The following is a 60,070-nucleotide window of genomic DNA, read 5'->3' as shown; positions in this document are numbered from 1 at the left end:
TCGAGCTCAGCAGGCATCTCTCTCCACCATCAAGTGTCGGATCATGTGCTTTTGTTAATTAGTGTTAATGTCAACAATCTGCTCTGTTTCTTTATGCATTCGTGTCTTCATATGAACATAAAAGAATATATAAAAGTAGAGCAAGTTAATCAATTTATTAGAATACAAGCCAATTAAAATTCTTGAGGAATGGCCGACTACCCCTTTAGGGACAAGAAAACAAAGTTCGAAAAAGTGGGCAAAAAACCCAGGAATCCAGTAGAAGCAGTGGATGGTCCTAAGCAAAGCCAAAAGTGATTCATAATCTCAAGTGATTTTTATATTTTTCAAAGCTTTAACGTTATTAACTGTATTTGTCCTTTTCTACAGCCGCACGAGCTCAATCTCCGCACCAAAGCCTAGCACTAATTATTTCGCCCGGGTAGAAAATTGCAAAACCAGTGAAGGTTGAGAGATGAGAAATTTTTTTCACTGCCTAACGAAAATGCACCATATAGTGTGGGATTGTAGAATCTACTAATTTCGTGTTAAATACTACAAATCAAATAAGATTGTAGGGTATTTAATTGCCCAATTGGTGATGTTTTTTCGATCAAAGATCAACTGCTAAGCTTGTCAAGTAATTAGTCCGAACCATTACAAAACATTTGGTTGCGAGAGGAGTCTTTTTTTTTATATATATATAATTAGTTCACAAATGAAGCAGTTAGTTACGGAAAATAATAATGAAATTGTAATGATTTAAAACATCTCTGCTGGAAGCCACTATTATTCGGATTGTAACATATTAATATATATAATTCATGAGTTTAATCCCTATGCTTAATGTTTAAGTCACGATTATTTAGTATATGTTTTCTGTGATTAATGTCAAAAAAGAAAAAGGGAAAAAGTCAACCGCATAAGGTTCAAGATTATTTTATGATGTCAACATCAACCGAGTGATTAACTTGTAAAAGGAAAAAAAAAAAAAGAAGAGCCAAATTATGATTACTCATAAATCATTTGATAAGCCATTAAACTAGTTCATCATCAACTCCGCTTTCTTCTCATTTTTTGCTTTTGAAAAAGAAGAAGAAAGGTAGAAATCCGACAAGACAATATTAAAACAAGGAGGTTAGTGGAAAATAACCTTGTAAAATGCTGGTTAAAAAAAATAAAAATAAAGATACAATTAGGCACACACAGGTTAAGGCATGAAATAACAAGACTAGCTACCCCATTATGCTTTCAATCATAGATTCTTGTAAAGAATTTACAAGAAAAGAGTAGTAAGTTGTCATGTCTTTTCATGGCCCTTGGCTTTAAAAGAGTAGTAAGTTGTCATGTCTTCCATTCCCTTCTCAAAGCTCAACTTCAAAATAAACTAGACATATAACACACTGTTGAAATGGATGCAAAACGCCATTCCTGTGATCATGCAGAAGAAGACTTCATTTACATGGAAGTAGGCTCACAATCAGCCATCTTCAGCCACCACTACTCCAAAAGTACCTCTTCTTCTTCTTCTTCACATGCCAGAGAATTTGAGTTCCAAATGTCTAGCTCCTCCGAGAGAGACGCCGCGCCTTCACCGGCTGATGAACTCTTCTACAAAGGCAAACTCCTCCCTCTTCACCTTCCACCACGTTTACAAATGGTCGAGAAACTGTTGCAAAATGCTAACATCAATAGTTATGATAGCATTTTAGAAGATGCTTGTTTTGAAGAGTCTTTTAGTACACCATTATTCACCAACGCCTACAACACCCCAACAGCCAACAATACTCCCTTTGAATCTTGTAACATCTCACCATCAGAGTCCTGCCAAGTAAGTAGAGAACTTAATCCAGAGGAGTACTTGATCGAGTATTCAACAGAAGCAAGCAGTTTTGTAGGTGATCAAAACCCTAAAAGGTCTTGGACCAAGAAGCTTAAGTTGATCAAACAGTACTCACTTGGTTCCAAGCTGAAGGCTTCAAGGACTTATCTCAAGTCCTTGTTCAGTAAATCTGCTTGCTCAAACGAGACCTGCGCAGCAGCCCCAAGAAATCATGTCGTTGATGGATCAGGATCAGTGCTCAAGGCCAATGAATGCATAAACAAGTACGTAAAGGTCGCAAAGAAAGCCCCTTTCGGACAAATTCAGAATGGCGGAAAGAAAGTGAGTGCATCTTCTTCTGTGATCAAGAATTTTGACAAAGCAAACTTTGATGAGAATGGGGTTGGGGGCAGAGGTAGACATCGGAGGTCATTTTCAGGGGCGATCAAAAGGATATCGATGACTAGATCTTCATCTTCATTATCTTCATCCGGTTCTTCTTCAGCTTCAAGTTCAACAAACTCCAATGGATTCCAAGAGCTGCAATTTTTCAAGAGAAGTAACAGCGTGAACTCAGACCTTGAGAATCCAATACAAGCAGCAATTGCTCACTGTAAAAGTTCTCAGCAGCTTTTCAACTCAAGAAAGACTGTAAGTGACCTTGGTTTCTGTTCCTTATCCTCTGCAAGAGTTATTTATGAAGATCAAAGGCCAGGGCTTTGCAGGGGTTAAAGACGTGGAGGAGTAGTAGGGGAGACAAATTTTGATTGGGTTATGATTTGATTTCTCTTTTTTATTTCCAACTTTTCATATCATAATTCTGTGCAATGCTCATTATGTAGTTCTGTACAGGATTCAGAATTATGCAATGTGAGTCCTTTGTTGCAGAAGTGAGAGTTTGAAAACTAATAATGACGTATTGAAGCCTCTCTTTGTCGAACACAATTATTACAATTATTAGCAAGAAGTACGAGCAGAAACTTCTAGCTATGACTAAGTGGAGGAGATTCATTTTTACACTAACTGCAATTGGTATTAGAGAAACAATAGTTAATTTTACAGGTAAATGCTTTACACCTTGGATCCACGTGCGGCCAGCACTCATCAATCTTTTGGCGATTGAAAGTACAACTTCAACTACAAGCCAGTGTTGGACTCAATTCAGAGCATGAGCTTAATTTTTTTGCCAAGGAGCTACTTTTGGCAGTATGGCAAAGAAAGCAAAGCTTTTGACCGCCTCACTGAATATGCATTCCCTAGTTACTCATTTAAAGGTTTAGTGAGAGCACTTTAGCTTAAACCATGCAATTTTAGCAAATGGTGGTGAGTCAGTCGTTCATTGAATTCAAAGAGATTCCGTGCCAAAGCATAAGAATCTAGACGGCCAAGAAGTCGTCTTCCATTGGCAGATAAAAAGGGGGGGGGGGGTGGAAGCCTTTTGGTTTCCCTTTTCATTCATCAATGACTAGGGTGACCAAAGAAGGTCTAGCATAATTAGTGTTATGTTAAGATATAAACCATGAAATAATCCTTGACCGGAGCAAGGAGCAAGCAAACGATCTGATTTAGAACGATTCACTACAAAAAAGACCCTGTTGTTGCAACTTGCAAAGGGGAAAAATGTTTTGTAAACCGACTCCTCCTCCTCAAAATTCATACTTACATGCCAATGTGGCGGCTTAAATGCAAAATAAAGGAGTCCCAACAATTCAAGTTATTTCCTACTTACGATCTTTCATCGCTGGCCCTAAAATTTCAGGCCAAGGATTGGGAAGTGTCACCATCCAGTCTTAGATATTTGATACAAACTTATGATTTTGCTTTCCTTAAAGAATGTGTTAATGTAACGTTAATGAAACATAACCATAAAGGTAAACAGGACAGAAGCACCTGTCCAAATTAAGCGTCGTTCAAGGAGTATGGACCATCCCGGGACAAATATTTGCAATTTGCAAATGGACAAACTCCACTCAGCTCAAAACTTTATTATTAAATCACAGACTATACCTAGGACTGTCCTTTCAAGAAAAAAAAAATAAAAAAAGTAAACCATTTCCATATTCAAAAGGATAATTTCTATATCATCTGACATGAAGTACTACAAAGGTGCTAAACAGCATAGTAGAACCCTTGCTCGGAAGACACTATGGCATGTTAAATATGGCTGTTTAGGCAAAACCAAATACCGTACTTTGCCTCTGATAAAAGTGAACTACAAATAATCATGACTATGATTGCAAACACTAACATCTGTTGCTCGGGCATATCTAAAGTATTGGCAACTAAAACATGTCAATATAGACTAAATTTTAAAGCAAATGATTTCAAACTAGATAACATAAAGTAAGGAGTAAATCCACCAATGCAGACAAACAGCCTTTCAGTGGTTCTTTTACCATCTTTTCTTTTAACAGGTGGGTGCACCAAACCTTAATCTAAGTAAACATGTCAGCCAGATTTTTGGCATGATTATGAACAAGCAAGGACTCCTGAAAAGACCATTTGATGATGTTGAGCACCCATATAACAAGAAATTCTTCCCCCCACCAGACTTCAGGGAATGTCTAAAAACTAAAAGAAGAAAAGGCACAATATTAAAGTTGTTTTAGTCCCATTCCTACATCATCTTTTCTTTTTTGTACTGTAAATGGGTTTGGAAGAAAGTCTCTACAAACAGTGGATGGGGTTGGAAGAAAGTCCCTTGGTAACAGCAAATGGACGTATGAACTAAACATGAAAACTACCCTTCTGCTTTGCAAGAGGCCATGCGCTTTGCCAAGTCTAATTATTGAGAAAATCAACAGATCGTGCAGTTTCTTAAAGCTGGTAGTGGCTAATCCCACTTTTTGGATAGCAAGAAGAAATCTAGAGTAGAAATAATCAATATTACTGACCAAACCATTATGATTATGTAGATGAAGCTTGGGGACACTGTGACAGATAATTTAGAAAGAAGCTCTCCAATAACATCATGCATTTTGTTCCACGTTGAATTGAGGATTTAATTTGGTCGATTTATAACTTACAAGAACTTAGCCAAGGAAATAGCTGTAGTTCAGGATTCAAGCTCTAAGAAACTTGATCTGGTCGTTTAGGTTCAACAAAATTCCAGGCTAGCATTCTCAGCTTGTTCTGTAAAAGATCTTATTTTCCATCTGCACTGCCAGGAACTTCTTCTGTTATTTTAGGGAAAACATATAGTAAACGTTTTGGTGCAGGGTTCAGTAACTTTATTAGGTATGATGTAAAGACCAACTTTCAAACTTAGTCTTGGCCTAGGTACTTCTATTGTTTCAAAGGCAAAACCATAGAAATGCATATCTCCACTTTGGTAGAAATAATAAAAGAATTCTTCTGGTTCTGTTTATGCAGTGATGTCAGAAGATCAAGACAGTAGGCATGAAGGATAAAAGGAGAGATTAGAACCAAGCAGTGAGCAAGGACGAAGCTGCAAGGATACTTCTCATAAGAGACTCATTTAAATTGAAATGCATTCTTGAATACATCTAAAATTTCTGAACAACTGGACTAGAAAAAATTAAGCTTTACAGAAGCTTAAAAGAAAAGTAGTTACATAGTTCTTATTTAAAAATTGAACAAGAGAATCTTCATCACCAAGGAAAGATCAGTAGCTCTTTTCCTCCAAAATACCAGGGACAGTTTCTTCAGCTCTATGCATCACTATCCAATATCACATAGAGGCAAACATCAGTATTCCCAAAGTTATCAACCATTTTAGAAAAGAATAAAATGTAACAGAAGGCAAGTGTACTGCATAGATTATTTGTAGACGTGCCTGAGTCTGCAAAATCAATAAATTGGCCTTCACTGAGGTAGACTAAGATGCTCATTAAGAGAGGGCAACGCCACATGTTTCAAAATTCCAGTCTCAGAATTCAAGGAGCCCAACTCACTTGGCAGATCCAACTCTTGATTTACCAGACAAAAGGATGAAAAGGAGTGACAAATTTGTGCAATTAGGAGGGGTTGACAACTGTATAATACTCATGTAAAAAAAAAAAAGAAAAAAGCACACACACAAAATGGGCAAAATGAAAGAGAAGTTAAAGTGAAATTACTGCCACTGCTGGACTAACAGGCAGGATTTGAGACTTGTGACTGCAACCTGAGCATGATCTGCCACCAACACAGTAAAGTTCACAAAGAGTTCAAAAGTATTAGGGCAATGGGCCAGATAACAATGAAATTATATACCTTTGTTTTCTCATTTTTCCCAATATAATCACGTAAAGTTTTCCCTTTCATCAACTCTTTCCCAGCCCACAAAAGCTGAACTGTGGCTTCTTGAAGAAGCTCCAAGTCTAAAACATCCACATTTTTCCCCCCTTAGTATTAGATATGTTTAACATAATAATATTTCAAACAAGTAATCAGTACAAAAAAGAAGCAACTGATGTACATGACTAATAAACAGGGTGATGCATCTTTTGACCGCACAATAAATCGATACGAATGCATAGTTGCACACTAGACAAAATGAAATTTTCATTACATTTTGATTTTAGATGAATAAACATCAAAAGAAGAATAAGTTAACACTCACACACATACACCTTCCAGCGTTGTATTAAACACCACGGAACAACCAAATCAGCAGAATACTATATGTGTGTAATTTGCAAAGCACAAGGAACAATGCATTTCTCTCGAAAGTAAGATACAAAGATGACAAAAGGGTTATGTGATCAGATGAATGTGTTGGCATCAAAAAACAGGAGGCCCAAGCACACTATTCCCACAGTTTTGAACTTAAAAAAAAAACACACACACACACACAGACCATTACCCTTGTGGAAAATACAAAAATCAAACAAGCATTAGAACCAAGATTTCTCTCATACTATATGTCAAATAGAAGAATCCGAGATTAAACAAACTAGCAGCTCCCTGCAGTAACTCCAAATTTCAGTACCTGAAAGCAGTTGTTCGAAATTGCTGTCTTGAAAATTCAATAGCTTATAATTTACCACGAACTCAGTTTCTATGATTCTTATGTGATCTCTTAACACAAGAATTGACAATGGCTTGCCATGTACAACTTGCTCCTGCAATCAAAGTCAAACAGACACATTATCACCATGATCAATCCAGAACGTCATATCATGTCAATATTATACTTATATAACAAAAAAAAAAAAACTCACAAAAAATAGGAGAATTCAAAATTGAATCTTTAGACCCTTCCCTCCCCATCCCCCTCCCAAAAAAAAAAAAAAAAAAAACTTATAGTATACAGGAAGAGGAGGAGGGGAAAAAAAAGATAAAAAGAAAAGAAGAGAGACCTTGGAAGCGTAGGAAGTAGCTTCAGAGAGAGCTCTGTGAAGTGCTATCACTGCAGCATTAAAGTTGAATTATTATCATTACAGCAACACCGGTAATTCAAAGAATAAAGACATCTAAAAATAAGGAGAAAGATGAGAGCCCAGAAAGCAACCCAAAAAGGTAAGAAGAAAAGGAGCAAGAGTGTTGTTGTTTTCGTGGTTTAAGAAACCTTGTGGGCGGTGGGTGTGGAGGAGAGCAGCGACGGGAGGGAGGAGCTGATAGCCCAGTTGTCGAATTTGGAGTTGGAAGTTTGCTATCTCCGTAATGTCTTGGGTGATGTGCTGGATTGTTGAAGAGGTTTCGCAGTCGTATAGGAACTCCAGTTCACCGTCCGCGCCATTCACAGCCCGCCGGCAGCCATGCTTCACGTGAATTCTTACCATCCTATCGCAAAATTTGGGGGAACAAAACCCAGCAAACCACTTTTCTGTGCCTGTAAAGGGATCAAGTTTACGACATCGTTTGGGAGATGGGAAATGTTTTTTTATTATTGAGGAAATGAGGAATTGGATTTGCCTTTTTCTTTCTTTTGGGAAAATAGGAAATGGGAAATTTGGTGGAATTAAACTTTCTCACATAGTACTTGGAAATAATCCAGAAGTGAATCCAACGGATCAAGTGCCTCTACAATTGCCAATAGCTATTCAGCTGATAAAATAAATGTACACGCCAGCCAAAATAATAAAATATAGACATCAACAAAATCATAGATAAAAGTACAACAAAATTTCTCTCACTTGTTAAAATTTATTCAAAAAATTGTGTTAAAATTTCTCTCATTTGTTATATCATTTGTATGATATAATTACCACCAACAATCGTAGAGGCCCTTGATTCAAAATCAACACATGCAGAGTTGGGAATTCCAATTTCTTGATTAACGCATGGCTCAAGCACCCATTGCAATAAACTTTTATGTCAAAGAAGAAGATGATGATGATGATGACGATCTGGCGGAGAGAGAGAGAGACACAAGACATGGTATAATTTGTCTGCTCTCCTCCGCATTAAATTTCTTACATGATAAGACTTCCCGTTACATAATTCTCGGGAACAAAGATATAAGCATCGGAGGATGATACATCATTAGCAACCAGAAACTGGAGCAGCAGAATTCCAGCCCTTCTACCATTTCCTCTGGTGGCTAATGGACAGGCCTGGAGACCTGAAGAGACCGAGAACCTCCTCCTTGCTCAAAACTCTTCATAGTCTCCCTTTTATTCTTTTAGCACCATTTTCCCGACCAGCCCAGTGATTATTTTCTCTAGATTACATCTTCTCATATCACAGGGCAAAAATCCGATCGATATCTGAGTTGGAAAACTCGGAGGGGTACCATGAATTAGAGCCACTCCTGGCACTCTTCTCTTTCTTTCTCATTGATCTGCTCCGCTTTGACTTGACCACATAATATGTCATGGTTCCAAGAACTCCAGCCATTATAAGTCCCCCCACAACCGTAACTAAAATTGCAGCCCATTCGTATTTCCGACCAACCACTATGTAAGACGATGCAATAAATGCCACTGAAGTACAAACAGAGGCCAACCACATCAGCTTGTTGATCACCTCCACGACCTTTCTTTCTGCCTTTGTCTCACCTCTCACCAAGGTAATTTGAACTACGACGACAGCAAGAGAAGTAAAGAGCGCGATGGCGTTAAAGATGAAAAAGATTTTGAATGAAGCTCGGCTCACTACAACAGCCATCCCACTGTCTGAATCTCCACCAGGCACAGTAAAGATAGCTGCAAAGGCAACGGTTGCAAAAAGCACAGCCACCACCGTAACTGAGTTCGTGGCATTGTTTATTCCTTCTCGATGGAGTTTTCTAAGCTCCTTAGCAATTCCATGGACATTTTTATTTGTCCTCTTAGTCTGTTCCAGTTGGGTGTGGACATCTTTCTTGATTTGGGTCACGGTTTTCCTCAACTCATCTCTGGGTTGGTTCAATTCATTAGCTTTAACAGCACCTGCACGATAAAGGCACTCTTTTATAAACGTGGATTCTTCAGACAGTGGAAGACCTTCAGCAATATCTAGAGCAGTCTTGTGATCTCTAGTAAGGGCATTCACATTTGTATCAGGCAGCTGAATCAACTCATTCACTATCTGCAGACAAAAATAAATCGAGATTTAATAAAGACATTTCTTGCCCGCAAAACCATCATGTGTTGGAGGACATGTTCCAAGCGGAAAAGGCACCAAATGCCACAAAGCTACTAGAAAACACTGTAGCACCAAATCTGAGTAACTACTGAAGAAAAACCTTATATGTGGTGTTTCAGAAATGCTTAAAGATAGTTTAGATTAATGATTATCGGGAAAACACCAAGTTATAGATATTTAAGTAAATCACTAAACTTCCTTGTGAGCAGCTGAGGACATACGGAGGTTCAAAAGATCCACCACAAGCACCCAGGAAGGACAGTACACTACATGTCTATTAGCACAAATATGAAATAGATAGATAAAAAAATGCTCCTACTGGTTGAGTGCTAACATAAGCATAACCAATTCTGGAATGGGGCACACAATTGTACTGTACCTCAGCTCTTTTTTTCCGAGTAGCAACATGTAAAGCAGTGTTTCCAAATTTATCAGGCAGCATGACAATTGCAGCATCAGCATCAAGCAACAGTCTGACGACCTCACAGTTAACCCCTTTCACAGCCATGTGCAATGCGGTCTGCCCCTTCTTGTCTGTCCTTCTTGCCAGTTGATGATCTTTGTCAAGCAATGCCTTAACAATCTCCACATGCCCCTGCCTGGCAGCGAGGTGTAATGCATTTTTCCCATTAGATTTAGAAATATCTAGTAAACTACAATCCTTTGACAGTAACTCATTGACCACAGCTATATGTCCTCTTGTAGCTGCAGTTATAAGAGGGGTGGCATTTGAAGTGCCAACTGTTTCGCTAAGCCCAGGGTCATGGTCTAGCAGCCCTTGAACAATGGCTGCAAATAGTTAAGTATAACAGTCAGCAACAACCATTAGGATTCAAAAAACTTAAGAATATGAAACCTATTTAAACTTTTTGTATAAATCTAGCAAGTCCACATCATAAAGTATTCCACCAGAAATCTACCAACACAACTTTAAGATTGAGGAACATAGACAAGACTATGCTATTCTAAATTCAATGACAATGAATGGTTGAAAAGAAGATCCTCAGTCCTACACTTCAAACATGATAAACTACTGGAGAGGACAAGAATATGCTCAGGCCTACTCATCAACCCTAATAGATACCGTTCATTTGTAAGTTTTTTGCAGATAGCATACTAGGACATACATGTGAATATATACTAATTTCCTTGTCTAAAAGATTATAAGGTCATCTAAGGTAATACTGTACCAGTTACCCTATAATTATGTAAGGAAAACAGACTAGTTAAGCTAAAGAACAACTACTCTCCACAAGAATTATGCCTCCGAGGAGTTGCATTCATGATAAAGCCCTCAATGTCTAAAATAGACAGCTCAAGTCATCTAATCAAATTCTGTAGATGTAAAATGTCACATAACATAAATAAGCAATTCTCAAATAATGTAATTAGAAAAAGAGACGCAACTCCAGATAACCTATTTTCTGATCTCCTCAATAAGACTAAGTTTTATCCTTATTGCCAACAATAGAAGCCGCAATTAAAATTTACCCTCTAAACTCAGCAATGATTTAAACATATGAGCAAATTGAGTGGTCAACAAAAGCCAAAACATTACCATGGTGTCCCTGACTTGCAGCAATATGCAAAGGATCAAAACCCGATCTATTCTTCTTCGTGAGTGTTTCTTTATTGGAATACTTCAATAACTCTTTCACCACATCAAGGTGCCCTCTATCAGCAGCAGTGTACAGTGCAGTTTCCCCCAACTCATTCACATCATTCACCACCGATGCCCTGATCTCCGCAACCTCTTGATCAAAGTCTACTCCACTCAAAGTCCCCACCATCTGAGTATCAATATCATCAAGTATCTGCTTTACCGCTACAAGATCCCCTCTTTGAGCTGCCAAATGCAGTTCAGTATCATTATGCCGGCCAGTCACCTGCTTCACATACTTCTTCTTCCCAGCTTGGTCTATTCTCTTCCCAGAATTAGATAGCACCAGAGCCGGTGCTGTGGCAGAGGAAGGCGACAGCGATGGAGTCGGAGACGGTGATAATGACAGCTCAGCTAAAGGGTTTTGGCTATATGTTGGAGTAATCAACCCCTTTTCTATGTCTCTATCTCCTCCTACATAATTCAGTATTTAAATCAATATATTAAGATAAAACTCAAAAAAAAACCCAGAAAGAATCTCGAAAAGAAAAGATAAAGTTTCCAACTTTCCCCTATTTTCTTCATAATTTCTGATCATAGTATATGCTTAATTTTCTTTCCTTTTTTTTCTTTCTTTGGTTCTGGGCCTTGATTTTTATTGTTAAGCTATACCTCTAAACTCCACAGAAAACAAAATTATAATAACTTGTACAACACAGTCCAGAAAATATAAAGGAGAAGAGCGTAAATAAGGGTCATGATTTGCTGCTCAAGTAGATGACGCAGAATAAGAGCTAGACAGTATAGAAGTAGAGAAAGAAATCGGTACCTTTTTCCACCGGGGAAGCCATGATTGACCAGGAGGAAGAGCAGTGGATTGGAATGATTGGAGTCTGAGATTTGTTGAAGTTCTGCAGAAAATAAAGTGTGAAGGTAGCGTCGACGAAAATGGGAAAACGAACTAAAAGACAGATTAGAGGAAGGTGGGAAGAAAAGTCCTCACTAGTTAGGCTCAGACACAGTAGTGTCTTTTCATTTGGTGCCCCTGCAATCTTAAATATTTGCAATTCATGCCATGAATTTTTTTTTTTTTTTTTGGCTGGGCGTAAATGAATGATTCCCTGTTTCAATTGTCAATCCCGAATTTGACTAGGCATTATGGCAGTTTAAAAAGAGAAAAAAAAAACAACAAACAAAGTAGCTGAGATTTTGGAGTTTTAATGATCTTTTCTCCTTTTGTTAATTCTTTTCTTCCACATTTCATTAATTTTGTTGCCCTTACCATCTAAATTTTATGAAACACAAAAAAAAAAAAAAAAGAGGAAGAAGAAGAAAGAAAGAAAGAAAGAAAAATCTTTGTTGCCCTTAAAATCGAGTTTGAAGTAAAATCTTTCTCTAAAGTTGTGGCTCAATCAAAAGAGTCACTCTAGTCTTTTTATGCAAAATTTTTTGTTTTTGAATTTAGAATTGAAGTTTGAGTATTTGGATAAGAAAAAACATAACCAACCACCAATAGTTTTTAAGACTTAATAGGATGGGAGGTTAAAGATTCAAATCTTATCTCCAATCACTTGTCATTATATGTGGTTTATAACTTTAAATGGTTTAAATTCATACAGATGCGTATTGCACCTTTCGCCACCACATATGACTTGTCACTCTAAATAGTTTAAATTTATACAGGTGCATAGTACATTCGTCTCATCCGATTGTAATTCAGTCCCGTCATCAAAATTGTTGAAACACACTCATTTGCTCGAATCATTGAATTCTATGAGCAACATATCAAGAAGTACATTTTAGTTGTTTTTTTAGATTTTTCTTTAGGGAATGATAGATGAATATTTGCATAAGCGTGTCCTGTAGCGTGGGATATAAAGGTGAAGTCATGATACCAAGTGGAGCATAGAAATTGGTGATAAGTCGTGGTGCCCGTCTCTTGTTGGGTCATGGCGCGCTGCATTTGAGGATTGAAGGCATTGCTTAAACCATTTCCATCAAGCATTCGAGAATTGGAAGATTGCTTCAACCTCTCTCTCTCTCTCTCTCTCTCTCTCTCCGGGTTTATTTTCGCCTTGCACATGCAGTGCACAAAGGAGTCTATGCTTTTGTATGACGCAGCGGTTTTGCGGAAGCACCTGATAAGATAAGGCAATTAATTTCTCTCTCTTTTTAATTTTCCAAGTGGGGTATTAATGAAACTTAACATGTGAAACGAGCTATACATTTTTCTTATTTTCTACTTGTTCTCATATACCGTATTGTTACGCATCAATTCACACTTCTGGGATGATTTTAAAACTTGAAATTATTGAATGATAGGATAAGAGTTTATTAGATTATAATCATGAATATGATATCCAAAAAGGATGGTAGAATTTTCCGTTCTCATAAGCATGTCATTTCTTTTTTCTTCTTTTGGTGTATGCTATTTTTTTATAGTTAAAAAAGAAAAACCTATAAAGTCACTTTCTATTCTTTGTTTCATGTTTCGCCTTATTAAAGATTTAGTTTGACTAATGCATGTATCTATTGTACACTCATTAAGAAGTACTAATTTTTTTTTTGTTGAAAAAAAGAGTTAATTTTAGAAAGTGTCACAATTCCAGAAAGTGTGATTTAGATATTTTTAGTAATACCTATTAGAAAAATCTTTAAAGATTAATAGGTTCATGAAAGCACTAAACTTATATACCAATGTTACTTTCGAAGATATGAGACTCAATATAATTCCCTTATAAAACATAGCTCTCATTTTTCTTTTACAAAAATACTCCTTGTTGCCCCTCCAAATATTATCACCCTTCAAAGCAAAAGCAAGCATGCAGACGCGGAGAAGGTCTTTGTGACATCAATAACTTCTGGTTCACAATCTACAAAGCCAAATATTTCCTAGAAATTGTATTTTTTTTCGAATGGCTGATACAAAGATTTATAGTTATCTCACTCCCAATTACCATAGATGAAAAATATTTTGGTCAAAATAGTAAACGGTTATTATATAAGAGTGAATTTTTCATTCAGAGCCCGCAGAACATATTCACAATTTTTCATTAAGGAGAATTTGGCAACAGCAATATTTGTTCCTTATCAGCTAGTTTATATTGCCTACAATTCCTTTCTTAAATTGAACGAATTTTGTACTTGTGAACCTTCAATAAAACAGAAACAAATTTTTACAAATCAACACTAGCTAACTAATTTCAATTCCAACGACCCATTCTTTGCAATTGGAAATTAACAAATCACAGTATAATATAATTTCCGAAACAATAATTTTTTGACACTAAAACTTGTAGGGGCTTTTTGGTAGAAGCACCCTCCAAAAATAGGCGTATGCCGCTTGTTGTGACGAGCACACGGTATTCTTTAGTAAAAGGCGAAAGAATAGTTCGCTCTGTGCTCATCACGCGGCTCCATGAAGCGTTTGGGTTCGCCCGGGTGCCCCTTTTATCATCCTCCCACCTCGTTTCACTTTCAACAGTCTGGCGATGTGGGACTTCACATAAGTGCAAAGAAAAGATAGCCAGTTAACCTGCCAATTGACTCTACTACACTTCTTCCTCCCAGAAACGTCAAAATCTTCTCACATTGTTCCGCAGAGATGTATCAAATCTGCTCAAACGATACATCATTAATTACTCGAATGGACCCTTGTGAGCTCACAAAGTCATGGCTTCTCATCGGGTAGAGAACTTTCTCCTGTGAAGACCTCCCCCGGGACATGGCTAAGGATTGTACTACTGCATCTTGCACGGTCTAGCTAACTTTTCTTTTAGCATTTGCTGAACTTGTCTTTTTTTCAGCAAGTAAAGGGGTTGTTTCATATTATTGTATCACTTAATGTATTAGACATTGGTTGTTTAAATTGACTTGTAAGTTGCAATGCCAGATAAACTAACACCGATCAATACCATTTCAGACTATTGTAGCCCTTCATGATTTATTTTTCACAGCATATGGCCCAGAACCTGATGGTAGGTTAATTTGGTAGGGTAAAGCTGAAAGAGAGAGTATGGTGAAGACTCTGGAAACCACATAAATGTAATGTCAGACGTGCCATTCTTCGGCATGTTGAGGCCACCGCTGTCCCAGTGTGCCTGCCAAGCTGCATCCTCTTTATATATACAGCGGAGGAATTTATGGTGATTGCTATTCTGTGAAATTTATTAGCTAATCAGAAAGTTAGTTGCAGGGCAAGTTCTTGCTGGGTCTCAACCATACCATCACTAAAGCCGAAGAAATAAAACAATTGCGATAAATCTCCCGAAACAAACGTTCTGCAAGCCAGCAATTCAAGTCCCTGGTTGCTGAATGCGTCTTTCTTTGGAAATTGCTTGAATTTTCCACTTAAGGGTAAACTTTTATTGATTCATGCGAGAGATTGACACAATTGAACAACAGGAATGACAATATAGTATATGGTATCAAGAAACGAAGATTCTGGGAAACAAATCCCACACAAACACTAAGCTGGACTTTCTTTGGTGCTCAACAACAATTCTGCCAGGCCCTTCAAGGAGAATTTTAGGACATCTCATCCTCGTTGAGATTTGAGAATTGCGGAGGTAAGATAAATTTAAGGAGGGACTAGGAAAATGGGAGCAGTGGGGTAAAGAAGCTCTCTTGAAAATCAAGAAATTGATCTATAATCTTCCATTCTGATGAAGCTCAGTGCCGCATCATTGATCCATCCATACTTCTCCATGAAAGGATTGCCTAGAGAATCTGGAGGGTACTCGTCAATGCAATCTTCCCAAACATTGCCATCCTTCATATCTTTCATTACCTCCCACACACAATTGTTACATTTAAATCCAGCACCAAAACTTATCATTATTATCCGGTCACCTTTCTTGAGTCTTTTCTTAGCTTCCATGTAACCTAGAACATACCATAAGCCGCCAGCAGAAGTGTTACCAAAGCGGTGAAGCGTCATCCGGGCCGGTTCAAGATCATAGTCAGTTAGCCCCAAACTCTTGCCAACCCCATCTATAACTGCCTTTCCACCAGGATGTATGCAGAAGTGTTCTGCACCTGTTTTCAAATTCGGAATTGCGGCCATGAGTCCTTGATCAAGGGACGCACTCTTGGATTTCCTCCTCTGCTGGAAGGATACAACGATGTACCTTATTATTTCCCATAATGGGAGCATTTTAGGACCCAGCACTCGCAGATTGATGATGAAACTCTGAGCTGCTGCTTTGACAAGTTTCTTCGTGAGACGAAAACCTCTGTACCCTAGACCATCTTCCACCTGGATGCAGCAATCATAGGCTTCATCATTTGATCCATAATGAGTGCGTACCATATATTTTAACTTCAAGATGGCTCGATGCTTTAAGGCCTTATTATTGGTGAAAAGCATTGAACAACCACCCGAGCGGAATAAGCAATTGGACAGCATCATGGATTTTTCCCTGCCACAGTACCAGTTTGCACCCAAAGCTTCTGTACTCACAACAATAGCAAATGCATTCTTGTAAGACTTGAACAGTTGCTGGACTAGATCAATTGCAACAAGGCTGGCACTGCACCCCATGCCAGAGAGATTAAAGGCCTTGACATCGCACCTCATCTTGTAACGGTTTATGACTCGAGCTGCTAGAGATGGCACGCAAGAAAGTAGAGATACGTTCACCACAAGAATGTCGATTTCTTGAGGAGAAATCCCTGACTTCGCAAAAAGACTGTCAAGTGTGTTGAAGAAAATTTGATCCATCTCGGTTAATGAATCGATTAATTCAGGACGCTCTTCTTTGCCCTGGATGACATTGTCGGGAGCATAAGTGTTCTCACCAATGCCTGAATTGACAATGGTTTGTAAGAGGAATCTGTATTCTTCTAAGCCAAGACTTTTGTTGCGCAAGATGATGGAGGCACATGATTCTGTGTCTAACCTTCTGTCCTCCGTGGCCTTGTAACATTCATAGCCTAGCATGTAACAGCATTGGTTTGTCCTCTGCAAGGCTATCTTGTAGAGGTAGTATGTAAGGTAAAGGAAACAAAGCAAATATAGTGCTGTTAAGAGCTCCATATTTCGAAAAAGAAAGTGGAGGATGGGCTATGGAGGGGGTATGCTGGATTTCTGCAACCTATTGGTGTAGACTATATATAAGGCAAAATTTCAACATACAAAAGCAATTAATGTACATACAAAAGCAGTTATGCGTCCCCAATTTGAGTTGTGACGCATTTCTTCTCAGCACACCATGCAAAAGCAGAATCAACTCCTTTGGTTAAATTGAAAAATATATTGCATTCCTTTATAATTTATAGTAAGAAAATAGGGATAATTTTAGAAACCTCCCCGGTAGTTTCTGACTATTTCACTGGCCTCCCTTCAGGTTTCAAAAAATTAAACTAGCCTCCCTTAAGGTTAATCATCTTGTAACATTTAGTCCCAATCAATAATTAAAAAAGTGATATTAGGAGAAAGAAAATAATATGATTGCATCATTACCCCTTATCTATTACATTATTTAATTAATTTAATACCAACCCACGCATTAAAGAAAACACTAAAATAACAAACTTTAAAACCATAAATATTATTGTCAACATATTAAGATTAGTTGTTGAGATTTTTATGGTATTAAAGTTCACTTTTTGTAATGTTTTTGGTTACGGATTTTTTTGATTATTTGTTGTTAATCATGTTTGACAATGAGTTTGTAACTGAAAAGCGCAATTTGGATCTTGCATTAAGTGAAATATACAAAATGATATACTATTTTCGATGCCATATATGATTTAATCCCTGATAATAAACAGTAAATTCTAGTGTTTTGTTTAATATTTGGGTGGGTATTAGTTTAATTAAACAATTTAGTAGATAAGGGCAATGGTGGAATCATATTATATTATCTTTCCTAATATCACTTTTTAATTGTTATTTGGATCTACATGCACTCTTGCATGTGAATTCCACTTTGCAAAAGCAATTAATCGTAACAAGCATACGAAACACTTGATTATATACCTAGTAACATGAATGAAAAGCAAACATTTTACGCTACAAGAAGCTATTAATACAAAGTTGCTTTGGGGCAACCGCACAAAAATAACATCAATCATGCATGCAAGACAATGGAAATAGCAAACATATATAGGTGCCATGATCAATTCTGTTTAAGGTTTATATTTAAAGTTAAAAATGTCGCTGTTGGCTTTATGAAGTTGATGCATAATCATTTTAGAAACTTCACTATCCTGGCTCCTTGTGAAATTTAAGGATCAATTAATGTTGTGTTGTGTGGTGATGAATTGATAACAACGTAATAACCATAAGAAAATGTTGCCGGAGAAAAAATGCAACTTTAGTCCAGATTTTCGTATGAATTAAATGTGTGATGAATTAGTGCCTAACTCCCTTGATTTGACTTGTTGATGATTTCTAACAAATGAATGGCTAATTGCTCAGCCTTGGGCGATTTTGTTCAAATCTTCATGGAATATCTTGTGCGGTTTTAGTTAATAGGGTTGGTAAGAGCAATTTATGCATTATACCTATATTTTCGACATTAATAATAGTGGTACGAGAACGGAGGGAAGCCGGCAAATTTCAACCTTGTCAGGCTGTCACCCACCTCCTGTCTCTTTAGCAAGGTAGGGTACATGCCCTTAATTAAAGCAGCTGCATTGATTTCTATCAGATTAGGAGTTTATTTGCAACTCAAGCATGTAAAAGGGGCTCTGTGCTTAATAGTAAAAAAGCAAGGATGGTATACAAATTAATCTAAACTCTTCTGATTTGAGTTCTTTGGTTTTTTGTGATTGTCGGGAGGATTCTCCTGTGCAGTGTGCTCTAGATGTGGATCTCTTCACTCATTAATAAGATCACTCATCTCTTATTTTAAAAGGAAAAAGTATTCTTTCATTTTAGGATTGGTTGTTGTTGGTGTGACATGTCATTTCCTTTCATTTCTTCGGGGTAGAGAAACCATTGGTCCACAAACACTGCAATTCGATAAGTGACTCCGTTAAGTTTAACGAATTCTGTTAATTTATAATTTAGTTCAAAATATGAGGTGTCGTTTTGTATGTTTTGAAATCACGGAAGTCTTTTCTGTATATTCGGTATACTACAAGGAGCTTTTTTGTTTTTAAACCTTATTATTATATTGCCACCCATGATTGAAGTGGATTACATCTGTTTATTAAATGGAGAACCCTAGACTTCTTTCAGACCACTAATACCACCAACAACACTATTGACGTTCATCAATATGAATATTTGATAGCCCAATGTGGGGCTTTCTGGTTAGGCGTTTTAAGTTTCTATAGTACATACCTAATTTGGTGAAGTTTCTTCTTTGATTTCATGACTCAGATTTGCTACATTTGTATAAACACGAAAATTCAGATATTGCATGTTGGATTTCAACTTGGTTTTAGTAACATGCACGCATATGTATAAATGCTCCATTTTGTTTCTGTCAACTATCATTTTTGAGTAACGGCCATGTTAGTTTTATCCGTAGTTTCCTGGACATTTCTGCATACAGCTTTTTTCCCCCTTATATAAGATACGAATGTGAAATATGGAGCAGACGAATGTGACATAAGAATGCGATAAAGATACGAATGTGACTTAAGGGCACAGTCACGTATGTCTATGCGCTTTCATCTTCTTCCAAAATCGGCCTCGGTTGGTAACAAGTTGAATCCGTCCCACATCGCTGGGATGTGGGTTCTTTAACCTGAACTTAAGGTCCACATGTTTGTCTTCCAGTTACCAATTGGTTGGATAGGTAAGCTTTGTGGGTCCCCCTTAGGTTACCTCTTAGGTCCTCTTAGCTTTAACCCTCAGTTATATTAAATTAGTTGGGTGTATGTGTCTTATATCGTTTTCGATAAAAAAAAAAAAAAAAGGTTGTAGTACTTATGATTAAAAATCACTCATAGGTGCTAAAAGTATTTTTAAAAATTACTTAGGAATGGAGCTTTTGATGTTAAAAATACTTTTAATAGAAGATCAAATTTGGCGTTTTTAAAGTAATTTTTGTAATTTAAAAACTTAAATATTAAATTTAATCATCTCATCCTATATTATGATCTAAATAAAGAGATAAATACATTTAAAACATTTCAAATAAAATATATCCAATGCAGTAAGTACTTATTAAATTATGTCTTTAAACAATATATTTAAAAGCACTTAAATACTTAATAAGTATTTTATTAAAAATTCTAATGGAGAAGTATTTTTCAATAAGTTATTGCAGCTCCAAAAGGGCCTTACCTACAAAAAAAAAAGAACTATATTTAACTACATAAAATGGTTGCGCAATAAGTGCGTCGCCTTTAGTTAATGGTACTACTAAACTGTGGTTTTTTTTTTTTATGGAAAATGTTAAATTGCGTTTGCTTAATAAGAAACTTTTTAGCAAGGCCAAAAAAGGCATAATCTTGGATATTTTTCTCCGGCCTAAATTTATGGAAAAATGCATAGTTAGTTCCTGTATATGGCATCATCTGGCAATCTTTTTGCCCCGTGGAGAAAATGCATAGTTAGTTCCTGTATATGGTATCATCTGGATAACCTTTTGCATAAATGCATTCAAAGACTTCACAGTTTGTGCCAGTCAAATAAATCGTTCGTAGCTACTTTAAGAACTGTTTCAATAATAATTGTCTATCCACTGGAATACGTAATCAATTTATTTCACTGCGCACCACTGATTCAACCAGGCCATCCAAGGGGAATCGCATAACTTTTTCAGGAATCCGATGGAAACTATTATAGATTTTGGAACGGGCTAGTGGCCTGGACAAGCAGTAAAATCGTGGTCTAAACTCTAAAAGAACGGTAGGAATAAATGTTTACATACTACTACTAGTACTGTAAATAACTTCAGCTGTACTTTCCTGTCCAGAAAAAGTAATCAGTTCTGCGTGCATATTGAACATTTAAAAATACCACCAAACACATGCAAACTCCTGTTTTCATATAGTAATGCAATTAGTGTAAATTCAAATAACAATTCAAGTGAAAAAATCTCAACATCTAGAGGCCTTGATTTCGAAAGAAATTTTCTCACGAATGTCATCCAGGCTAAGGAAGCTCATACTTTCATCATTGAGCCAAGCAAATTTCTCCATGAAATGGTTCGCTAGGGACTTCGGAGGGTAGTTGTCAATGCAATCTTCCCACACATTTGAGCCATCCATGTCCCTCATCACCTCCCATACGCAAGTGTTGCATTTTAGACCAGCACCAAAAGTAATCATGAGTATCCTGTCACCTTTCTTGAGCCTCTTCTTAGCTTCCATATAACCTAAGACGTACCAAATAGAACCAGCAGCCATGTTGCCAAATCTGTGTAGTGTCATCCGAGATGGTTCAATATCATATTCGTCAAGCCCTAAACTCTTGCCAAATCCCTCAACTACAGCTTTTGCACCCGGATGTATGCAGAAATGTTCGACACCAGTCTTCATATTTGGAGCTGCAGCTAAGGATGAACTTTTCGTTTTAGTAATCTTTCTATAGGATGCCATGATGACGAACAGAATTATTTCCCTTAATGGAAGTAATTTCGGCACGAGAACTCTCAGATTAGATTGAGCAGCAGCTTTGACTAGCTCCTTTGTCAAAGCAAGACGAAATCCTCGGTATCCTTGATTATCTTCCATGTCAATTCCACAATTGTATGCTTCATCGTTTGCTCCAAAATGAGTTCGGATAGTGTATTTCAATTTCAAGATGGCTCGATCCTGGAAAACCCTTTTGTTCGTGAAGAGCATGGAACAACCACCCGAGCGCATCATGCAGTTGGGGAGCATCATGCATTTTTCTTTTCCACAATACCATTTTGCACCTAAGGCATCCGTGCTGACAACTATAGCAAAAGAATTTCTATGAGTCTTGAACAAGTGCTTGACTAGATCAATTGCAATAAGACTTGCACTGCACCCCATCCCTGAGAGATTGAAGGCCTTAATATCAGGCCTCATTTTGTAATGGTTTATGATTCGAGATGTTAGAGATGGCACGGATGAAAGAAGGGATACGTTCACCACAACTATGTCGATTTCTTGTGGAGAAATCCCTGAATTAGCAAAGAGTTTGTCGAGTGTGTCGAAGAAGATTTCATCTATTTCGGATAACGAATCGATTAATTCAGGATGGACTGCTTTGCCCAGGATGATATTTTTCGGGGCATAAGTATTTTCACCAATACCTGAATTGACCATGGTTTGTAAGAGGAACCTGTAGTCGTCTAGGCCAAGGTTTTTGTTCCGCAAAATGATGGAAGCACATAAATCTGTTGTTAACTTCCTGTCCTCCGCGGGCTTGTAACACTGATAAGCTATCATGTAAAATCGTTGATTTGTGATCCGAAGGAATAACTTGTAGAGGTGGTGCATGAGGTAGAGGAAGCAAAGGATGCAGATTGCAGTAAAGAGCTCCATTCGTGAAACAAGAAAAGAACTGTGAAGGGTTCCAGGGAAATATTCAAGTATGTATTGGTGTAGGAAGATATACAGATGGATCATGTTTATAGGCAAATGTTTTTAGTTTAAATAATGGTTGGGACAGACTTCAATCAATTTCGGGTTGCGTGGTATGCATTATCATGCCTCACAAATCAATTTATTGCCAGAAAATTGGGAATTGAGATGCTTATAACCCACGTAAACCAGTGTCAAACTACGCCTCTGTTTATGGCTGAAAAGGTACTGTCAGTAACTGTTTCCCAATTTCTTCTACGGAGAACATTAATTATTTGTAATCGTGCATCATACACACAGCAGAAATTCCAGTGAAACTCCCGTGGAGGATGCCTAAACCTTGGTGAACCCCCTTCCCTCTAGTCTATTTGTGTTGCAAAAAGGGAATGCTGGACTTGGAGGGAGTCTAATCAAGAACAACATGAATCAAATTCTTGTTCTGACTTCTGATCCAGAGATAGACTCTCAACTACTAAATCTGTGTATCCAACTTTCCATTGCAAAGCTGTAGCTAAAGCCTAACCTAGAGCACCAAGGCAAACTCTAAACGACTCTCAAGTGCTTGATCCAAAATTTGCACAATATCCTCCCAATCATGATGGTATGGAGCAGCCTTACTTGGACAGCGTCATGTCTGCGTAGTCTAATCGGTGAACACATTCTGGCAAGAGAACCATATCTTAAGTTATTGTGTAACATTTCTTTCTTGTCGGCATTCCCATACTGCCCAGCTATATATTTTCCGCATTGAATTCCATACTTCTGTCACCTATCCTTTCTCTCGACAGTCGACATACTGCACTGCATGTGCAATAAGTTTTGGACTAGCTCGCAGCCCAATATTGTTGGCAGCTGATCAATAATAGCTACTGCACAACCATAACGTTTTGAAAAAGGAATTCTCAAACCCATTCCGTGGGTGAAAGCTCAAGTGCCTCATGTTTTCAGTGTTTTAGTTTACTTCTGCAGCTCCTCTCCTATCTAAGACTTTATTCAGGCTTAGGTCATCTCTGACGTCTGAATTCATAAAACCAAGAATTGCAATCCATGATGCTAACACTCGTTCAAAACACGAACCATGCATGATGAAAAGAGATTTAGGCAAGGAAGTATGCCGAAAAACTGCTTGAATCCATGTTTTTCATGCATAAGCATTACCAGGAATCCCGTACGAGGATAATACCCAAGCAACAAATGAAACAATGAAAGCTGGAGACTCGATTGCAACTGAGTCACCACCTTAATTGGTTACTTTGGATTGTTAACACGAGACAAAGGCAACAGATGGTCTCAAAACCCCAGGAGGAAAAAAGAAGAAGAAGAAGATAGTAATAGAGTCATCCAACCTGTTATACCCTTATGAGAGAAGGACGGTAGCACAGTTTGGTCCCATGCATGATTAAAATGACATCACAATCCCACAAATGTCCGCACTTCATATGTCACGAATTAGTACAACATTTCCAAATTCAATGATCTTTCCGTACACATATAAGACAATACGGGCAATGTATGGTTGATTCCTATTTCAGGGCTAAACTGATGAAGTACATTTTGTCAATTAGCTATTCTGCAAGAAAATGTCTTGTTAAGGTAACCTCGTATTTTTTTGGGGGTACATGGGAAGAGCCACAGCTCCTAAGTACACAAAACAAGCCGGGGTGTGGTCACCCCAGAACATCCTCGTTGAGCAGCTTTCTGATCGCTTCCGGAGGTTCTTCCAAATTCTTCCATCCCATTTCTGCATCAACGCTGCATTTGGCAAGGAAGTCTGCACATTTGTTCCCTTCTCTCCAGATGTGTTTTAGCTAGCATGTCCATTCTTTCTTACACCTTTCTCGTATCTGCAAAACCAGATTCTAGTAAGGTGGTTCCTGTGTAGCCTCTGGGATTAAATTTAATCCCACCTTCAAATCTGTCTACAAAATGATCTTTCTGTGTCCCTTACTCCATGCTGGCTTCAGCCCACTCAGAATCCCCCACAGTTCAGCACAACATTGGATGCAACCCCTAGGTTCATCATAAATTTTTCCCTTGGGTCAGCAGTCTTCCATGCCTGATTACCCACAGCAAAAATTCCCACTTCATATGCTGTTTTTGTAGAAAAAATCCCCTTTGGTTCCAGCGGCCAGTAGAGTATATCCTGATTATCTTCATCATCTACCACACACAATGCTCCCAAGTTTTCTATCACTTCCTGCGGCAGATATTTTTTCTGTTGCTCCCAGTCCCCATTCCCTTGTATTTCTCCAGTAGTGTTTCACTTTCTGCATTTGCTCCTGTTCAGGTAGCTCACAAATTGCTTCTTTCAGTAGAGTGGTTTCTCCAATCCACCTATCCGTCCAGAAGTTAATAGACTCACCATTCCCCAATCCCCACTTTGCTTCTTTTTGTATTAATTCATATCCTGCTCTGATGTTCCTCCATGTATGTGAGGAGTTCGCCTTGAATGGGCAATCTCCCTCCCCTTGGCCATTACAGTATTTTTTTTTTTTGAGTACTTTAACCCACTGTGAACTTCTCCCTATTAGAAATCTCCAACTCTGCTTCGCGAGGATGGCTTGATTAGCTTTTCTGGTAAGGTTCGAAATGCATGCAAACGTGCCCTTTAATATCCCTAATGTGTACAAGTATCTTTATATATGTTGCTTGAAGATTTACCTTTAGTCTGGAGGCAACATATCTTCTTGAAGTCAAACTTCGAGTTTGGTGATATTTTGCATGCATGCAAAAGTCGCAAGTAAGTATTCCTGTTTGTATTGAAGGGCTTCGGTATAGCATGAAATGGTACAGAAACAGGGTATACACAAAGCAAAACGACAAGTAACCTTAACACAATCGAATATAAATCTCACGAATGAACAGAAAAATTATTACTTACCATGACGTCCAAGTCAATGAAATCAACTCGAAATTAATTAACAATAATAAATATAACCCAGAAAAGCAGAAAATATAGATCCCAACAGATTTGTTGCTTTAAAGTATCAATATACTTCAGGAGACGAGAAAGGATTAATTGAGTTTGATTATATTTTCCTTGTTTCATCACTTTTGGTTTCCTCTATATTTCTAGTAGCATTTCATTTAAAATGTGCTCAAATTTGTTCCAAATTACTCCCTCCAAAAAAGTTTCAGTTCGTTTCATTCATGTGTACCTTTTTTTTTTTAATATCCCACCCCTTTCCATACTCTTCTCACCCTTAACTGTTATGTACAGAATTTGAACACTTTCATTCATGTGTGCCTTTTTTTTTTAAATATTCCATCCCTTTCCATACTCTTTTTACCCCTAATTGTCATGTACAGGATTTGAACCCTAATCTTGCAACGGGAGGATTCTAGCAGTGCGTTTGAGAGGAGAGATTTGGCCAGAAAAGAAAAGAAAACGGTAGAGAGAATTAATTTTCCACTATTTGTGAGATTCTTGATGTCAGAAAGAAGGAAAATGGGCTACAAATTTTTTTCAAAATGCCAATTTGAGGCTATAGTAGAGACAAGCTTTTTGCCCAATTTGGCCTGATTTGAACGGAAAGTAGAAAAGTGGCTACAAATTTTTTTCAAAATGCCAATTGTGTTCTTAAATGGTTATTGAACAAATTTTTAATGACATATATATATCCAAAATCTTTTCACTTCTTTCTTTATATTCCCAAACAACATCAAAATCTCTTCTTTTCTTTTCTCATCCTTTCTTTTCTTTTCTTTTCTATCCTAAACTCTCAAACTAGCTGTAGGAGTCATTTCCTAACAATTGGACCAACCCCAATGATTAAAAGTTAAGGAAATATAGTTTATAAAGGAAAATTAAAGAAGAGTAACAAAGTATATGGTGATTACAAAAAAACTAAACTTGTAATTAATCCATATAGATGTTACTAATTTGAACTAGAATAAATTCATCTCTTTTTTTTCGTTTTTTCTTTTTCATTCTGAGATAACTAAAACAGCTATTTTCACAAAAGAACAAGTCTTATTTCTTTGTGGATGATCATTGAAACGAACGGCCTAGTATTCTATAAACCATGAATAATCTTGATTGCTTCTTTTTTTTTTTTTTTGGGAGAATTTACGCTTTTCATTTAAATTAGATCAGCAATAGCATTGTTGACAACATCCTTGGGAAAGTTTACAAAACAAACTCTACATTCCCTCAAGAGATAACCACAGTTTAGACAACAAATGAGCAGGTACATTGTTTGATCTTTTTCACATGCGAGACTTTAACAAAGCCAAATTCTCTGTTAGGATGGACCTGATACAATGGATCATATAAGAGATCAAGGGCAGGTCATGATCTCCACCAATACAATGAATGCTCCTAATTGCTGAAGTGCCAGTCTTCCCTGACTCTGATTGTGTCTCGATCATGGAATGGGCCGCCGATTATAGGCTTATAGCACGGTTGAAACATTAAGACCATGAAGTTTCCGCGCCCAATTGGATTGGACAATGTAGCATATCGAAAGAGTTTTGGACCATTTGAGTTAAATGGATTTGCCAGTTGTCACCAGCTATTGTTAGACTATAACCAATTGACCATTAAAAAAAATTATTTTAAGCAAAATGAAAACTTTTATTAATCATCAATTCATCGTTGTATTGTAGCACATACAAAGGAATAAAAAATTATTCCAAGTACTTCAGAGCCAAAACACTATGCTAATTACGGGTGGACAAAAATAGCCATTAATTCGAAAACTTGCGATATCCAATCCAAAAAAAATAGAGTACCTCATTCGCATTATTTGACCGAAATAGTGTACCCGATTCGCATTATTTGAGGGGTTCGGCGAAAAGTCGGGTATCTGTTTATATCCGAGACGTGTTAGGATAATAGGATTAAAAATTAATGGGTACCTGACCCATCCCATATATATATATATATATATATATATATATATATATATATATATATACACTACAAAATAAAATTTTTAGTAATTTGTGGGTACTACAAAATAACTAACTAAAATTCATTTGTAGTTGTCACGATCTTATTTTTTTATGAAAGAGTTTAATTAATATAGAATATATATTAAGAAGGGAGTAATACTTATTTTAAATTTTTATTGATTTTGAATTTTTTTAAATTTTTTCTTTTCTTTTTTTTTTTCTTTGCATGTTTGTTTCTCAATAGGATACTTTTTTTCAGAAAAAAAATCCATGTTAAATCTTAGATGATTATGTAAAATACTATAAATTAAAATAATAAATTTTAAATTAAATGATAAGAGAAGTTGGGCTGGATGTTTGTTGACCCAACCTTCTGACGGAGACAGAGGTCAAAAAATAACTAACACATAACATGTGGTCAAGTCAATCAAGTGATGCACGGGATGATACTCAACTCGTGGCCACCATAGCTAGTACACCGGAACCACTCATCTTTAAGCAGGGCAGCTAAAGGAGGGATCATGGAAGTTGATCATAGTCACTTGTCAGCCATCCCCCTGCGCACATGTAGATACTTTTGTTTTTTAAAAACTAATTTTTCAAAAGCTATAAAATATTTTTAAAAATACTCTAAAAGATACTCTTAAAAATAATTTAATTTTTTTAATATTTTAAAAATATTTTAAAAACTTTACTACTCTTAAATATTTTAAAATATTTTCTAAAAATATTTCAAAATATATTCTAAAAACTCTGCTACAATAAAATTTTTTAAAAATATCTCAAAAAATAGCTAATCCAAACGGTCAAACCATTTTTTTCCCCATTCGATGAATACTCTAAAATCTTACAAAGGTAAAAGACGATATTCTTACCTAGCTAAAATTCTTAAGTATTGTCTCAGGGACAGTAAAATATTATTATTTAGAGAAAAAAAAAAAAAACAAGTGGAGTGTACAAATTTCGTTGGATTGGTGTGACAATTGATGAGATGTAATCAGGGTTGGACTTAGCAGTAGAAATTGAGCCCGATTATTAGTCATAGGAAGGAAAACAACCTCCGAGAGTATCTCCAGAGTTAGGAGTACGCAAACTCATACAAAAAACCATAAAACCTCTGGAAAAGCAGTTTTTTTTTTTTCACTTTTCCTCCGGAAAATAACGGCCCCGTTTGTTCTTTTTCGTCAAACTTAACGACTTGTAGCTCACCTGCAACGACGTTACGGTTCTGCATCTACCATGACAACGTTGCCGTATGCTGACGCAGATTCCAGCCTGAGAGCATTGGCCGGTCGAGCGGAAGGTTTCGGCAGGTTCTCAGTTGGTGGCCTCCACGGTCCGGTCTATTACGTCACCAGTTTGGCAGGTTGACTTTGTCTTCTCTTATAGGAACGAACGATGAATTCTTGGTAATGCAGAAAATAGCTGATGTTAATGGATCTTAATATCAAACCTCAATGTTTTAGTGTTTATATGATTAGTATGTTTGACCCCTTCTCGGTTAAATGTGGTTTTGCTGTAAATATTTTTTGTTCTGGGCAGAGCAAAAGGAGAAATTGATTGAAACAATTGAACTATATGAACACGGCTATATTTGTCTGTGTACCGGTTGAGACTTCAAATGGAAAATCAATGGAAGTTTGAGAGCCATCTAGCTAGAATTTGGTTGCAAAAAATTTCTAATTGATGCCTAAGATTAAGGTAATTTTGTCTTGTACTGCATTTTTTAAACAAATTGGCTCTGTTTGAATTGCATTTGTGACAGAGGTTTCAGAAAGCATTTATCGATGGATAATATCATACTCGCAAAAGAAGGTAGTTGGGGAGCATGTTGGGAACGAGTATGAGCATAATTTTGTTAGGCATATACTACTGGAATCGATAGGTGTCTCATTTATACTCAAGATTTCAGTTGTTACAACTGACAGTAGTGGAGGATGTTAGAAAGCTAAGGTTATCTATTGACCTTTTGTAGTATGTTGTGGTATTCTGACAGTGTATCATGGTGCCATTTGGAAGGTTTTTAGGCTCTAAATTTTGTATGGTATCTTTTTGTAGATGATGGTCCAGGATCACTTCGTGATGGATGTCGTAGAAAAGAACCACTTTGGATTGTTTTTGCAGTTTCAGGCACCATTCATCTCTCGTCATACTTGAACGTGTCATCTTACAAAACCGTTGATGGCCGTGGCCAAAGGATAAAACTGACCGGCAAGGGCTTGAGGCTGAAGGAATGTGAGCACATTATTATATGCAACCTGGAGTTTGAGGGCGGTAGAGGGCATGATGTTGATGGCATTCAGATAAAGCCGAATTCCAGGCACATATGGATAGATCGATGTAGTCTTCGTGATTATGATGACGGACTCATAGATATAACCAGACAAAGTACAGACATCACTATTTCCAGGTCAATAGTTACTGCATTTTATATGCCAATTCAAGTTGTATGCTTTCTAGAGATATTCAATTTTGATAATGAACTTTAATTCTGTAGATGCAACTTCACACAACATGACAAGACAATGCTTATTGGAGCAGATCCATCTCATGTTGGTGATAGATGTATTAGGGTGACTATTCACCACTGCTTTTTCGATGGGACTCGTCAAAGGCACCCTCGTGTTAGATTTGGAAAAGTTCATCTGTACAACAATTACACCAGGAACTGGGGCATATATGCTGTTTGCGCCAGTGTAGAATCACAAGTAATCTCTAAATTGTTCTTTTTTTCCCAGATACTTGAATTGATTGTGAGGGAAGTCATTTTATGTAGAACTACACTTGAAACTGGGGCCTACATGCTGTTTGTGCCAGTTTAGAACCACAAGTGATCTCTAAATTGCCTTTTTTTTTTTTCTTTTGGTCATGATATTTGGATTGATTGTTAGGGAACTTATGAAGGTTTTTTTGATTACTTAAAGACTAGAACTGAAGTATGTAATATTTCTAGACTAATTTAAGTCTTGGAAATTCATTCTTCATCTTAAATGAAATTGTTACCAGGTATATTCTCAATGCAACATTTATGAAGCTGGGCAGAAGAAAAAAGCTTTCGAGTACTACACAGAGAAGGTACTTCATGAACTTATATCTTATGATGGGCTTAAACGAAGAAAGATTGATACAACACTTTGTTTTGCACTAAGCTCATACATTTTTGTCAAGTTTATTAGCATCTTATTAATCCTCCAGCTGGAAGGAGAAATTAAGTTATTTACCTTGACCTACTGGTAAATCAAGTCAACAAAAAATAATGCGACATTTTCTGTAAATGTGCTTATCTCATGTTTCTGCTTGAAAATGAAATGACCATGTCTTAGTTGCTAACTCAAAATTTTCGTTGTTTACAATCTTTGCTTGTCAGCTATGACAAGAATGTATTCAATGGAATAGATTCTGGGCAACAGGGACAAAACAAGTATAAATGAGATCCTAGGTGAGATCAGAATATTATGGTGACTGGTGAGTTTGGGGCAAAACTAAAGGATAGAGATTCCGTGTTTGGTGAAGGTAATGCCTAGAAGATGTTTTAAGAAAAATCACTTAACTGAGTTTTGGCATTTCAATCTAGATTCATTAATTCGAAAGGCTAAGGTGAACAATCAATTATCTCAAGGGTGATGAATGACGTAGACCAAAATTCGCTGTGGTACAAGCTACAAAGTCATCAATAGGGATATGAGCACTGTTATAAACATGAAACATGGCATTGGGCAACAAGAACAAGGAGGGAATCCTTTAGCTGAAGTCAGTAACTCTCAAAAAGGGGAAAATTTTTAATAGGGGTATGAGGGTGTTGGGACTTTGGTGTGCCCACATATCATGTAAGAGCTTAATTAAGATGACAGAAAGAAGGATGCATCTGTGACCTGCCAGGTCAAAAGCTTTGGTATGAAGTTGAACAGGGAATGTGCCAGATTATTGCTGTTGGTGACCACCTATGTTTAATCATTGTCTTCTTATGTGTGATTAATTACATGTTCAAACATATCAACATTTGAATTTTGTAATGATCATTTAGGCAGCGGATAAGCAGGAGGCGAAGTCTGGTCTGATAAGATCTGAAGGGGATTTGTTTCTGAGTGGAGCTCAAGCATTCTTAGTTGCAGGATGTAGTGAAGAAAGCATGTTTCATCCCAGTGAATTTTACCCCACATGGACGCTGGAACCTGCCTCAGACTCTCTTAAAGCTGTTCTTCAGATTTGCACAGGCTGGCAATCTATTACCCTTCCAGCCGAAGAAAGCAGCAGCCGTGCAGCAACTGCATGATGACTTGCTTTCATTTTATATAAGTATGTAAATTTCCAGAAATTGTTGGAACTTGAGAACTTCATTTGAAATACTCTGCACATGTTGTTATTGTACATTAGGTGATATTGACGAGTACGAATTCAGTCTGGCTGTGCTCCTTTTTTAAGCAGTAGGGCACCGGAATAAATTTTCTTTTATTCATCTTGTTGACATACTATAACTATACCTCTGGATGATTGCAAAAGATGCTTTCATTAGTGTGTAAACAATTCAGTCTTACTTAGAAAAGCTAACTTCTTCAACATGAAGCGCAATAACATAGGACAAAAAAAAATACAGCTTTAATCTCTGTCAACAAGGATTATGGGAGCCATCTTGATGCTCGAGAAGTTGACAATGATGATGATGAACTCTCTAGTACCGCAGTTCCTTGGAGTATACCTGACAGATAATTTCCTAAATTATCTGGGGAGAACCTCACCAATTTCAAGGTCCTGTCCCCCTTAAGTACATCAATATGTGTGCTGTAGAATTCCCTATATACGGGCACCAGTTTGCTTTTTATTGATAGTTTGATATCATCTCGAAACTTCCCATCTGGAACCACCCAAGACATTTGTTTCCGGCATGCCTCATCAAAGGCTGCTTTGAATTGCCTGAAATACGTCTTTACAGTATCAGGCGACATATCTTCTTGTGATTTTTCCGGTAGGCATGAAAACACTTTATTCCAAGCCATCAGTTCGTAATTTGCTGCATATAATTTCACCTTTCTGTCAAGCTTCACCGTCCAGTCATCGCCTAGAAGGCACTTGAGGGATGTGGTAGAGACTTTTTTGCCAACAAACTGGAGATTGTTAGCCAAGAAGAGATAGGACAGTGCAATGTCATTATATAAATTAGCTTTACTATCAAGTTTACAAAGGAGGACAAGGATGATCCACGCAAGTCGAACAGAGACAGCTGAAGTTGGCATCTCATTGACCGTTGGACTCTCGAAGTAGGACTCTGGAAGTGGCAACTGTGTTGGGGATGCAGAACCAGCAATGATATCAGAGAGAACTCCGCTATAGTTGGCAAGTGAAGAGACGTAATTCAGCACTGAAATGGTCAATGGATGTATTGCTCCACCAGGAACAGGGACTTTAGATGAATTCTTTTGAATTGATGACTCAAAATCAGTGAGAAGTGTCCTGACTGAGTCACTGAGCTTATGGAGAGAGGAGCAAGCTTGAGATTTGACAGAGGAGATTGATTCAAATGAGAAGATTGATTCAGTCTCCGGCCACAGGTCCGAGATTGCTTCATACAAGTCCATTAGCAGGAAAACTTTTTCCGGCCATCTTTTACTTTTTGCAACAAGCTCTGGAAATCTGAACAGATTGGTTGCTCCCTCTTTAGCTATATCAGCGAAACATGATTCTCTGATTGCTTCAGAGGAAGAGAAGACATGATCGCACAGAAATCTCTCTCCATGTAAAAGGGTTTTCACTGCAATTTTGATTCCATTCAACCAAGTTTTTATCTGATGCTCCAGAGCAGTGGGATTCATTTTGTTGATCTGGGATGAACTGTATCGTTCAATCCCAAGACGGTAGAGTCCTTCATCAACAATTGACCTTCTGATGATTTTATATATTGTCAGACACTCTTTCCCATAACCTGTGCTGATCATGCAATCGGCAATCAGCCTGAGGTCAGACATGGCTAGCACTGAAAGCCGTTCGACTTCAGAAATCTTATCGCCAACTCTCTGAATCTCATGGTCGGAGCTGTAGTCATTTTCATCATCTGAAGTAGCGGACAGTGACCGTGATATTGTTGAGGATCGGCTAGAAACCGATTCTGGATCCAAATACTCCCTATTAGCTGACAAAATTTGGTAGAACTCTTTCTCGAGGCGCTGCATAGACATTTGCATCAGGTTTTGTGCTCGTACGAGTTTGCCAGCACTAGCTCGTTCGGAAACGAGGAAATGCATGGCTCTGCGCAAGTCCTTGATACAGTTGACAAAGTCCTTGGCTTCTTTTCTGTTCTCTTGGAAGAGCGAGGTGAATTTAGCGAAGGTGGAGCCTTTGACGTCCCATTTTGTGATCATGGCCTCAGCCTTTTCAATGTTTTCATCCATCATTGGCTCAGAGATTGTGTTTGAAGAGAAATGATTGGAAAATGAAGAGATGGTTGAGGTAGAATTGGACGGGGAGAAGATTCTTGCCATTGCTCTTCGTGGAGTGGCAGGCAGTGCTGCTGTCTCCCTTCTGGGAATTTCAATAATCGCCATTTCGATCAGTTCTTCAAATGATGAAAAGGCCAAAAAAGGAGAAGGGATGAGGAGGAAGAAAGGAGCTGGCAAATCCTGCAGACTTCTTTCTTGGGTTTATGGTTTAGGTGCTAAGGGACTTCGCAGTATTTAAAGGCAATGATAGTTAACGAGAGCTGTAGTTGGCAGTTGGTATTCGAGGAGGGTTGCAAATGAATACTTGACTAGTTGAGGTAGCAGTGGACTTCTCCGGGGAGATTGACTCGACTTGCTTGCTTGATACATAGATTACTATATACTATATACTTGTAAAGATGTGAAGACAATTATAAGGCAGATAAAAATCAATGGGACACCGCGAAGGATTTGTTGAAAACTGCAAGATTCCGAATGCGAATATGGGTTTTAGATTGGAAGTGTTTGTTTGTCAACTATTGATGAAGCCGAAACTTGGAAGGGAGGGAACTATTAATTAGCAGATTTTTGCGACCAGGTTTCCATTTCCAGACACGAAGCTTATACAAGCGACGACTCTCTTTTTTTCTTCTTGATGATTAGCACAAAATAAATTATGTGCACATGTCGTAATATAATTCCAGATCCTTACTAAAGTGTGAGGAAAATCAAATTGTGCCTTGTTATCAAACTTGTGTTAATTATGGCCGCAATGGGTAGCGACATCTTTTTTGCCGGTGATCAAACTTCGTTGACGAAAGCCCAAATAATTTTGAAACTTCCCAGACTTTGCTGCAGGTCTTCTCTATTTTCTTGTTTCCAACTTTTTGAGGGAATTAAAAGACCAGAAAAAAAAGAAATCTTCAGATGCAACGCCAGTCATTCTAGATGACAACGTATTTGGTCACTTCTATTTATAGATTACTTTACATATATATCTAAGATACTAAAGTCGTAAAAGATCATTACATTCAACGGTCAATTTTATTTAAGAAAGTTTACTGGTGGGTGCAATCATGGCATTAGTTTCAAGGTGTGGAGATCAGTAAAAGATATTATTATGAAACTATTATATCTACATGAGTTAAGACGTACTTTCATTTTCTTTTCTTTTTTTTTTACAACCACTCTCATCTTACCATCTACCCAAAACTGGTACTATTTGTGCCCCAAGTCCAACATGTCATGAACAAGCAGAATGGCATACAGCACAATGTAGAAAACAAAAAGGAATATGTTGTTTTCATACTTCGGTCGTTGATATCAGACTTGGTCCTTGGTCCTCCTCTTGGCCTCCTGCTACCCTCATGCATGCTTCCTTATTCACAAATACGAAATGAAAAGTTTCAGGAAATTCATTGGTCCGGTCCGTCATTGTGGTGGTGGAAATCCAAGAAAACTTGTTAGGGGTAATTAGAAATAGAAGTTTTAATTGAAAAAAAAATTATGCTATTCACTTATAAGATATAATACACTTACAAGTTTTCTCGTATCCCTTTTGGACATATTAGTGGGATTTGGAGGAAAATAGGAGAGGCATCTAAATGACCAATGCCTGTGGAGACCATTCACTCATCAAGTGGTAATTAGTCTTGTCCCTCCTGGGCAGCTCGTTTAGTCTTGTTCCTCCTGGGCAGCTCGTTTGGTCACGACAGCCCCTTAGAAGTCGTTGTCCAGTTCCCCACCAGGAATCGAGTCCCAGCTGTTAACGTGTTCGGGGGGAAGGGGCCTCTCCTCCCGAGCCGGAGTGGGATTAGTCGGGCCCTGTAAGGATTGATCCGGACACCACTCCGTCAGCAAAAAAAAAAAAAAATGTAGTAATTAGTCTTGTTTTCTGGTTACTTGTACATGTCATGGTAAGCTAATGCTGTATAAGCAAACGGTCTTTTTGGAAGCCTGATAAATAAGACTGATACTTTCAGATGCATTCTTGTTTCTACTTTGGCGGTTTCCTAATGTCACCATCGCTGAATATGTGCTTCTGATTCTGATCTAATTTTTGCTTCATTGCCCATTTTCTATGAATTTTATTCTCGTGCAATGCAAGTTTTAGATTTGACATTAATATTATTGTTCCGTTGATATTAGTAATCCATTCTTTCTGATTATTAACCCAATTCTGAACTCGACCATCTCGAGCTCTCCCCCATCAATTTGTTATGAACTGCGGCACGGCACAGAAGTCCCCTGTGTTTTCTGGCAATTAGAAACTGACCTTTAGCGTCCACACCACACAAAACCCTCTGTTAATTTCAAACGTAGATAGCTTGGTCTTGCCTCTGTTTCATAGAAGAGTTGTTTTGTAACCAAAAGCTTCAAAGATTTCAACATCAGCAAGAAAAGTCCAGGGAAATTTTCAATAACGGTAATAATGATATCATGAGAGTCTGTTAAATTTTAGTCTTTAGATAGTACTGACACCAGTAATTCAACGACAAAAGATGGATCACATAATTGAGTGGGAACCATTCTGTATGTTGCGGGGGCATATTTTCTCTTTTCTAGAAGTTTAGTCGCAAACAAATTAACAAACACAAGTAACAAATTCTAAAAGTTTTACATGCAGAGAAAATTGAAAAGAGAGGGGAAATGATCATCTCACAAAATTCTTTTGGGCAATTTGAATTATTGAATCTGCTAGGTTGAATATGTGTACTGCTGCCATCCTGTCCATGTTGGAGCAGTGGATTTTGATACATGGTCACTTGCATAAATAATACAATAATATGACAACAATTTTTGGCACAACAATTTTTTTAGAAAAAAAAATAAATTATTTTAGTTTGAAATTTCGGATGTTATGGAATTACCAATATCCAATTTACCAAACTAAAGTTTGAATGGTAATCGGATATTGGTCTTGAAAAATCGATTCCTGAATTCTCAAAATTTTTTTTTACCAAATTTTCAATTACCGGCTGTTGAGTACCTCTAGATGCAATAATCAGAGAGGGCCTCTTAGATGGTGCAGTAGCGTGCTTATCTGATCTAGGAGCTTTTACATTTTTCTGGTCTAAGACACGAGGGGAGACGCAGATAAGAAACGAACCTATCTACCTGACAAAAACATTAAAAGGGCAAAAAACAACAAAAGATGTCTGGTTCTAATAATGGCCAAACTTTCATTTGGTGCAATTAATATATCAGGAATTCCACTCCAGCCATTTTTTTCCATTCGTGTTTTCCAAACTTCAGCTTCTACCAACTGTAGAATTGACTAATAAAACTCCTACCAATTTTGATTCTGCGCTCCAGTTGTGAATGATCAGTTTTTTGTCTTCATTTTCCTATCTCTTCATGGCACACTTTTTTTTCCCTTTCCTACGTTCATGGAAAAAATATTTTCCAACTCTAATACACATCTAACTCAGTCTCCGGCTCATAACAACTTGACAATTCTTTCTTTCTTTCTTTCTTGGAAGTAGAATAATCTTTGATGAAAATTACGAAAGTGTTAATGCAGGCGAAGAGGGAAAACTCTTCAGTATTGAATCGGGACCGTTGACTGGCTCCCTAATTCTGACTCACCAACTCAAATAAAAGACCCATCTGTAGTTATGATCCTAAATCCTAATAGAAAAAAAAACGACTTCTGACTTGTCCCGATCGTCTCAGGAAGGGATTGGCTGACTGCTAATACCAGTCTGGTCTAATTCTCCAAACTAATTTGCAGCTCAAGTGCTCTTTGGCTAGAACCACATAAGTGGTGGATAGAACATGAGAGTGACTGAGATTGACCTGTGAAGGCCAGCAAATTTGACAACTTTCATTTTGGGGGGGTTTTACTGTTAGTATTCAAGCTATAAAATTTGTTGTTTTTCGTATCACTTGCAAGAAAATATTCTGATTTCGCTGTCTAACAAACATTTCTTTGTCTGAGATGTTATGAGGTCAGTCCAAGTATGCATATATATGTAATATCTTCAGCTAACCCTCAAGGGGTCATCGTGTATAGCAACCAGAATTTGGAGTGGAGTGCGCACATTGGTGAAGAATCAACCTTGGAAAAATTTATAAAAAGAAATTGAGGCAGTAGACTCAACTTTGAGGTAGAAGAAGATGCTACATCTAGAACCTGCTGGAAAGGAAATTTATAATAGACTTTACTTATTTATTCATGAAATTGAAACCTCTGATGAATGATGATCTCCTCCATGGTGTATTCTTAATTGCGGAATTCTTAAATCTTAGAAGCATGCAAGTAAAACAACCACAGAAAAACGTGCCATTTTCACATGTCTAAAATGTCTTTTTCCGGTCAAATAGTACTATTTTACATCTAGAAGAAGGATTTCCCAGAAATTTCCCATTGCAAGCTATCAGCTATATTTAATTAGTACTACCAGTTAGAATCTCAGTGAAAGTATGAAGTGAGAAAACCCTAATAGATTTATATCATTGTCTTCTTTATACGTTTATTCAGTGGGATCTAAAAGAAATTGATGACTTTCAACTCGCGCAGATAAACTCTCCACTGGGTACGCAATGTAATTCCCATACAAGAAAGAATGCATCGAATTCCTTTGGAGTTACGGCATGACAAGAATACCTCTCGGATAAATGATAAAGAATATGATACTTAATTTATTGATAAATCTTTTATACACATCAGAAACCCATTAGGAAGGGAAGCGTGGTGGAATATTACGACTTTGGAGCATATGTTTTACGGGCATAATACTCATATTGTCATTGATACTAGTACTATATTAACTCCTAAATTCTTGGATTTGCTGTCCTAAAAGAAGATTCAGAAAAAATAGAAGACAAATTGAAAGGTTTTTCGAAATTCCAGTGACAAGCTAGTGAGGGTCAACGGCACAGAATCCACAAAAAGATGATTAGAAGCTGATGCATGGTACGCATACAGATCATAGTTCCTCCGTGGCTGTGTTTTAGCCTTTCTTATCCAATAATTTCAATCTTTGACTCCGAATGGGATGATGACATATTTGACCAAATGTCTAGCTTCATTTGAAACTCAGACTAGCTAACCGAAGAGGCAGCTCGCATGGTTCGGATTGGTTTACAGACCAAACTAATTCTTCCTTACATGTTAGAAGCAATATTTTATTCATTGGTTGAAGCCGTTATTCGGAAACACATTATTAATTTTTTAAGAATAAGAGATAATTGCAAGGCAAGACTTTATGCTACATATCAAATCATCATATGAACAAATTCATATCAACCAAAGTATAAATTGATTTGATGGCTATCATAAGTGGCAAGTAAATGACAGAGATTTCGACGGGAAATATTTTTTTTTTATTTTAATGCGTCAAGGGAGAGGGGACCCGGGCGATATCATATCAGTTAAAGCAACTTTTGATCTCGAAAATGTCCTTGATTTTTTTCTTTTTCATTCTCAACTCTCTTTTTCTCACTCTAATTGTCGGTTTTCTTTTTCTTTAAACTAACAGAAGAGAAAAGAAACACAAAAATTAGTTATGGACAACATCCGTAAAATGATTAAACAATGAAATCACATTTATGGCGCTCTCCTTGCAATTCATATGTGAATAAGAAGTTTCGCCAAGCAGACCTCGTTGAGGAGAGGTGTGGAAGCAGCAAGGTTATTAAACTTCACTTGGTTGCGTCTAATAATGGAGAACATCATTTTTCGTTTAGCCACGTATTTAGGGTGTCAGATTTGAAGTAATTTGGAAAGTCAGTAAAGGGATACGCTTACGTACAGAACTCCGTTCGATAAATGAGCAATGAGCGAAGTGACCCTGCAAGTGAGAACGAGATGAGACTTGTAAGCAGTGAACTCTCAGTGCATTGCTGAGGGTAGAATTCTAGATCCAGGTGTTAGATTTAGTCAATATTAGCCAGTAAATAAAATCCCATTTTATTTGGGATTCTTTGCTTTAGAATAGGTCTTTCGGTTTAGGAGTTAGTTAGCAGGAGACTCCTTATTTATTGTATTTTCTGTTTGTTTTGTACGGCTATATATAGCCTAAATATTTCTCATTCAATGACAGAGAATTCCTTCCACATTTTCTTTCCTCTGCAATACTCTTTACTGTTAACCTTTACATCTGGTATCAGAGCCTCGCAAGAGGCTCGGTAGGTAGAAGCAGCAGTCTTCTAAGGGAGTGCAGGCAACGAAAATAGCAACAGAGAGTGCCTTTATTCAACCAGCAGTGCCGAGATTCGATGGTCACTACGATCATTGGGCAATGCTCATGGAAAATTTTCTTCGATCAAAGGAGTACTGGAATGTGGTAGAAAATGGAGTTTCTGCAGCAGCAGAGGGTGTGACTTTAACTGAGGCACAAAAGAAAATTTGTGAAGAGCAGACGTTGAAGGATCTCAAAGCTAAGAACTATCTGTTTCAGGCGTTAGATCGTTCCATTTTGGAGACTATCGTTAACAAAGATTCGTCAAAGAGTATTTGGGACTCTATGAAGCAGAAATATCAAGGAACAATGCGAGTAAAACGTGCTCATCTACAGGCATTGCGAAAGGAGTATGAAATTGCTCACATGAAGGAAGGAGAATCTGTGAATGAGTACATTGCTCGTGTTCTTGTCATCACCAACAAGATGAAAGCCAATGGTGAAGAATTGAAAGATGTTGCTGTTGTGGAAAAGATTCTGAGGTCAATGACACCTAAGTTTAATTATGTCGTCTGTTCAATTGAAGAATCTAAGGATACAAGTATTTTGTCAATTGATGAGCTGCAAAGCAATTTGCTCGTGCACGAACAACGCATGAATAACACTGTACATGAAGAACATGCACTGAAGGTGACCCATGGAAACCAATATGCAGGACAAGGAAGAGGACGTGGGAGCTTTGGAGGCAGAGGCCGTGGAAGAAACAGACAAAACTTTGACAAAGCAACTGTGGAGTGTTATGCTTGTCACAAGCTTGGTCATTTTCAGTGGGAATGCAAGAAAGGAGTGGCCAATTTTGCTGAGAGTCAAGTGGAGAGTGAAGAACACATGCTGTTGATGGCGTATGTTGAAGAAAAGAAGCAACACAAAACAGACATGTGGTTTCTTGACTCTGGGTGCAGCAATCACATGAGTGGAAAAAGAGAATATTTTTCAGATTTTGATGAAAAATTCACAGATTCAGTGAAGCTGGGAAATAATTCAAACATGGTGGTCAATGGGAAGGGCAACATCAGGTTGGAAATTGATGGAGTTGTTAGCATTATCTCAGGAGTCTTTTATGTTCCGAAATTGAAGAATAATCTGCTGAGTCTAGGACAATTGCAAGAGAAAGGGCTGAGCATTTTATTCCAACAAAGGCAATGCAAAATATATCATCCTGACAAAGGTTTGATCATGAAAGCTAATATGTTTGCAAATCGAATGTTCATCTTGCATGTCATCTCTTTGCCTATAGCACCCACTTGTTTTAACACAGTCACAGAAGATGTAGCGCAGCTGTGGCATTGCAGGTTTGGGCATTTAAGCTTTAAAGGCTTACAAATTTTGCAGCAAAAACAAATGGTGGAAGGTCTACCATTACTTAAGCCGCCCTCGAAGCTGTGCAAAGATTGTCTTGTGGGGAAGCAACATCGAGATTCATTTCCAATGAAAAGTTCTTGGAGAGCATCTCAGATTCTGCAGCTAGTTCATGCCGACATTTGCGGACCAATTAAGCCAGCCTCGAATAGCAAGAAAAGGTACTTGATTACTTTTATTGATGATTTTAGTCGAAAAACATGGGTGTATTTTTTGGCAGAAAAATCAGAAGCTTTTAACATCTTTAAGAGCTTCAAGATACATGTTGAGAAAGCAACAGATATGTCTCTAAAAATGTTGCGTACGGATCGTGGTGGAGAGTTTACATCTCGAGAATTCAACAATTTCTGCAAGGAACATGGAGTGCAAAGACAATTGACAACTACATATTCACCACAACAAAATGGCGTTGCAGAACGGAAGAATCGGACTATCATGAATTTGGTTCGTAGCATGCTATCTGAAAAGAAAGTGCCCAAAATTTTCTGGCCAGAAGCAGTAAATTGGGCTGTGCACGTTTTAAATCGTAGTCCAACGCTGGCTGTAAAAGACAAAACACCAGAAAAAGCTTGGAGCGGGAATCAAGCCGTCAGTTCAACATTTCAGAATTTTTGGTTGTGTCTCCTATGCTCACGTGCCTGACAGCTCAAGAACTAAACTAGATGAGAAAAGCTTGAAATGTGTTTTACTGGGAGTTAGCGAGGAATCAAAGGCGTACAAGCTCTACGATCCTATCTCACAAAGGATTGTGGTGAGTAGAGATGTAGTTTTTGAAGAATGTGAAGAATGGGAATGGGATAAGCAACATGAATCAGCTGTTACTTGGGAGGTGGAATGAGAAGATGATGAAAAGGCAGCGACTGAAGAATCTCTTGTAGAAGAAGATGCTGCTAACACACGGTCAGAGGAGTCTCTTACCACTAATCAAGAAACTCCTCCAGATCCCGTGGAAGGGAGGAGTAGGAAGCAACCAACTTGGTTGAAAGACTATGTTTCAGGTGAAGGTTTGTCTGATGAAGAGGCAGCATTTTTTGCCTCATATACAGCGGCTGCCGATCCACTTAATTATAAAGAAGCAGTGAAGAATGAAAAATGGAGAAATGCCAAGGATGCCGAGATTGCAGCCATTGAGAAAAATGGCACATGGGAACTAATCGATCGACCAAAAGGAGTCAAAATAGTTTGAGTCAAGTGGGTTTACAAAACGAAACTTAATGAGAAGGGAGAAGTCGACAAGTTTAAGGCGAGGCTGGTTGTAAAAGGATATGCACAGCAATATGGTATAGATTACACAGAAGTGTTTGCTCCAGTGGGCCGTATGGAGACTGTTCGATTGGTGATCGCTCTAGCAGCACAAAAAGGGTGGGCTATCCATCAATTAGATGTGAAGTCTGCCTTTTTACATGGAGAACTAGTTGAAGATGTTTTTGTTGAGCAGCCGTGTGGTTACATTCAAGAGGAAAAAGAGGAAAAGGTGTACAAGCTGAAGAAAGCTCTTTATGGGCTTAAACAGGCTCCGCGTGCTTGATACAGCCGTATTGAAACATATTTCATGAAGGAAGGTTTTCAAAAATGTGATTATGAGCATACCCTTTTTGTTAAACGAAACATGGAGGGCAGCATGCTTATTGTAAGTTTATATGTTGATGATCTTCTTTTCACAGGAAATGATGAGTTGATGTTTACTGAGTTTAAGAACTCAATGAAGAATGAGTTTGATATGACTGATCTTGGTAAAATGAAATATTTCTTGGGTCTCGAAGTCTTGCAGAAATCAGGTGGAATTTTTATCGGTCAAAGAAAGTATGCTCAGGAGATGTTGCAACGTTTTGAAATGAGTCAAAGCAATTCTGTTCAAACTCCAATGGTTCCTGGTTTCAAGCTTTGCAAGGATGAAGAAGGAATTACGGTGGACAAGACTCACTTCAAACAACTGGTAGGCTGTCTTATGTATCTGACTGCGACTCGTCCAGATGTGATGTTTGCAACAAGTCTTTTGAGCAGATATATGGAGAATCCTACTCAGCTTCATTTACAACAAGCAAAGAGAGTGTTGAGGTATTTGCAAGGAACAACTGAGTATGGAATTTTCTATAAGAAGGGAGGAAATAATGATCTTATAGCATACACTGATAGTGATTATGCGGGTGACTTGGATGATAGAAGAAGTACATTAGGCTATGTTTTTCTCTTCAGTTCTGGAGCTGTATCATGGTCTTCTAAGAAACAACCTATTGTGAGTCTATCTATCACCGAAGCTGAATTTATTGTTGTTGCTGCTTGTGCTTGTCAAGCAATTTGGTTAAAAAGAGTACTCAAAACGCTGGATCAGACTCAGTAAGAAAAAAATACTATCCATTGTGACAATAGTTCTGCAATCGAGCTCTCAAGAAACCCAGTTATGCATGGTCGTAGCAAGCATATAGATGTTCGTTTCCATTTCCTTCGAGAACTTGCACAGACAGGTATGATTGAGCTAGTTCATTGCAATACTTTGGAACAAATAGTTGATGTGATGACAAAGCCCCTTAAGTTGGATGTTTTTCTGAAGCTGCGTACTATGCTTGGAGTTTGTGCAGAGAGCAGTATAAACTAAATTCTTTCAGCATTTAGTTTAAGGGAAGAATTGTTAGATTTAGTCAATATTAGCCAGTAAATAAAATCCCATTTTATTTGGGATTCTTTGCTTTAGAATAGGTCTTTCGATTTAGGAGTTAGTTAGCAGGAGACTCCTTATTCATTGTATTTTCTGCTTGTTTTGTACGGCTATATATAGCCTAAATATTTCTCATTCAATGACAGAGAATTCCTTCCACATTTTCTTTCCTCTGCAATACTCTTTACTGTTAACCTTTACACCAGGTGGCACTTAATTTGGCATTTTATACTCTATAATTTTGTGTTTCGCGAGCGAATGAGAAACATTTGACAAAGTGAGCTACAGACAGCCGTGCATTCTTCGTCTTGAGCACGGGCACGGATATTTGTTGGACTTCCAACTTTGATGATGTCCAGCCTGCAAGTTATTGGATGCCACAATTGGAGATTGTCCACCAGTGGCCATTTTCACACTGCAATTCCACATTGGACCAAGTTGGAGAAGTTGGCGAAATGAAAATGATCCAGGACAATGCAATAGACAAACCTATCAATTAGATTCAACTACATCAGCCACGTTGCAGAGAACAGATGTCGTCCCTCACCTACAATTCGAAGCTTTTAATTCTACAACTTCCACAATCCCACACACACAGTTTCAAGGGGAAGAAAGGTGAGGGACGAGAGTTGCTAAGGGGAAGTTGCAACAATAAAGATAACACCACCATTGGCCGTTAGCCACAATTCCAATAAAAGAAGATGAAAGGAGTGGGAGGGAGCACCGAACTCGGCTGGGGCACTAGAAATCCAAGGCCTGCCACCACTAGGTGTCAACACTAACTCTCAAATGGAAATTAAAGGATTAGTTAAGGCACAAAGTCGATCTTTTCAGAATGAAGCGCAAGCTATTTCTCCGAACAGATAAAGGTACAGAATTATCTAGAATAGGTGAAACTGAAATACCAAAATTCAACATGAACCACTAATCTCAAGTCGAAGTCCAGCAAGAGGGCACTAATAGTAACAAAAATTTGCAAAATCTGATTTTAACAAAATGTTGTCTGCTTTCATGTAAAACACCAAAACCTCTCACAAGCAGTCCTTCCCTAAACCTTAATGGCATACTTTCGCACAGGGAAGTACATCTCCTTCTTCTTCTGTCGCTCTGTCTTCAAAGAGGCCTACAAGATAAGACATGGGTCAGAAAACAGATCCCCAAGAGCATATACTATAACATTCACACACCATAATAGCAGAAATTAAACCACATAGTGGCCAGGGAATCAAACCCAGATGATGCCACGTGCAAAAGGATAAATAAGTAAATAGAGTTCATCTGCATCAAGCAAGTTAGCAACAAGTGCATGTAGTAACATAACTTGTAATCATTTAGTGGTGCTTAAATTTGTAATGCAAAACATTCCAAAACGTTCAGAGGCAATGAAGAAGCTTTCATGTCCGTTTCAGAAAAGAAAGTTGCTACTACTGCATGCGCTCACATGAAATTGCAGTTTGATATAGGCATATAATCCAACATCGACACCATTTAATGGTTCACAACCATCTCAATAGTCAATAGCCTAGAATGACGCTAGCACCCAATATAAATAATTTCAGCTAAAATGTCCAAGAATTAATCTTTTATATGCTGAAAGTGCAAATTTCCCATGCAGAAGAGGTTGACATCCATGCTAGGTTTACCAAATGACCTTTCATACTGTAGAAGATTATATGACATTAAGCTTTGCGCAAGAAAAGATCTAACCACTAAAATAAGAATAACCTCACGCTATTAAATAAATTTACCTGCTTCACCAGATTCTAGTTCACATAATTAATGAAGACCATCCACCACAAATGGATCCTAACAAAGGGAGAAATAAACAAACAACACATCCAAGGTATAAGCCACGAATTTTACCTGATGCTTGGTAAGACGTCTGCGGATAGCCCTTGTTTTCTTGGGGCGCAGGTCGAGGGGCAAGTATTTCTTGTTCTTGTAAGCCTCCCTAAGAGCAGCCTTCTGCTTTTGGGAAATTACAGTCAACACCTGGGCGATGGACAACCTCACTACCTTGCTGCATTGACAAGTAGATCAAATGATCAAATACTGAACATATATACGGAGCCCTTCAAGACAACTGAAGATTCCGTTTGAAACACAGTAATCCACAAAAGACGAAGAAACCTCAGACATTAGAACCTAGAAAGCACCAAACTACGACTTTCAATGGTATCCAAGGTAACTTTTCTTTTTTTTTTCCGGGTAGATATGTATTGCATCTCACAGCTAAATGCACAGATATGTTAAAATCATCCTGTAAGACCAGATATACCTAGTTCAAAGGACTCATAAGCATTTAACCACCGGCAAAAAAATGTAGACAAAAGGAATATTCAAATGCAAAATACACATGCAAAAGCTGAACATACAAGCATTCAGATCCTGCAAGACCTATCTCCTAATTAGACACAAAAGTAATCATAAAAAGCCCAAAGACACAATAACTATTTCTCAATTGGAATTCACATCCAAATAAATGACAAAATTACAGGAAAACATACTAATCAGAGAGTTAAATTGCCATCACGGAAGTTACACAGGTACAGTTCTATCCAGGAAATACATACATTTTGGAGAGTTTGTTAGGGGCACCGCCAGTGACCTTGGCGACGCGGAGAAGGGCGAGCTCCGCCTTGAGATCCTTCAACTGCGCTAGCAATTCCGTCTTCGACTTGTTACGAAGCTCGTGTACCTTGATTCTAGCTGTGCCATTAATCTCGATTAAATCACAGTGCCAAAATAAATCTTTCAGAGCAAGGACATTCAACATAAAAGCAATTCTGGAGAAGCAGAGTTCTCTAATGCTTACCCATGGCTTCGGTTCGAGGGAGACTTCCTTCAGAGGCTGCTCAGAAACCCTAGTAGTCCAAATGCAAGGGGATTAGGGTTTTCATTTTCGACGGCTGCAGTTTTATATCTGTGGTGCTCCAGCTGTAACTGGGTCTGAGCTTGAGAACTCTTGGGCCGAGTCCAGGTTAAGTCCTGGGCTGTATACTTTGCGACCATCTGTGGTCTATATTTCAATTTCCTCTAATCTACTTCAGATTTTATTTTATTTTCATTTTTTTAAAATTATTTTTCATCAGGAAAGAAATGGGATTTAAGAAGCAAGAAGAGGGAAGGATTTTTTGGTTTTGGATTTATACTCTTAAGTGTTATAATCTCTTTATGATAGGTTAAAGATTTTCCACATGCATGCATTTGTTCTTCATCTCTTAATTTACAATACAATAAATTAAAAAAAAAAAGAAAATAAAGGACTGGAGCTCCTACTTATTAAAATCTCTATCTTATCTTCTCTTCTGGATTGGGTTAGTTTTCACATCTGTGTAAATTTATAATTGTTTAGGCGGAAAAAAATATTTGTATGGAAGTTGCTTTCCTTTGTCTTTGGGATTAGGTCAGCCTTCTTTTTTTTTTTTTCCTCTTGATTTTTTTTTTTTTTTTATCTTTTTAGTAGGGGAAGGTAGAATTCATATTCTGTACTTTCTGGTTCTGAACCTTCTAGTCCAAGATTTCTGGGTCCTAGAAGACCATTGTAAATATACAAAGCGAATGCCCATGCACCTTTTTAATTATGGTCTTTTAAAGGATGTCAGCAGGCCAGAAACGCGAATATCTGACCGAGCAGCCCAAAAGACACAAGTAGTTTAATACCCTGCACACAGCAGTAAATTCTAGTATGTGATATGAAGAAAGTACATGCTCCAACGAAAAAGAAATACTGCTTATTGAAAGGGTAGGTTTGATAAAAATGAAGTTTTGAATCTGGAATCTGAAATTTGAATCCATTTAGTTATTGAATTGTTAAATACTAAATTTGATACATTTAAGTATATATATTATATTAAGTATTAAATGAATAACTTATTACTTACTTTTTAAATCAAGTTTTACCTAGAAAATTTAATATCACTTAATTAATTCAAATATTTTATTTTTTATTATCAAACGCTCTCAACATGTTAAGTTTTTTAAACCCATTAAATTTGAGTGCTGAATTGGATTATCAAACAATCCCAACTCTTCCATCAAAGGTACAAGTAAAAATCTAACAATCTTTCTAAAGGTAAAATCACGTTTTCTAGACTCTAAAGGATAATTTACACTTAAACCAAGAAGCCAGTTACCAAAATTATTGGATTTATGAGGTAGGTAGGGAAACCATATAGCGTTAACTATTCCTATCTCAGCGCCCAAAAATCGAAAAATAAGTTTCCTATCGTTGTACATCTTCCTAAAGAGACTTTGGTAGCGCATGACAAATTTGGAACAGAGATTATTGTTCGAATTGAACAACTCTTGCCTGCAGGCAAAGCGTAGGTGATTCAACCAATTCTCCCTAGCATATATGACAAACTAATCTCACATTCGTAAAAAAAAAAAAAAAAAAAAACCCCTTAAACTGAAATTGTAGGGGCTTTTGGGTAAAAGCGCCCTCCAAAAATAGGCGTATGCCGCTTATTGTGACGAGCACACGGTATTCTTTAGTAAAAGGCGAAAGAATAGTTCGCTTTGTGCTCAACACGCGGCTCCGTGAGCTTGTGAAGTTGGGCCAAACGTTCCTTTTATAGTCCTCCCACCTCCATTTACTCTCAATACCTAAGCGATGTGGGACTGTGGGAAGCGCAAAGAGATGTGGGACTGTGGACACGGAACTCTCAATACCTAAGAGTTCAATACCTAAGTATGAACTCCTTTTCTTCTGATTTCCTCCCCTGAAACATCAACATACTACTCAGCTATCTTCACATGGACTTACCGCATCTGCTCACAAAATTCTGCTTTTCACTGGGATCGTTCTGCTGCAATTTGCTGGTCTAACATTTTCTTCTTCAGCATTTGCTCAACGTGGTCTCAGTTCAGCAAATCAGCGGCTGCTTGATTTCTATAGCATCTGGGATTAGTGAAATAGATATTGGCAACTTGAGTTGACTTGCAAGCTGAAACGGCACGGAAACTAATACTACTAACCAATCTAACACTTCTAGCCTTAATTCTAACCTGGGAAGAAAGACTCTGAAAGAAAGGAAAGGTATACAAGACTTCTTCAATTAGCACTCGTAACGTGTACCTATAGCTTCTGACACTGGCATTAACAAAATCTAATTGAACTTCGAAACTTTTCACTTATATTAACTAAACATAGGGAAGGATTAAGTAAACAAATAAAGGGGCTAGAGAGACAGAGAGAGTAAATTCATTAGGGTCCGTGAATTTTAATATGGTACTGTAAATCGAGAGTAAACTGCATTCCAGGAAAAAAGGGAGAAATCTCGTGTTCTAAAACCAACCAAATGCTGTATGAAGCATGTTGCTGGTGAGGTGATTGGGATTTTTTTTTTCTTCTCAAGTAGTTGAAACTTGGAATTTCTTAAAATTATATCTGTCGTCAGCCCTTATTTAACTGCTCCCCTACCCTCTCAGTGGACTTTTTCCTCCAAATATGCAACAATGCACGTATGAACACTAACCATCCCATCTCATCTGTCCAGCAGGAGCCTTAAGATTAGTCGTTAATCCTAGTAATGCTAACTAATCATCTGAAAATGAGATTTAAAGTGAGTACCTAAACTCTGCAGTGACATATAATTGTTACTAGTGTTCCTAGTGATTGTCACCGCACTCAATCTTTGACTTACAGCGGACACTTGCATAATCAGATGATTAGTATGTCTAATTTATCTGCTCGAGCTCGAGCTCGAGAGAAAATGGATTGCTATTCCTTAACATCAGCGAAAATGGATTTGATTTAAAGGGTCCGTTTGGTCTTTGGTTGTATGATAGGGTCTTAATTCAATTTGTCATTGAGATGAGTGGGAAACATCAATGATTATATATGAGTGTTGTGATGAGGATTAACGTGGCATTAGTTGGCTAGTCCTTAACATCATCCTAAAAGGGATTGATTTGAGACTTCGCAAGTCAATTATTAAGTGTAGTATAATAGGAGTAGGAGCTCTTAATTTGAGTTGAGTGCAAAGCATCAATAATTATATATGGCTGATAAGATGAGGTTTCAGCAATGATTCTTGTTGGATGCAATAATTATATATCTTTTTTAAGTGCCCTTGTTAGTATTTCAATGAAGCTCTAATTCTAGTGATTAAATTCGGTGGTATATCAATCGAAGAAACGGTAGAGGAGGACATGACAGATCAATCAAAGTGGTATTTCCTAATTGTGACGAAAATTTGAATTTAAGGCCACCTAACATAATGCTGGTTATCAAGCTAGTTGAAAGCTCAAATACGAGAGACCTACGAAATAGAAGCCTTCAAAATGGGCTTTCACTTTCAGCTTTGTGGGTTAGATCGAAGATAATACTCCTGCAAAGATTTTGATCCCAAAAAAAAAAAGGAAGATTAAATCACAATCACGTGTAAAATTTAATCATATGATTATTTGACAGATATCACAATCGCGCGTAAAATTATAGGTCAATTTCCACTTTTAAAGAGTAGTTAGCTTGCTATTTTACTAATATATTCATATTTAATGTACATAGTTGTTAGAAAATTTTAAAATATGTTAGTTGCCTTCTAATGGTTCCAATTTGAAAAGTTAGATTGTTTGACAATTTTATTCGTGTTGTTTGTTTTAGTCAAACATATAACATTAACTAGATTAACTCTTGCATTGAAAAACTTACTCTAAGTTCCAAAAATAATATAGTAATATGTGTCTTTTACTTTGCACAAATGATCTAACATTAATAAGGGGTCTTTGAAGAAAGTATGAACAAAAAATAATTGTTGTAACTAGATACTCCTTCCGCGCCACTTTGATAGTCCTAATTCTTTTTCCACACAGTTTAAGAAAAAGTAGTTAACTTTGTTGGAACAATCAATTTAGGTAGCTATTTTTCTAAAATGCCCTCACATTAATTAGAGTACAACTTTATGGGAACTTGAATTGATGGTAAAAAAAGAATCAACTCCCCTTAAATGGGGTAGGTTTATAGTAACAACAACTTACATTGAATAAGGGTATTTTAGGAAAATTAAAGTACAACTACATTCTTCAATTGGAAAGTGGACTACAATTTGGGACAGACGAAAAAGAAAAACATGACTATCAAAGTGGGACGGAGGGAGTATTAACTAAATTTCTTAATCTGTGTGAATAAATAGTCATTAGCCTAGAAGTTGGACTCTCTTTTTTTTTTTCAAAACGGTAACTAGAAGTTGGACTTCTATGAGTCTTAATTTCTCTTTTTTTATAGAGTACTTCAGCACGATGAGCAGGTATAAAAATTGAGTTGACAAAATTATTGGAATTCAATGCTTTGGGTCATGGTTGGTTTATGGAAATCAAGGTGGTTGCAAAATGGCTACATCTCTGTTTAATGATTTGGTAGCAGCTCTTCTTTTGTCGCTTCTAACAATTCAAATTGATGGCGCAAACGCTGGACTGAAATCAAGGTGGGTTCGCTGAATTTCGGATGTGGTACGTCTAAAATTTGTTCCGGGTGCATCCGGACATAATTAACTAATTGCATGGAGTACTTGAGCCATTGTACTTTCACGATGTCGGCCTAGGTAAGGTGATGCACCCAATACAATAACCAATTACGCGGACGTTCTAATTATTAAAAACATAATTGCTTTAATATGATGGATTCCGACTCTAAGAATTAAATATGCACAGATAATCTTGGGGCTATAAGTATTTTATTTGTGGATTTTTTTTTTGGAGCTTTAGTATATTGTTCTATTTATTTTCTAGATTTGTAGTATCAAATATTTGTCCTCCAAATCTGCTTGTTTTTTGTATGATTGATGTAATTTGTGTAGATTTAATGAAATGAAAAAAAAGATTAAATTAAACAGAGAGAAAAAAATTATTAGTTTTCTTCCTCGCACTTTTCAAAAGGTACAGACAAGGGTGTCAATATGCGAGGGCCAAGAAGTCTTTATTTGCTTGTTGATTAGATGGAGGCGTAACTTGTTTGGATTGTGGTCTTTGCAGAAAAATTTTTACGTGTTTTCTGTGAATATAATTTTTAGTCACTTTTTGTACCTTATATATATTTAATTATTATAATATATTTTTATACAAAAATTTTTAAAAATAGCAATTCACACGAGGTAATTTTGGCATCTTATTAAACCATGGATCGGCGGGCCACTAAACAAGAATAAATTTTATTCTCTGAAATGTAATGTTAATCCTCGATAGATTTCGTGCCGAAAAGTTTGACTATAAATGCTATCGTTTGTAAAGGTATTCAAAAATTGTGTACACGATTTTTTTGGCCTAATTCACGTTGAAGTATTTAAATGTCGAACTTATAAAAAAGAAGAACGTTATGGTACTATTGCGCTTGTGAAATCACATTCAATTTATCAAAGTACCTGTATCTTAAAATGTCTAACCATTCAATTTGAACTGATAAAGAACACGGAGCCATTTCAATTGAATTGATAAAGGGGATAATTTCACAAACCTCCCATGAGCTTTATGATAATTTACAAAGTACCCATCAAGTTTCAAAATTACAAAAACCTCCCTCACAATTTTGTTTGGGGTTTGCTTCACTGATGTAAGCAAACTATATCTGTTAATAATCTTAGATTGCCCTTAGGTGGACTTTCTTCTGCTAAATTATATAATATTTCCTAGTAATTTTGAACCAAAAATAGCACACCATGAGGGGAGATACGTATAATTTTTCAAATTTAAAGGGAATTGCTAGCAATTACATGTTGTATTGGCAATGTGTAATTAGCTAGATAAGTTTAAATTAATTTTGAAGGAAATTAGTTACGCTAATGATGCAAGTTATTGTGAGAAAAAAACATGAAGTGGGCAAAAGTAAAATGAAAAAGAGGAACAGATTGTCTACACCAAACCATCTACTCCTGCTTTATTATTGTAGAAATATTTAACTTCACCAAACCATCTACTTCTACTTTATTATTGTAGAGATATTTAACCCCATCGTGGTTTTTTTTTTTTTTTTTTGCAATATTTTCCCTTAATCGCTAACGAGTGAATCATGTTTGTCCAATGGCAGTTGTGCTGTCCACAACTAGTATCTGGGACGTCCACAAACAGTCCTCTTCTCCAATGACGGAGCCAAGGGGGGGTAGAGGGGGGCCATGGCCCCCCCTAAGTTTTGAGAATTTTAATTCATAATATGTAAATATGTGTGTAAAATAAAATTGGCCCCCCCTAAATTTTTTCAATTTTAGTTTATATTATGAGAGTTGATATATATATATATATATATATATATATATATATATGAATTAGTCATCTTTGAATGGAATTTCAATTTTGGCCCCCCAAAAAAAAAAATCCTGGCTCCGTCACTGCTCTTCTCCAATAATAATAATAGTAGTAGTAGGAGGAGGAGGAAAAGATTGCTTCAGTTTTGAAAATTGCAAACCCGAAACCCGAGTTTTGAGGGACCACGAGCAAGCAAGCTCTTATTACAAGCAAAATCATGTGCTACCAATGTCAAGATTAGCAACTGATTCGAAAATTTGTGTCGAAATCATTAGTATATATGGCATGATGCTGGACTTAGTTATGAGTTTGGCTTCTGCCTAACATTCCATCCAAATTTGTCGAAGACCCAAAAAACAGTCTACGAGGAATGCATGACATAGTCCACGCCAGTAACATCCAGCTTAATTGTAAGACAGAAGAATCACAGAAGTTTTGATGCTAGTTCATGCTGGTAAGATCCTAGTGAATTATCAGACAAAAAAAAAGTCATGCCCAAGACAAAAATCGAACGTTCGACGAAAATATATGTCCAAACTGAACCGCCATAACCTTCCAAACCGAACAAAGATTTTGTAGCATTTTGCTAGTGGTTCGTCTGCATCTCCTTGCAGGCCTTCACGCCTAGACTTGTATTTTTCGCAATTTGGGACCCCGACGATCCCAGAAAACGACCAAAACTATACGTTATAAAAGAAAGGAAATTTGTATTTGAAGCAGTTAATTTTGAGTATAGCATATATAGTAGTTTCCCGACAAATTATATAGGTCTAATAGAACATTAGCTGCTAATTAAGTCCATATCATCGCTAACATTCGGCACGTCTTTTTTTGTTTTTTGTTTTCCCTTCTCGGTAAGATTATGAATAACATTATAAAGAAGCTGGGGTTTAATGCTAAACATGTGTGCGTATTCAATTTAAACACCAATCCCGTTTGCAACTGCAGGCCATGAGATAAGCCAACTTGAACTATAAATTAATTAGAGTTTTTATTATTTTGAATTCAGAACCTTCAACTTACAAAAATATACTTTTACACTAACGATAACTTATGACGTTTCCACTTCATATCGTGGACAAAATGGAGTAGATGACTAATAGTAAGATTTCTATATTCCACCCCTCCCTTGCTAGAATTTCTTTTGTTAAATAAAAAAACAACTAATAAGATTTTTAACGTATACTACAAATTATGGTAAGGATGTTAACTGAAATAGACTGCGACCGGAAAACCCCTTTGTACATACGTAATTAAGATGTCTTTTGTCATGTGACAAAGAAAGTTCTACGTAACTATAGGGGGTTAGATGAACGCAGCCATCGAGGGCTCGGTTCTTGAACCTCATCAGCCTAAAAATTGATTGATCGGCAGACCAATCAAAAATCGATCAAATGCGATAATTCGCACGGAGACGAAAGATGTCACAGTTCCAATATTTATTGGGCGAAAATGAGTACAAGTGTAGTAAGATACTCTCCCCGGTATCATTAATTTGTCAATTCTTTAGTAAAACAAGCTTTTGAAATCTTGATTGCAGGACTACTTCCAGATACGATACATACTTGAAAGCTACTTTATAGTGTGAATTCCTTACTACCTCACATCAATCAAGGCTGTGGATACTAAAAACTGATCATGAATTAGTGGTCATGTCATCTGAACCGTATGTATTGAGGATTTGAACTGGTCTAAGTACTGATAAATTAATTATGAGCTTTCTTGTCACTATGTCTATATTATGCTGAATTTGTTGGAAATTTCGCATGATTACGACCCATGCTCTATCTTCTCCTCACTGATTACTTACTTTAACATTTGAGCGACAGTCAGTAAATGCATTTACTAAAAGATTTCCATGATTTTAGAAGCAGTGGGCAAAATTTTTTCGATTTAATTTGTGTAAAAACTCTTGATCCTTGATGGAAAAACTTGAAAGCAGGACGTGACGATTTGGATGAAAATAGGGGATGCTTAGACTTGAAGTGCTAAATGGCATCTCCCATCCAAAATCTTTTTTTTTTTCTCCTGGACACGGTAGTTAAAAACGCTTTTCACAGTTACTTTTCGATCAATTCAAGAAGGCGGCTCACAACCAAGAATTCTATTCACCATTTTCAGTGAAGGTCACGATTTGGCAAGAAAGATGCTCCCATACATTCCTGTTTCTAGCGTCCTAACCCTAAGGAGCACATGCTCCAAGACAAAAAACCCGAAGGTGCACGTAACAGCTAGCAGCGAAATTCTGTAAGAACAAAGACGTAAAATCATTTCCAAGTGTTATTTGTAGCATCATGGCATCACCCAATCAACCTTTTCATGTACGTATAAATTTATGCATGAATTTTTGCGTACTTCACTCGTTACGCTATCTTGTTTTGGTAAATTACATTCACCCGTCAAGTGAAAATATGGTGCTAATAAGTACAAGAAGGGCATGCAGGAATATAATTTTCTTTACTTTTTTTCTGAAGATTTGCATGTAGTGTTTAGCCAGGAATACCCTATTATTTACCAAGACAACTCCATCGGAAGCAGATGTTTTAGCTTTAAAGATTAGTGTTGGTTTCTAAGCCAACAACGAAATAAGGGATCGATTCCACTTTGCAACCTTCAACTTTGTTTAAATTTCCATTTTAGTCCCTAACTATCAAAGTGTGATAGTACTTTAGTTCCTAATATACCAAATCTGTCACACTCGAGTTCAATTGATGATGGAGATGGAACAGATTTTTATACTTAAGTGGAGTTGTAGTGGCTGATCAGGAAAAAAAAATCTGGCATTATTGGTTATAAGATCAGTCTGAAAATCGGTCAAAATTACTAACAACAGCAGCATCACTAAAGAATTGATTAACGATGTCATATTCATTCTAGTTTGTCGTTAGAAGACTCATCAATTGAATTAAACCAATCAAGTTGTGATCCGATTATTGAAGGAATTCGCCCGTGGTCCAAATTTTCTAGAGAAATATTAATGAGTATGTTTAGAAATCAAGTATTTCCAAGCTCAACCGTTGCTTTGGTTCAAATTCGACATGGTCAAGACCATGAATTCCAGCAAGAATCCTTTTCCGGGGAGCATCAATTTGCAAGCGCTTTTTGACTTATGAGAAGCTGCCCTCACTTTCACTTGGCCAAAATATTTATGGAAATCCCGTTGCTACCAAGTTCTTCAGGGAAATGGTTACCGGAAACGCAAATATCCATCTCAAAAGAGCTAGCGCAAGCCACCAGATGAGACTCTGGACGACACAATTAATAATGGATGTCCCATTATCCATCTGAAAAAGCCAAAGCGTGTGGGCTAAAATAAATGCATTTGGAACTTGGGAAAGAGAAGATAAGCCAGAAGCAAGTCGCAGTAGTAGTAGCGTTAATACAATGCACAGTACTAGTGCAAGTAGCAGCCTCCAAGACAAGAGGGGCCGTGTCCGTGAGTCGAAAAGGTGAAGGTGGAAGAGACAAGCACCAGCTTTTTTGAGTTTTCAAAGTTGCCGTCTCCTCAGTTATGACTCCTCCTCCTCCTCCTCAGGGCCCCCAACCCGGAGCTGGGTGGGGCAAGCAGTTATCAATCTACTCCGGTCACCACCGTGTCTCTTCTGTGTTCACTAAATTGATCACGCAATCAACGTTTATAATACGAGGTTTCTTCTTTTTCACCAAAAACCGAATACTGTGAAAGGACAAAGATGAAAAAAAAAAAACGTGCTTATCTCTTGAGATGATTCACCGGCCAAATTTGGTACAGGACTGGGAGGACTAAGAGTCTGTTTAGATTGTTATTTTCTAGAGTTTTTGTCAAAAAAATGTATTGTAATAATTTGATGTATATGAGATAAAAAAATAAATAAAAATATATTTATGAAAAACGTATAAATCTTTTAGAGAAAAATTGTAATCCAAACAAGAACCCACGATCCGTTGCAGGGATATAACCCACAAGGAGTAGTGCTCCATTTAGAAAAGAAAGTAAAATGGTACATTAAGGAAAGCAGGTGATAACGTTATATAGCATTCTTTTTTTTTTTCAAAATAATAATTATCTTGCTTCTAATTTTAGACAAGTAAACTATTGGGATACAGATAATAAGTAGTAACTAGTATGAATTATTGCCATTTAATATCTGTTCTATCTACTCTTTTATTGGCCTATAAGGATAAGCATTATGTACTGTAAGATGACAATTATATTTCATCTAGAATTTCTTTTAAATGTGAAAAGTCATGATCCTTCATTTTTCAATCGTATTTTAAACGGACCAACATGATTCAAATTTAATGCATTAGCTTGAAAATGTTTCCTTTGATCAAGTTGCAAGTTAGCTTCGTGTTGACATCAAAGAGAGAGCCAAGCGAGTTGACCAAGAAACTAAAACAAGCTATGATGAAATCATGAACGTGATCGCCAGAAAGAAAGTTGCAAAACCAAGAGAGCTTAAAAATAGAATATAAATGAGGATTAAGACGTGAATCCATCCAGGACAAGTTGCAAATCCAAGGGCATGTGCAGGATAGTTGCTGACCAAAATGAAATTGGAGCAAGAAACACCGTCAGTGTAATTTTCAGATGGTTGCGGTTTTTGTGGTAGGATGTAATTAATTCATCATAAAATGACTTGGCGTATTAAGCATTTGACACCTGGTTATGTCATAATTCATGATAATTCATCTTTGTTTCTTTTTTTTTTTTTTAGTTATTTTCTCAGATCTAAGAATTTCTTCATATCTATATGTTAGATTTAAAATTTCTTGGGTCTTCTCGTCATAAATAAACATGCACAGATATTTATGGAGGCATTCGTTCAATTGGTCAGACTTGATGATTTGTGATTCACAGTGTAAGTTTTTATAATTTGTAACTCTGTTAAATTTTATGATTTTTTAGATCAAATATATCTGTGACATGTTCAATGTATTTTCTGCCATTAGTGCAGATTACTTTGTCAAACAAATCATGCTGGACGATTTTCAGCTAGATTATTAATAATATTGACTGATGTTTTATAAAAAAAAAAAAAAAAAAAAAAAAACCTGGTTATGTCAAATCTTTGTTATTCGGATTAGGTGTTAAGATAAGAAAAATTATAAGTAGTAGATCTTGGGTTCAAAACCTCCTATTTATATAAAAAAAAAAAAGAGAGAAAAAAAATCTTCCTTATTAAAATTTTACCATGTCGATTGATTAAATCTTGGCCATTATGAGTTAGGGTCGATCACCATACAGCCTATGCCTCAACCAAAAGAATATGTTACAACATGTTTTGGCAATTTTGTGATGTCCAAGCCCGAGCCCTTAAAGGCCAATATAATAACGAGCATTTAATTAATAGGATAGGATTGTTCATTACAATCATATGGTTAATAATAATTCCAAACATGGATCCTTTTGGTTAAAAATTGTTCTCTCATAAACTGACAAATAGAGTGAGGTAGAAAAGAAAGAATAAATAGATCAGCACCAAAAATACATAAAAAAGCCAAAGATCACCTGGGCATTAGTTCTTGTAATTGTGTGAAACGAAGTTGATGGTTGTCACCAACTTCCACAAGATAAAGGCAAGTAGTTAAAAGTCCAAAAACTGTTTCTAATCTAATTGTATATAAACACAAAGATAATTTTATAACCAAATGCCACACATGAGGCAAAGATTCAATGTTCCGAAGAGTTTTCCTATTAATATGATCTCATCACCTTTACTACGTAACCAACCATCATCATGTCTTAGTTTCATTAGCTAAACTATAAATTTCACCATTTATTTAACGTTAAATAATCACCGACTTTCTCCGACACCATTTTTTTTTTCTTTTCCAGGGGGCCAAGATAATTAATCTTTTTTTTTTTATATGTAAGTATATGTTTTATGTTGTGTATTATGTTGGATTGTGAAAGAAAACTATGTGACGTGGATATCTGGTCAACTGGTGCGTGATGCATGAGAAATGGTCAATGCAGATGAGCCCTATTTTATTTTTAGCCCACTTTTGCCGGGATACATTACGAAGTCTTCTAGATTTTAGCCATTACAATACACGCTTCTGAACGTCAAGGACCTTTGGAGCCTTCAAATCGTTAGTTCCTATCCAAAATAAATAATAGGAAATCGTCACTTTTTTTTTTTTTTTTTTTTTTTTTGCCTTTGTTCGTGCTTGTTGAAGCAATATTCTTTCCTTTCAAATAAAAAAATCGGTAATCCAATTTCTGATTGGAAAAAAAGGTTTCATAATTCTTTTTGGTGACCATAACATCGTGTGTAATTCTCGAATGTTAATTTTAATAATAAGGGCAAAAAATCCCAGCAGCCACTAAACTATTGGTCAGATCATATTTTGGCCATCAAACTATTTTTCATCAGTAATTGGCCACTAAACAACTTAATCAGTAAATTCATGACCATTTAGTCGATAATTGCTCTTAATCTATGAAATTAGCTGTACACGTGGCAAAGTGCAGGGTAATTTTGTCTAACAATTATGCGACCTTATTTCACAGATTAGCTGTTAATTTTACAGATTAAGAGCAATTATCGACTAAATGGTCACGAGTTTATTGATTAAGTTGTTTAGTGGTCAATTACTGACGAAAAATAGTTTGATGGCCAAAACATGATCTGACTAATAATTTAGTGGCCGTTGAGATTTTTTACCCTAATAATAATAACTATTAGGTACTCCCAAAGTTGTTCTATATTGCAGAATTAATAGTATATAATTATCATTCCAAGTAGCTTTAGGAAAGGGTTCAATAACATTTTTGGGTCATACTTATCCATTTATAAATATATATATATAATTTTTTTTTTGGGTAGGGAAATACATATCCATATAGCCTTATAAGCTCTGTAAAAAAATTATCTGATAGCGGTAAAATTGTCCAAAACCCAAAAATAAAAACGAGAAGATATAATTGAAATTCACAGTGTCCTACTCGTTGAAGTTAAAAAAAAAAAA

At 36.9% G+C, this 60,070-nt stretch overlaps 9 protein-coding genes and 2 non-coding genes across 12 annotated transcripts; 3 read left to right on the top strand and 8 right to left on the bottom strand.

Moving 5' to 3' along the window:
- Positions 1-1,335: 1,335 nt before the first annotated feature.
- LOC113729540 (probable membrane-associated kinase regulator 4) lies at positions 1,336-2,798 on the top strand. Its single transcript, XM_027253824.2, has one exon. It carries the CDS (start codon positions 1,391-1,393, stop codon positions 2,531-2,533), a length of 1,143 nt encoding a protein of 380 aa, XP_027109625.1. The 5' UTR covers positions 1,336-1,390; the 3' UTR covers positions 2,534-2,798.
- Positions 2,799-5,246: 2,448 nt separating this feature from the next.
- Positions 5,247-7,771, bottom strand: LOC113725543 (uncharacterized). 2 transcript variants are annotated; one of them, XM_072078554.1, is made up of 7 exons: positions 7,314-7,771; positions 7,105-7,154; positions 6,735-6,867; positions 6,017-6,123; positions 5,881-5,938; positions 5,598-5,730; positions 5,247-5,482 (listed from the first exon to the last, which is right to left on the bottom strand). In XM_072078554.1, exons 1-5 carry the CDS (start codon positions 7,525-7,527, stop codon positions 5,894-5,896), a joined length of 549 nt encoding a protein of 182 aa, XP_071934655.1. In that variant the 5' UTR covers positions 7,528-7,771; the 3' UTR covers positions 5,247-5,482; positions 5,598-5,730; positions 5,881-5,893. The 2 variants fall into 2 exon arrangements, with proteins under 2 accessions (XP_071934655.1, XP_071934656.1); XM_072078555.1 differs by lacking the exon at positions 6,017-6,123 and having other exon boundaries at positions 7,314-7,770.
- Positions 7,772-8,000: 229 nt separating this feature from the next.
- LOC140036598 (ankyrin repeat-containing protein ITN1-like) lies at positions 8,001-11,900 on the bottom strand. The gene is made up of 4 exons (XM_072078553.1): positions 11,743-11,900; positions 10,872-11,387; positions 9,693-10,102; positions 8,001-9,256 (listed from the first exon to the last, which is right to left on the bottom strand). The coding sequence occupies exons 1-4, from the start codon at positions 11,762-11,764 to the stop codon at positions 8,429-8,431; spliced, it is 1,776 nt and encodes a 591-aa protein (XP_071934654.1). The 5' UTR covers positions 11,765-11,900; the 3' UTR covers positions 8,001-8,428.
- Positions 11,901-14,211: 2,311 nt separating this feature from the next.
- Positions 14,212-14,329, bottom strand: LOC140037419 (U5 spliceosomal RNA). Its single transcript, XR_011841324.1, has one exon. It is a non-coding gene; the product is annotated as a U5 spliceosomal RNA (small nuclear RNA).
- A 926-nt stretch (positions 14,330-15,255) lies between these two features.
- Positions 15,256-17,011, bottom strand: LOC113725542 (3-ketoacyl-CoA synthase 19-like). Its single transcript, XM_027248761.2, has one exon. The coding sequence runs from the start codon at positions 16,948-16,950 to the stop codon at positions 15,547-15,549; it is 1,404 nt and encodes a 467-aa protein (XP_027104562.2). The 5' UTR covers positions 16,951-17,011; the 3' UTR covers positions 15,256-15,546.
- A 3,857-nt stretch (positions 17,012-20,868) lies between these two features.
- Positions 20,869-22,331, bottom strand: LOC140037176 (3-ketoacyl-CoA synthase 19-like). The gene has a single exon (XM_072081366.1). It carries the CDS (start codon positions 22,329-22,331, stop codon positions 20,916-20,918), a length of 1,416 nt encoding a protein of 471 aa, XP_071937467.1. The 3' UTR covers positions 20,869-20,915.
- Positions 22,332-28,334: 6,003 nt separating this feature from the next.
- On the top strand, positions 28,335-31,722 carry LOC140036597 (probable pectate lyase 4). The gene is made up of 5 exons (XM_072078552.1): positions 28,335-28,632; positions 29,325-29,676; positions 29,764-29,974; positions 30,273-30,341; positions 31,291-31,722. Exons 1-5 carry the CDS (start codon positions 28,506-28,508, stop codon positions 31,537-31,539), a joined length of 1,008 nt encoding a protein of 335 aa, XP_071934653.1. The 5' UTR covers positions 28,335-28,505; the 3' UTR covers positions 31,540-31,722.
- A 32-nt stretch (positions 31,723-31,754) lies between these two features.
- On the bottom strand, positions 31,755-33,906 carry LOC113725538 (exocyst complex component EXO70H1). Its single transcript, XM_027248757.2, has one exon. It carries the CDS (start codon positions 33,800-33,802, stop codon positions 31,883-31,885), a length of 1,920 nt encoding a protein of 639 aa, XP_027104558.2. The 5' UTR covers positions 33,803-33,906; the 3' UTR covers positions 31,755-31,882.
- An 8,923-nt stretch (positions 33,907-42,829) lies between these two features.
- Positions 42,830-43,561, top strand: LOC140037408 (secreted RxLR effector protein 161-like). Its single transcript, XM_072081547.1, has one exon. The coding sequence runs from the start codon at positions 42,830-42,832 to the stop codon at positions 43,559-43,561; it is 732 nt and encodes a 243-aa protein (XP_071937648.1).
- Positions 43,562-44,684: 1,123 nt separating this feature from the next.
- LOC113725537 (large ribosomal subunit protein uL29) lies at positions 44,685-46,830 on the bottom strand. Its single transcript, XM_027248756.2, has 4 exons — positions 46,692-46,830; positions 46,450-46,585; positions 45,740-45,896; positions 44,685-44,999 (listed from the first exon to the last, which is right to left on the bottom strand). The coding sequence occupies exons 1-4, from the start codon at positions 46,693-46,695 to the stop codon at positions 44,925-44,927; spliced, it is 372 nt and encodes a 123-aa protein (XP_027104557.1). The 5' UTR covers positions 46,696-46,830; the 3' UTR covers positions 44,685-44,924.
- A 1,470-nt stretch (positions 46,831-48,300) lies between these two features.
- LOC140037418 (U5 spliceosomal RNA) lies at positions 48,301-48,416 on the bottom strand. Its single transcript, XR_011841323.1, has one exon. It is a non-coding gene; the product is annotated as a U5 spliceosomal RNA (small nuclear RNA).
- Positions 48,417-60,070: the final 11,654 nt, after the last annotated feature.

The sequence above is a fragment of the Coffea arabica genome, chromosome 2e (assembly GCF_036785885.1).
Source record: "Coffea arabica cultivar ET-39 chromosome 2e, Coffea Arabica ET-39 HiFi, whole genome shotgun sequence".
NCBI lineage: Eukaryota > Viridiplantae > Streptophyta > Magnoliopsida > Gentianales > Rubiaceae > Coffea > Coffea arabica.
Note: the sequence above shows the minus strand (reverse complement) of the source record. Positions and strands in the feature narration are given on the sequence as shown.

Bases quoted from the DNA above. Each gene is read 5' to 3' on its own strand.
- LOC140036597 (XM_072078552.1), top strand. From the start codon at position 28,506: ATGACAACGTTGCCGTATGCTGACGCAGATTCCAGCCTGAGAGCATTG. The intron at 28,633-29,324 runs GTTGACTTTGTC...ATCTTTTTGTAG, and splicing joins TTACGTCACCAGTTTGGCAG to ATGATGGTCCAGGATCACTT. The intron at 29,975-30,272 runs GTAATCTCTAAA...AATTGTTACCAG, and splicing joins GCGCCAGTGTAGAATCACAA to GTATATTCTCAATGCAACAT.
- LOC113725543 (XM_072078554.1), bottom strand. From the start codon at position 7,527: ATGGTAAGAATTCACGTGAAGCATGGCTGCCGGCGGGCTGTGAATGGC. The intron at 6,868-7,104 runs GTCTCTCTTCTT...CTTTGATTGCAG, and splicing joins CTACTTCCTACGCTTCCAAG to GAGCAAGTTGTACATGGCAA. The intron at 6,124-6,734 runs GTACTGAAATTT...TGGATGTTTTAG, and splicing joins TTTCGAACAACTGCTTTCAG to ACTTGGAGCTTCTTCAAGAA.
- LOC113725538 (XM_027248757.2), bottom strand. From the start codon at position 33,802: ATGGCGATTATTGAAATTCCCAGAAGGGAGACAGCAGCACTGCCTGCC.
- LOC140037176 (XM_072081366.1), bottom strand. From the start codon at position 22,331: ATGGAGCTCTTTACTGCAATCTGCATCCTTTGCTTCCTCTACCTCATG.
- LOC113725542 (XM_027248761.2), bottom strand. From the start codon at position 16,950: ATGGAGCTCTTAACAGCACTATATTTGCTTTGTTTCCTTTACCTTACA.
- LOC113729540 (XM_027253824.2), top strand. From the start codon at position 1,391: ATGGATGCAAAACGCCATTCCTGTGATCATGCAGAAGAAGACTTCATT.
- LOC140036598 (XM_072078553.1), bottom strand. From the start codon at position 11,764: ATGGCTTCCCCGGTGGAAAAAG. The intron at 11,388-11,742 runs GTACCGATTTCT...TGAATTATGTAG, and splicing joins GGCTTCCCCGGTGGAAAAAG to GAGGAGATAGAGACATAGAA. The intron at 10,103-10,871 runs GTAATGTTTTGG...AACTATTTGCAG, and splicing joins TGCAAGTCAGGGACACCATG to CCATTGTTCAAGGGCTGCTA.
- LOC140037408 (XM_072081547.1), top strand. From the start codon at position 42,830: ATGGAGGGCAGCATGCTTATTGTAAGTTTATATGTTGATGATCTTCTT.
- LOC113725537 (XM_027248756.2), bottom strand. The intron at 45,897-46,449 runs GTATGTATTTCC...TTGTCAATGCAG, and splicing joins CCTAACAAACTCTCCAAAAT to CAAGGTAGTGAGGTTGTCCA. The intron at 45,000-45,739 runs GTAAAATTCGTG...CTTATCTTGTAG, and splicing joins GACGTCTTACCAAGCATCAG to GCCTCTTTGAAGACAGAGCG.